This window comes from Parus major, chromosome 1, assembly GCF_001522545.3.
Source record: "Parus major isolate Abel chromosome 1, Parus_major1.1, whole genome shotgun sequence".
Lineage (NCBI taxonomy): Eukaryota > Metazoa > Chordata > Aves > Passeriformes > Paridae > Parus > Parus major.
The window spans coordinates 47,963,555-48,035,643 of NC_031768.1; the positions used below are offsets into that span (position 1 = coordinate 47,963,555).

General features: G+C 38.8%; 2 protein-coding genes across 3 annotated transcripts in view; both read right to left on the reverse strand.

Moving 5' to 3' along the window:
- Window positions 1-4,307: 4,307 nt before the first annotated feature.
- On the reverse strand, window positions 4,308-55,620 carry SLAIN1 (SLAIN motif family member 1). Of its 2 annotated transcripts, none has more exons than XM_015640391.3 (7): window positions 54,828-55,620; window positions 51,576-51,715; window positions 23,666-23,815; window positions 21,269-21,607; window positions 11,620-11,784; window positions 9,403-9,694; window positions 4,308-5,409 (listed from the first exon to the last, which is right to left on the reverse strand). In XM_015640391.3, exons 1-7 carry the CDS (start codon window positions 55,277-55,279, stop codon window positions 5,334-5,336), a joined length of 1,614 nt encoding a protein of 537 aa, XP_015495877.1. In that variant the 5' UTR covers window positions 55,280-55,620; the 3' UTR covers window positions 4,308-5,333. The 2 variants fall into 2 exon arrangements, with proteins under 2 accessions (XP_015495877.1, XP_015495887.1); XM_015640401.1 differs by lacking the exon at window positions 21,269-21,607 and adding an exon at window positions 25,566-25,715 and having other exon boundaries at window positions 54,828-54,908.
- Window positions 55,621-65,819: 10,199 nt separating this feature from the next.
- SCEL (sciellin) overlaps window positions 65,820-72,089 on the reverse strand; it is a 46,455-nt gene continuing 40,185 nt past the window's right edge. The window contains exons 16-18 of the mRNA XM_033514181.1: window positions 70,896-71,004; window positions 68,468-68,570; window positions 65,820-67,421 (exon numbers count right to left, since the gene is read on the reverse strand). Of these exons, the coding sequence (XP_033370072.1) occupies window positions 67,405-67,421; window positions 68,468-68,570; window positions 70,896-71,004 (229 nt within the window). The 3' untranslated portion in view covers window positions 65,820-67,404. The remainder of the gene's footprint in view (window positions 67,422-68,467; window positions 68,571-70,895; window positions 71,005-72,089) is intronic.

Below are 72,089 nucleotides of genomic sequence, written 5' to 3' on the forward strand. Positions count from 1 at the left end.
ACAGCCAAATCTATATATCTGTCCATTGTTCACATGACCTAGTGAAAAACAAGACTAGCAGCTGCTTTTATATGTATCTATGCCTGCATTTATTCCATAACCTGTTCAAAGTAATGCATGAATAAGAAACGCATTTACTTGCTTAAAGAATTAAGCAAGAATCATGCAATCATAGAATCATTAAGGTTGGAAAAGTCCTTCAAGATGACTGAATCCAACTTTTGGCCAAATAAGAGAAAGCAAAATGTATCCTGAGCTGCATCCAGAGCAGCGTGGGCAGCAGGGCCAGGGAGGGGATTCTGCCCCTCTGCTCTGCTCTGCTGAGACCCCACCTGGAACCCTGCATCAGCTCTGGGGTGCCAGCACAGGAAGGACATGGACCTGGGAGAGCGAGTCCACAGGAGAGACACCAGCATGATTAGAGGGATGGAGTACCTCTCCCATGAAGAAAGGCTGAGAAAACTAGCATTGTTCATATTGCAGAAGAGAAGGCTTGGGGGTAACCTAATTGCAGCCTTCCAGTACCTGAAGGGAGCCTCCAAGAAAGCTGGAGACTGTTCACTAGAGCATAGGACAAGGGGGGATGGCTACAAACTGAAAGAGGGTAGGTATAGGTTAGATGTTAGGAAGACATTCTCTACTCTGAGGGTGGTGAGGAAGGGCAACACTTGCCCAGAGACGTTGTAGATGCCCCATCCCTGGAAATGCTCAAGGACAGACTGGACAGGGCTCGGAGATAGCTGGCCTAGTGGAAGGTGTCCCTGACTGGTGGAGGCTGTTGGAACTAGATTATCTTTAAGCTCCCTTCCAACTGAAACCATTCCACGATTATGCCAAAATCAACATTTGGGCACCAAAGGATTCTTGATTGTTTGATTATGGGTAGGGGATTCATAATGTTTAAGTCACATAAAAAAATTATGGTTTGTATGAAATGGCTCATTTAAAAGTGGAATGAGGTTTCAAGAATAAGTTTAGCTAATCACTTCCTTCAATGAGATACTTTTATATAAACGTATTGTTTAACTGCACATGTAGAAACATCGTCACTTGGGCCTCTTTAGGTCAAAATAATCCCCTCAATTCCCCTTGCAACAACCAGGTAGCCTGGTTACATCCAAGTGCAGAAGTAGGACCCCTACTCAAGACATTAATTCAGTTTAAGCGTAAGCGCTTACCTTGGCAGGTAGAGCTGACAGTCCCACTGATGGAGACAGAAGATACACTGAGGACTTGCTCCACAGGCTGGAGAGTGAGGGGCAGAATAACAGGGTGGCAATCTACAGGTGGATGGCCAAGAACTGCAACAGCTACACAAGCCAGAAGAGCCACAAAAGCATGTGCAATCACTGAGAGAGATTACAAGAAAGGTTTGAATCTGGGGAGTGCAAGAGGTAGAAATATTGATGAGGGGGAAAGATGGCTGAGCAGATAGGCTGGTCAAATAGGAAAAAGAAAATTAAATCACACTAAGCAGAACATACCCTTTTCACCTCAACAGTGACAGGGAATGTCACCCAGGATTAGTCACTTCATTTTTTAGCCAGAATTTCTGAATTAGTAAATCATGCCTGAAGATTAAACACCACAAATATGAATTCAAGAGTGATTGTGCTACTACCCCAAATCCTTTTAATTATGAAACCTCACCCATCATTCTCAGTAGATATTTAAATAGTGTTTTCTGTATGAAAATAATGATTTTTAGTATGCATATTAGTATACAGGCATTGTAATGGTGGGTCTGAAATCCTACTGGGCTTCACACCTTAAAAACCCAAAGGAAAAAGACAGCAGTCTGTGTCTCCAATAATTTGCAGTTTAGGTATAGCAATAATCACCAGTCAAATTTAAACTGATGTGCTTAAAAGCAGAAGATGACAACACTGGTAATTTAACTGTTGTCCTGATTTGAGTGGTACCATGGCAAAGAAAAAAAATCGTTTAAGAAGGATTTGACAGTGAATTAAAAAATGGAGATGCCAAGTGATCCTCTACAGTGAGGGAGAGACAACACAGAAGGAGCTAGCAGGTGCTCTTCTTGCAGCACACACAAAGCAGTCTGGCATCATGGTCTTTGATATGGGAATTCAATTCAACACTCAATGAGAAACTAATAGTGGGGATGGGATAGTGTCCAAGACCTTGTAGAAGAGTACAAGTAGATCACAACAATTCTTTTCAACAGAGAGGGGAACATCAGCAATACACATGAAGTGGTCAAAGCAGCAACACTGTCAAAGCAGAAAGAGAGAAAAACTATCATAGCAGTTTTACTTTGGACAGATTATACATACTGAAGCCACTACAAGGTTGAAGATTACTTCAGGTGAGGAGGTAATGGATGAATTTCATTTGTAGGGATGAAAAAACCAAATATGTATCTTCAGTGCAGGACTTAGACTTAACCAGAATATTAGCTTGTGGAAAAATCAAAGACTGCCCCAGATTACGGGGCTCAAAGACTGGAAACATAGAGATTTTATCCCCAGTGACTAGAGAGGGGAGAAGACCTTTGAGTAAAAGGTCATGACTCACTCAGTAGCTCAAGAGGTGAGCTCAAGATTACAGTTTGGACTGAAGGAGATGTATCACTTTTGGGATGCAGCAACAAGGAGGCAGGGTAGGATTTGCATTCATGGACCAAAAGAGAAGAACCAAAAAAGAAGAGATTCCTCAAAAGCTCCCTTACACTTAGAAATTAATTCTTCCTTGCAAAAAGTAAATTTGAGTCTTTATTTTTAAAGACAACTGTGTTTTCCATTGCCCTGGAGGAGATTCTGCCTCTTACAAAACTGAGCCTGACAGAAGTGACTTTGTGCTGCATATCCACCCAGTTTGCTCCCACTGAGACTTGTGAAGTCTGTGACACTGTGCAGTAGTACCCAGGTTCACTGATGTAAATTTGAGGAGACAGACAGCTCCAGCAGCTCCAGGCAAATAGCAGCAGTACCACAGCCCATGGTAGAAATGAGTGTGATCCTGTTGGTTCCTCAATCCAGCTGCTCACACCTTGGGTTTCCTCCTAGAACTTGATGGCATCCCATGTGACAGATACTTGACAAAAATGCTTAGAACAGAAAAGCTATAAGGTTACCAAATCCTGACATGAATCATTACAAGGGAACAGAGTAATTAAAAAGGGAAACACTGGATCTTCTCAAAAAGCTCATAATATTCAGAGCCCGGAAAACAGACGAGCTACCAAAAAGAAAATATTTTCTAAGTATATACTGCCCTCCTGTGTACAACTCGGTATTAAATCCAACAGATGCAGCCTATTTCAAAAACAGAAAATAATGTGGTGCTGTGGTGTCCCAGATAACGTAGGAACAGTGGTAAAATCCTGGCACTAGGGAACAAATTGAAGGCACAGTTCAGACCAGGGCTGTCATCAATGAGAAACTAATTACTGCCATGGGCCTTCATCCGTCTTTTATGAAGATGATCATGCTGGATCCCTAGGACCAGAAGCCATGAGAGCTGCAGAATTTCTCACAGGCAAAAGGCAAAGCACCCCCAAGCTGCCTCTGAACTCTACCACAATCACAGATTGCCCACAAATGACTGACTGCTTTAAATAAAATTAATTTCTTCCAGTTAAAGCTTCTAACAAACCATGTGAGTTTGGCACATTCCTGCTTAAATACTCACCTTTGCAGAGATTATGTCTTTTTTTTATTATTCTTGATACCTTTTTCAACAGTGATACCTTTTCCAACAGTTCTTTTCTTTCAGAAAAGAAAAAAAAAAAAAAGGATTTTAACTGCATTAAAATAACTTCAGTGTGAAAAATTAACTGTTTATTTCTGTTAAACTGCTGTGCAGAGATCCTACTGCACTAGTATACATCACTTCTCAGTGCAAAGTTTGAAACCATTAAATACCTCTCCTCTGCTTTCTATTTCAGCTTGCCCTTTTCAGAAAAGCAGGTCCTTAAGCAACTGCAGAGCAAAACTGAGAGCAAATTCATAGCCACAGTGAAAGGTACACAATCTCTGTTTCCCATTGCAAGATGTATTTGCACTTTCACGCTCTTAACATTTAATTGAAATGGCGTCTTAATTAAATTGAAAAAGTCTCTTAAGATCATAGTAAGATTGATTTAAAAATTAATACATATTTGTCTTCTAGGCATACCATGGCTTCCTAACACAATTAAAAAAAATAATTTTTCAGGTAACTCAGTTACTATTTGAAAAAAATCCAGCATAATCTTTATAAAAGCTAAGTAAAAACTTCAGGAGCTTAGCAGATATGAGTAGCTGAATTTTCACAATGTTTACATGGCACACTGAAGAAGAGCATTATTGCTGAAATAGATTCTTTATTTCCTGAAACATTCCAAAACAGCAGTATACACAGTTGTAATCAAATATTAAATCATATGCCATTGTAAGAAAGCATTGATTAGTGCAATTGGATTTTGTAAAAGATCTATCAAAAGATTTATTCACATTAAAACTCATTTTCCATAAGCAACTGTTAATAAAACATTACAATTTTATTCTTTGTAATAAAGTACTGAAAATCAACAGTAGTTTTAGAGATCACTGTACCTTTGTAAGTGCAATGTGATTTATGCTGCCATTTTAAATACAAAACACTATGACAATAAATTAACAATTCAACAAATGGTGGTAGACCAACAAAACCATGCTGACCCAGCTGGATAGCAATTTCCAGTGAATGCTACCTTTTTTCTTTTGTGCTTCTGCAACATAAATATACTGCTTTGTATTGCCAATGGTCAGATTTTTAAGATATGTTCCTAGTGCTAAAAAAGTACATTACCCCAAAAATATTATTTATGGCACAGAAAAAGTTAAATTATCTCTCTGTAGTTCAAGGTCCAGGCAAGTTTAAATGAATTAAGTATACAAAATAAAATATACTGAAAGCACTAGAAAAAAATTCAAGCACATACATAAGTACCCCAAAATTGAAAATAAAATGCGTGATGACTTTACACTGAATAAATTATCTCAGAACTTCAGTACGGCAAAGCTGCCCAAAAGCAAAATATCCTAGTTCGTGCCAGGGAAATACTCTTGTATTTTGCACACATATAATACTTTCTTCAGCTCCAAATGCCAACACTGCCATTGTTAGTCTGCTAACAATGCAGCTGTTCAGGCAACTGATTAAGTGCAATATTTAGTATTTGATAAGATGTTCATTTTTTAAAAATGACATGGCATTGTAGATAGTTACAGATTAAGATCCTGGGGAAAATAATACTGTATGACCCTCCTTTTCCAAATCACTGTTACCCAGCCAGCTGGGTAATGAAATCCACATTGTGTGTTTTCCACTGTTGAGGGCATCCTTCATCAATAGCAGCCGTCTCTCCAGTTCCCATCCCGTATCGTGCTCAGCGACGACAGTGGCTTTGGAGGCTGAAGAAAACTGTATTAACCAAATGACAGGGAAAAAAAAAGAAAGAAAATGAGGTCATATTTCCTGTGAAAGATCAAGGTAAAAGACATCATTTACTTCTGCAGTGACAATGGCTTTGGGGCTTGCTTAGAGACATCCCTCTGGTGTATTTCTGGCTACATATTAGTGCACATATAAAGATCTATGGTGAAATTAAGGCCATTTCCAATGAGAAGAGCATGAAAGATTTGTAAAAAGGAATTGAGTGAATAATTGTAATCATGAATGAGATGCCTTTAAATAACAAGATTTGGTTTTTCAGAGCTAAAGACAGTAAAAACACATTTTTGTCACTATGGGCAGCCGAGCTCCAATGGGAAACACTTTCCAAAAAGCTATTGTGCCTAGCATACTCATGAAAAACCAGCAGTTTATAGAAATACTGTGCAAGCAGCAAAGAATTTTATCAGCTGACCGAGTTCTCCTCCAGACCCTCTTTTATCGAGGACATGTGACGGTGTGTTTCCAGAGCCACAAGTTCCAGCACTGTAACTCCTGACAGGAACTCACCATCCCCTGGGTTCCCACCCTCACACCTGGGCTGCATCTCTCACTCATCAATGAAGACATCTAAAACACTTCTTGACCATCTTCCAAACCCTCCAGGTTAATACTGAGGCAACTATTTCAAGTAAAACGAAAAAAATTAAAAACAACCTGAAAATCTGACTTGACCTAACTGCCAACTCACTGGTAACACAGTAGGCTCTGTATCTAATTTGCCACAACTGTAATTTTGTCACACCCCAATTTGCTGAAAAAAATGTGTTTCAATTTTGTGAAACTATTTCATATAAAAGCAGACCTCAAGCCTTGTTTTCAAACTACACTGCTTTTGTTATAAGTTATTAATGCCTCCTTTTCCTTCCAAATGCTGCTTGCTGTAAAAAGGCAGAGGTATCTTGCAGAGCAGGCAGTTGGTAGGTCAGTCATCAGAGCAGCTTCAGCTTTCTGCTACAACTGCTTTTTTAGTAGCAAAAACACTGCACTTAAGTAAAAACAGTTGGCTAAAGTCAGATTCAGCCAAGCTGCTTTTGTGTAGCTCCATTTCAGCGTAGCACCATTTATCTTTGATATAAATCCAGTTACTTGAGACTAAGAACATAATCTGCCTTTGCTGTTTTCTGCAAGTGCTGCTTTCGTTTCCAGAGAAAAAGGAAGAAAATATGTTTAATAATCTTCAAAAAAAAAACCCAAACAGAGAGGGAAAAAAAAAGAAAAAAAGAATAATTAGCTAACTTGAAAATAATTGCAAGAATACTGCTGTGTATCCAGAGGTGAATCTCTGCTACAGGGCACTGACAGAAAAACGTGCCAGCAACGAAAACCAGTTCAAACAAGCACAAGCTGTCGGTATGACATCACGCTGTTTGACACAAGAGTTGTGGAGGGGCCGTAATGCATTTCCATCACCATTTTCCATCACCAGCTGGATTGCAGCAACTGGCTCCAGTACAAGGCAGCAGTAATAAGCAAGTCCTGGCTCCACAGGTATGCTTACATTCCTGCCACACTTATGCCTGGTATCTAGCATGATCCAGATCCTGAGTTGCTCTGGCTTTAGCTGGAATCTGTCTCATCACCATGGCCTTTTTTGGAGACTGGGAGTGTTGGCTGACCCTGATCACCACCAACACTGCTCTAGGCCGGACACTGCAGGGCAGACCAGCTATCCCACTCAGCCCCCTGCTCACCCTGCCCTAAGGGCAGCTGCCCCCACTGCCCTTCACACTGCAGGGAACTGAAAGGTGGGGTCTTCAAGAAGCCTTGAGATTGGAGTTGGAAAGGGCTGAGGGTTGTGTGGATCCTTTTTGCTCAACAGGAACAAAAAAGAAAAAGGTTCTGACTTCTAAGACTAAGAAGAGATGGATTATACCATCACAATTTCTTTAAACTGCTTGAATCTCTATTAGTAAGGAGAAAATCAGTTAATATTTAGCCAAGTTATTTATCTCAGCTATTACAATTTTATATTACAAATTATTTTATATTACAAATTATTACTCCCTCATCCAGTGTTTTATTCTATGCAGCACATACTAAAGTTCCCTAATGCAACCCAAATATAATGTGTCTAAGAACCCACTTTAAGTATCTGAAATACCAGCAACTTGGCTACTTAACAGTCTGGCCAAAGGTAGGAAGACAGATTTGAATGTGCATTTCTCCCTGAACATCTCACTTATTTAAAAAAACAAAAGACCTTTTTTATTTCTAACCAAGTCATAACTAGCAACACTATTTAAGTTTGAAAGAAGCTAGACTCTTAAACTGATAATCAGAAATACCATTCATTAGAAAATACCACTGTTAAAAAAACTGACAACTGAATTCCTTCCAGGAAAACTCTGTATGAACTGAAACCGCTTGTATTTTTCCAAATGAATCAATAAAATTGAACGAGGCTGTTAAAGAACTGCAGCTTGAGCTCCAGTCTACCTGTGCATTTTGAGTCCTATGAACTCTGCATTCCCGCAGTGCAAAGACCATCCATCTTCAACAGTCACTGCTTTGGCTCTATGGCAACACAGGATGCAGCTAAGGCACATTTGAAGGAATGGAGACAGGAGCCCAGACTTCATGGACTATAAATAGCTTTGTTACTGATTTGAATCAGCTTCTAATAAAAACAGCATTGAGAGTACAGTGTCTCACTCTCCCACTGAAACCTCTTAATTTTGTTTTTCTTTAATATTGTCTTGTTGTATGAGAAGTTACAAAATAGCAAGGGACTGGTCTTCATGACCCAGAAAGGCTTCCTCACATGTTGCTATGAAAGATTTAAGAGCTCTCCAGAAGAACATGAAGTAGAGGGAAGTAAAAAGAAAAAAGGAAAGAAAACCCTCAACTATAAAGAAGTCTAACTGAAAGAGTTTCCAGCTGAGAGCAAAGAAGGTTATAATAGAAATCTCATGGTACAGTCCTCATCAAAGAAGGAACCTGACGGCTCTTTATCAAAGTTTCACCGCAGTTGGTCAAAATCTGTTGTCAGTCACATCAGTGTAATCCCCAAGTAACTCAACCAAAGAGAGAATGTGAACAATTGAACTTATTCTGGATCTAGCCAGTATGTAGTGAAAAGCACAAAAATGATGAGAGCTAAACAGTGACAGTTCATCCAACAGAAAATGAGGTGGTCACACAGCAGGCCCTCACAAGAGGAGGGATGTGTGCAATACGAAGAAATAGTTGGAGGAGCTAACACAAGTTGAGAGAAGTTTTTCCTTGAAAAGACTTAATTCCTATTAATTACCGAACATGGAGCTAAGAGTTTAACCCCCAGCTAAGATAAGGTGATTAAAACAAAATCTCTTTCATCAAGCCTGTTATACTGCTTGACCTAAAAATAATTAATTTGAAGATTAATTTCCCTTTCTCATTTTTTTCTGCATGCAAAAATTTGCATTTGCTTAACAGTACAGCTTATTGCAACTGTGTGATATTCCAGGACACCTTGTGTGCCTGTTGTCTCCCAGCTGGAATTGAAAAGATGCTGGTTCAACCCAAGAATGCACAATCCAGGATATTTCCTTCTTCACAACGCTGCAATGGTACAACTTGCATTTTTACAGACTATTGCCATTTACAACAGGGATGCAGCTCTTTCTATGTGAACACTCTAAGACTGGCTCATGCTGTGACACTGAAATAGCAGTAGGCACAAGTCTGGGAAAAGGTAAGCCACATCAGTTAATGATATGAGGTTTGTGTTTGTTTGGACTTCTTCGTGACAATCCATTCCTATTCACACATGTTTACACACTATCCATTATCAGAGTTTCCTAGGGGCTACCAGCATGCATTGTCTATCACTAATTCTGGCAAGCAATCTTCACCGATTCAGTGACTCAGCACCAGGAGACAGAAGCATATGTTTCATAGATCCACATTCAGGAGGTAAAAACATTCCACAATTTAAGCCTAAGCTATTCACACAGAGACTGAGGCCAGTTTAACTCTCACCTTCGAACTGGCTGTGCAATTTTACTTCTGGGAATGCCACTCCCATTGACGGCCAGCGATGGTCTTGGAAGAGCACTGCGCCCTACAACGCCTTGCCCAGCAGTCTTGTTTGGCATTGGGATCCCAGTGTTGGAATACAGCTGTGAGTTGCTGGACACTGGAATACTGCTACTATTACTACTCCCTTGTACAGTTGGGCTTACATAGGCAGTAGCTTTGAGAGGCTGTCTGACAGACACTGGAAAATGTCCCACACTGTGAACTCGGTGCTGAAGCTGTCCTGGTGATGGAACTGTGAAGAGAAAACAAAGCAACAAGGTCAGTATGCAACAAATAAAACCAGGTAGTAATGCTAATTTCTAAATAGATCTGAAAAAGGATAAACACATTATTATACAATTTACTTGCTGATTACAAACTGTTGAAAAACCTCCTGAATCCAATACTATAACATTGCACTGAACTAAAATATCCTGTTCCACCCCCATCCTGAAAATAATCCTAGTCCATATTCATCTTTCTTTTTCCCTTCAAAGAGATTAAATTAGCCATTATAAGCACACTAAATCCACCAACACACTTAGAGCTTTAAACAGGAGAAACTGCTGAAGGTATAAATTAGTCACTGTTAGGTGATTAGGTTTTTGTGAGGTGGCTTGCAACAACCACATCTTGTTCGAGCAACATTGCATTAAAGCATTATGAAGCATCACAGAAATTTAAGCTTTATGCATAAAAACAATAAAGAGGCTATAAAAATCTTGAATGTAACAGCATATTCCACAGCTGATATTATGTAAACTATCATTTTATATCAACATTATGAGCTCCAGAAGCTTTATATATAGATTTTTCTACCCAATCCTGCCCTCTGGTGTACATTTGGCAGGCATCACCACTTTCCTAGTCCATGTACCAAAAGCAAACTGTCAAAAGCCTGAAGCATATAAATTAAGACACTACATTTAGAGCAATCCTTTTTCAAGTCTTTGAAAAAAAAGGACATCTTTAAACCCTTTAAGGACACAGAAAAAACTGCAGGGGAGTGATTCAATGAAACTATACTGTCAGTATATTGTTACGGAACTCTTATCATAACATAGCTCCTAAAATACCCCAGCACAGCCACTTACTATAAAGGCCTTTTAAAAAAATTCTTCAGAAAAATGGAATTTTACACACACACACACAAGTATGAACACACAAATAAATATGTATTCCTAAAATAATTAACAAAATTAAACGCTCAACACATGACCGTGAAAATCCATGTGGGAACCTGAAATACTTCCATTTTCATATTAAAACAGGAAAAAAATACAACAAAATTACCCATCAGTCAAGAATATTTTCCAGAAAAGAGGCAATTTAATTGTTTTGAAGACATTGTAATTTCTGCTCAAAGTTTAAAGAAGACAGGAAAAGTTTTTGCTGACTTCTCCCTCTATAATCTCACAAGAAATGGAGAGTGCAAGTTAAATCCCTTCTTCTCAAATAATTTGTTTGCTCCTCTTTGTTTCTACCTGTGTCCAGTGAAATCCACTTTTCCCATTTCCACTCGAGAACCTCAACCACCGTGATAGAAAAGATGGGTTTGGATCTTGACCTATCTTGCTCAGATTCTACATTAATAATTCATCTACTACATCAATACTCCCTTCATCCCCCGCATCAAGAAGTCACCTAAATTATACCAATTATTTTAATTCCCCCAGTCAACAATTATATTATACTCCAGAATAGAACCCTCTGTTTACTGCATTTCCTCAGAAGAAAGTGGCTCAACTTCAGTAGGAAAGAGGTCATGGATTTTAAGACAGTGTTTATACAGTGTACTATACAACCAGCATTGCATAAATTACCCAGAAAAACAGATTTCAATTGTAGTATCAAAACTAAAAATGTGATCTCATATGAATTAATTGCATTTTTGGTGTTTCTAAAATATTACTCTTTATTGCTACTATTATTTCAGTTTTAATGCTGGCACAAGATAAATGGGCAAAGAAAAAAAAAAAAGGGAAGAAACTTTCAATAACAACACTGGCAGAACTTGCTCTCCAAAACAGAAATTTTGAAAATCCTGAGGTATATTACAATCTAGTGCAAAAGAACAGTTTGCTTTTAATTTTTCTTAGACAAAAGATCAGTGACAAGGACATGTATTCTACCCCTTTATTGATCCCTTGCGGTCAGCTAAAGAACACAGGTACTTACTACAGGACTGCATCCTTGAAATCCCATTACTAGCTCCATGCAAATTGGAGTCAAAGCTCTGACTATTCCTCACAGTGACAGGAGAACCAGCAAAGCCAGAAGTACTGCTAATGGTGGGGGTGCTTGGCATTCGAGCGAGGTTAGGCATGCTTCTGCGGAGTTTGTCTGGAGCAAAAGAAGACAACATCCATTAGTCAGGTCAGAATTTCCAACAAACACAAGCAGCCTCGGCGTCATTTCCGTAGAAAATCAGAATTGTAACAAACCATTTCAAACAATAAACAAAAAGAGAGGTTTTGCTCTACCAGAAGAATATGAATATGTTATTGACAGCTTTCAAATTGAATCATTATGACTACTGTAACAGTATGATTATTCACAAGTTATTTTGAAGACACCAGTAGGCAGTACATTTGCAGAACTGCAAGGATTTAAACAATAAATAATGATGAGTTTCACATAGATGTGTAAAGTAGGTCAGGTGAAACATGCCCTAAATGCGCCTGTTTCTTTGCAGTGAATACAAAAGCAGAACTGCACTGGCAGTGAGACTCAGCTATTTACTCTGTGGATGTCTAAAGACAGGTGAGAAATCCATCCCAAGTGACTGAAGTCTTGCTTTCAGGTGCCAGTAAGATGCTAAATAACTCCATTTAGAACCTAACCTTGTAAGTATGTTAAGTTTCTGCAGGAAGCCACATGCAAAAACTGCCAAGTCCTGATGTTGTTCAGTTGGTTGGAGCCCTGTGTTGATACAAAAAATTTCAAATCGGGTGTTTCTCCCTCCTACCTCACTTGGGTACCTGATTTGGTAGGCATTTTCAGAGTAGGCTTTTTTGCAGAGCTTTTCACAAGAAGAAAGCTGCAAATGTCCCAAGTATTTTTGAAGCAGGTATAACAGCTAAGTGTCTAAGAGGTGAGAAGATGTCTGCAATCCCACTCACACCGGTTCATTTGAAGAGAGAAGTTGAATCCTTCCTGACACCTCAAGGCGGCTTCCTAACCACAACATCAGGAGGTAATCTAAGGGAAAAGTCTTCCAGTCTCTTCTGCTGTCAGGCCAAAGGGAGATGTTCTATCAGAAGGGACTGGGAAAAAGGCACAGACTGAAGGACCTGGTCCTGTGACATGACAGACTTCAGCAAAGCACCGCTGTGGGAAAACAATGGGCATTTATTAAATTGTCATTGACAATATCAGCAAGGTTTGCCTCTTGGTCAGGTTCAGAAGCACAAGTCCTGTGCCCTGCTGAGGTGGCTACATCCCCCCCTTGACAGCATGGCCAGCACAGAGGTCACCAGGTTCCTGTTCCTGACATAGGTTCCAATGGCTGGCAGGTTCTTATACTGCAACAGAAGGCAGGGGTGTGCTTGTCTTGTAACAGCAGCTACTGCAGCTCTCTCCCACAGAGAGCAGGGCATTTCCAAACTGAAATTTTGGTTTTATGCACAGAACACAGCGCACTGCTTGGAATGATGGCATGGGTCGATCTCCTGGCTCATACAGGGCAAGTTCAGTTCACAGAAACAGCAGATTTATTTAGAAATCTCTGTTGATGAGTCCACATCATATACATATACAACCTATTTAGCACCATCATTAGCTCCTCTAATCCTTAAAGCTGCTAACAAGTGAAAAGTAATACGACGTGACAGTACAGTTCTATCTATACAAGTTATGAGGAGTCACTGACAGTAACTTCAATATGTGACGCCTACGTAACTCCAGCAACCTGGGTCACAGAAAGGTTGTATCTCCAGCAGGAAAAGGAAATGTATGCTTTGAATCTCTGGAAACTACGGTACAGCCAAATCCTAACAAAGAACTACTGTATGGACAACCTTTCATCAAACAAGTCAGAATTGTGCTTCAGTGATTAATTACTGACAGTGGCAGACAGAAACTGTCAAGGGTACAGCAATGAACATTATCAAGGGGACTACCACTGTGGTGAAGGCAGGTAGTAAGTATTAATATCAGTGATGTAACAATGATAAAACAGTTACCAGGCTTCCAAAACTGTCCTGGGGATGCAAACAGTAGCACCCATACAGCTACTGTATGTATATATTTGCAAAATTCTTGAATATTTTAGAAACTGAAGAGGGAACTGTCACCCTATGATGCAATCCTTGGGCAAGAGTGGCAAAAAAAACAAATACGGGATGTCTGTAGCTACAGTAAATTCACAAGTCCTAGCCTACCCTTTAGAAGTACCAGGGCCTGAAATCCTAATTCAACGTTACAGAACTTGGCTAAAAAAGGTTTGAGCATCAGGATGCCAGTAAGGCAAGCATCACTGCATAAAACAGCTTTTTAAGCATCATGTTGTATGGCAGAATTCTTAGGACTCTACATGCTCTTCCACTCAGGGACTCCATCAGCCACCCCAATTATCTGTGAATTATCTGTGCCTTGAACTGTCCAGTGGGTGCAGCTACAATAGCGGAAAAATAGGTACAGAAGTAGCTTGGATTTCCTCCATGTCTTGGGTGGCCACATCTTTTGCCTCCTGTTCATTAGTCCCTTCTTTTTCCAGCAGTTTGCTCTGCTGCTGATTCATTCAGTCCTCAGGCAGCAGATTCCTGCTGCACCTGCAAAGTCTCATCCGTCAAGCAGCTGTGTTACTTCTTTGATGGGTCCTTGTGTCTGCTGAGATAAATGGCCCTGAAAAGCAATGAAAATAGCAGGTCAGTTTTGTGTTTGGGGAAAACCCAGAAATGTTCGCCTTGATGGCATTCTGAAGCTTTCATCTCCTTGGATGATGCATTCTCTTTCATCTCCTTCTTGAAGTTTGTTCTGTCACCTGCTTCACTCCTAAGAACAGTGGAAATAGTCTTACAGACGCTTTGTTTGTAAATGGAATGATGGCTCTTATGAGCTTAATGCATGGAAGCAAAAGCTGGGAATTACATGATTTTAATATTATTTCAGGCCACTGATATTTGACTAGATATGAACTTGCTGGAAATATATGAGAAGAAAACAAAAATATTTTTCCAAGATGCTTTCCTTTCCAGACCTCTTTGCTCGCCTAAAGACTCATGAGAAAATCAACAGAGAGGAGAAGGAGTAGCGATATACTCTCAGTTGAGAATGAATTTGCTCACATAGTCCTGTTTGTGATGAACACTGGAATTTGCTACAGTTTCTGCTACCTTTTCTGCACTAATCTCATTCACAGGCAAACCTAAAAAAAATCATCAGTTGCCTGGAGTTTGTTTTGTTGGAAGACGTGGATAGTAACACCAATAGGGGACTTCAAAGGACCTACACCTGCTCAAGAAATGACTGGATATGGCACTTGGTGTCACGGTCTAGTTGGAAAGGTGGTCATCAGTCAATGACTGGAATTGGTATCTCCAACAGCTTCCACAGTTGTTATTGTGAACCACAGTACGCTGGAAAAAATAAGGTGTTTAAGTAGAACGCAGCCATATAAACCATCACAGGTGTATCTTCGCCTTTCCCAGCCTTCTTTGAGATAAAACATCATGACATACACACATCATATTGTTGAGGTATTTGTATTGTATTTGTGAAGAAAATTCAAGGACAGGTCATGGAAGGGGAGTTAATAATTAGTTACTGGTTCTTACCACCTTCTAAGAATAATTCATGCATATACACATGTGCTTGTCATTTCATGAGCTTTCTTTAGGCAGCACACATTGCCCTTCCACGTATCTGCAGCAGAATTGCCTACTGCATGTTTACGCTTTTCCATCTATGTGGCATCCATGCTGCATTAGCCCATTGCTTTTACAGCACAAGAAAAGCTGGGAATTGTGAAATACAGGATCCTATGCCTTCAGCTGAAAATGAAAAGGCCACCCCACAGCACAGATCATATTCACTACTGCTAGAAACAGGTCAAAAGGCAAGAAGTCTCCTTTCTTTGTCAAACATTCCACAAAATTACAGTGAAGACAACAGCTCGCCTCTCACCCAGCTGCTTCAGTTGTGATTTTTTGCCAGGATGTTCTTCTCCTGATGCTATTTCTTCTCTGAAGTCAGCTTGGGATCAGTGGCCCAGCTTCCTTCTGGCAGGACACCAGAACAGGCAGCACCTGCTTTCTGTCTTCTGATCCCCACACTGCTGGTGGCCGTCCTCGTTCCACTGCTTCTTTTTTTTCCCTTCCCTGACCTAATACTATCACTGGCCGAAGATTAATTCCATGTAGCACGCAAACAGACCTTGTCCTTGGAGCAAAGCTGCCCTAGAGGAGGTGCACTCTTGGTGGGCTGCCAGATGGGGACTTCTGTAGCAGTCCTTGGTCAGTATCATCTTCTATCTGCCAAAATGCCTCTTCCCATGAGGTTCTCCTGGCACGGAGGGCTTAAATTGACTCTACAGTGAAGTCTCTTGACACACATTTATTCCTTCACAGTTATTCTCAGCAAGGGTTGTCCATGTTTTATTTGAATGAAAGGACTCACAAACCTCACCAAAAACACAGAAGTGTGATACAATGAATCAGAATTATTAGTATCTCAGAGAATCTGTATTGTTGCTTGGGCTATGATAGATGTTTCTCACACATATTTAAATCCTTCACACAAATTCTGCAAATTTAATTCTGCCTTATCTATATTGTATGCACAAATAGGTCAGGGTAAAACCATAAGGAAAAAACCCGTGCTTCTCAATTTTAAATATGATGTTCTACATTATGTAGGCATTCAGAGTGTGTTCTGAAATCCTTAACAAACTTGTAGATTCTGTTACAACTTCTCTTGTAGACACTATTTGGAGTCTCTTTATGGGATTAATTTCTCTTCCTCATCTCTGAAGACTTGAGATGAGTATCCATGTGATATCTGTCACAGTTACAACATTTATGACATTCCAAATACACCAGGGTCTTTTTAATAGTCTGTGGAATCACAAGCTGATACAACAGAGACATCAGTGTGTAAAAACACCAACACAGATTAAAGCAAACCCTTCAGTTAAGTGGGTGATGCCATTCTCAATAATGTAAATACCCACATTTTATTCAGAATTATTATTTCATCTCATCCTGGCTCCACATACATATGTCTCCCACCACAGATAGTTAAAGCCAATTAAAGATTTTTCCATTAGCCTTCCATAAATTGTCCCACTGATCACTGCCCGCAATATAATCCAAAGATAGCAAAGTAAGATTATTTTACTCCTTTTCTGTAATAAAGTCTGCAACAATTTCCTAGAGAGAATTTTTCCTTTCTTACTGAGCAAGAAAGTTTATAAGCAGACAATATTTCATAAGCCTATGCTGAACCCATATCTAAACTCATTGTACTGCTGCTCTTCTATTTCTGCCTGGATTTTGCTTAAAAACCCAAACAACAAACAGAAACCTCAACTGCAGCTTTCAAAATTAGGCAACTGCCAATGATGTCCAAAATATTTTTGAAGTGTAGGCAAGAAGGCTACTCATAACTAGTAATTTCTGGAAAATAAAAGCAAAGTTTTTCAGATAAATGGTATCTGTGGCCTGTTTATGAAAGTATATGCCAAGCTAAAAACTTAAAAAGCATTGTAAAAAGGTAATAGAAAATATACATTATGATTAACCAGACTGAATGCATTGCTACTCCATAAACCATGTATTTTTTTATCCACCCCTTCTTACTGTATTATAATAAACTCTTCTTTACCTGGAATAATTTGCCCGAAGTACAAAGTTTCCAATTTTCACGTATAATAAAATTGGACACTTTAAAATGCACATAGAATAAAAGGTGCCAGGATAAAAGGTTGTGAGCAAGCTGTTCTCAGAGATGGAAAGTGGGCCTGAACACAAGATCAATCCCATGTCCAGTATCGTTTCTATCCTAGATTTTGATTACTCTGGATGATTTTACAGCACTGTAGTTAACCATTACTTCTGGTTTCAGAAAATCAGAAGAATAAATGACAAAAAATTATAACAGCTATTATAAATGTATGAAATTACTAAACAGAAACAAAATGTATTTTTTTAAAAGTTGAAGTGAAAGTAGTTACTTTTGCATCAAAGTAACAAAAATAATGTGTACTTATGGACAATATAAAGCAGAACCCAGACTTTCAACGGTATTTCTTATATGAAAATGATTATATATAAAGTATTCTTTATATTAATAGTTAGCAACATTTTTAAGTTGCTAATCCATAACTTCTTCAAATTAAACTAAGGAGAGAGACATAAGCATAAATCTTTCCACTGCAAACATATTAAAAGCTTTATTAAAGTATAAAAGACATACTAACTAGACAAACTCACTTCAGCTAATTATAATAGATACTTAAAAGCTATTCACATCCTGTCTCACTCATATTTTCTTTAAATTATCTATTTCTGACCTACCAACCAATTACAAAATCCATGAAAATCAGAATACCTTCAGACGTTTACAAATGGATTTTTTCTGATGTAATTCATCATTACAGAAAATTCAGCTGACTTAGGAAGAGGGTGTATTTAAACAAGGAAAATAAAACCAAACAGATTTCACACAAATCTTTTCTATTACTATATTCTTGCCAGAACTGGCAATAAAACCTATTAGAAAAGCAAAGATAACATACAGATATCTACAGATAGTGGCTGTGAAAGTTCTGTTTAAAAGGTTAACAAGTACACCCACAACTCATGCTGTAAGTGGCCCTGCATACACTTTAAACATCTTGCAACATACTTCACATCTAAACATATTAAGATTGGCACACACCTGCCACTTCATGCTGGTGTTTACCAGGAGCCTTCCAGTATTATCAAGCTATTGGGGACTGGCAGTAAATGTGACCGACACTATTCACAGGGATAAGGTGAGATAAAGAACCTGGACCTGAGAGTGGGAGTTACATGGTGTGGTGTGGTCCAGAAGTATGTAATTTTATCTTCAAATAGATGTACAGCAATTTAAAACAGGGAAGAGTGTCAATATTACAGCAGGGGCAGTGCTTTGCTACAATTCATTGACAAGAACAATGCATGAACTCAAAAATACAGCTTTAAACACAGCTGGAAAACATCTGGTGAGAGACTATTCTCACCCCCAGAAAAGGCAGGAGATCACCAGAAACTGCAAACTATTTATCTGGTTTTATCTATTGTCATCATTAAAATGCAACCCTGGGGATGAAGACAAACAGACCTTTGGCAATAGTAAGCTATCAGACACCTGGTGCACAAGTCAGTGCCTATGTGAAGGTACCTCATGGTATCCCACAGATCTTGGGCTGTTCTCATGTAGCTCTACCCAGGCAGCTGAATTAGGCCCTTCATACACAGGTGGGCAACCACATCTCAGTGTTTAAATGCATGTGCTTCTCATCATGCAACCAGTATTATACTATACTATAAGGTTTATCACATCTTCACCAGATTTTTCACATGCAGGTATTAAGTACCTCAACTAGAGGACCATGCCAGACAAACATCATCAAAAGCAAGTAGGGCAGCATCCCTGAAAGTATTTGCCTGAAAGCAAAACACTGTAATTAAATATAAGCTAAATATATAGACTAGTTTAGGGAAAATATTGGGTCAAAGCTAAACACTGAGGTTTTACCCCAGATTGAGAATCAAAATTCAACAGTAATTTTCCTCTTATTCTTTTATGTAAAGCTCTGTGAATGCCCAGATGAAGCAGAGGCCAGACCCTTGATTGCACATACAAGAATGTAAGTGAACTCTTCGGGGGAAGACAAAGGAATAAAGATTTCAGAAGACTGTAGGAATGGCCAAGAGCAGCACAACATGTGGCATGTGTGACTTAATTATTAATTAGGAATCATGTTTTTCACATATACTGGAGGCAGAAACTAAAAGTTCCGTTCTTCCATCTTCCACACCCTTCCTTCTCTATTGCCCTGGTAAACTAAGAATGCAGAACATATCATCCATCACAGAGAGCTTCATAAAATTCTTGTTTTGCAGTCTACCTCCATTTCAAGGTGTAGGCACTCTTGAGAGACAATGAAATTGCTGCCAAGAGGATAAGTGCTGATGAGAAGATGCTGTAATACTACACAGACATATTCAGCACAGTGAACACTTGGACTATCTCTTTGTCTGCCCAAAGAACACAGTCAAAGTAAAATGTTCTTTTGGAATCTAAATCTCATCACCATCAATATTTGCCCTTACGTGGATCAGAGCTGCATGCATTAGAGGCTGAAGGTGTAGAAGCTGAGGAGGTAATTCCCTTTTAAAGACAGTGGTACTGACTGTTTTAGCACTGTTTGTCATTCCTGTAAACTGGTAACTGAAGTCACATGCCCAACTTCTGGGTTATGCCAAATACATTATCCAACACCTCTAAGCTCTTGAGAAAAAAGTCAATCAGGTGATAAAACTGGTGATCTTTTACACATATTCACTCTGTACTTAAACTAGGAGCCTAATGTTTTTAGGGCCTTAAAGGTTTCCATGCCTTTCCATGCAGGAAATCCAATGCTTAAGTTCCACTGATATGGAACACGAAAAAAAATAATTCAAAACACATTTGGGAGCCACATTAAAACTCAGCAGAAACATATCATTCTCTTATTCCTGAACAAAAATGCCCCAAAGCCTTCCTTTCTAACTCCTAACATTTCTGCAAGCCCAGCAATGCTGTCATACTCTTGCACCTCCCTGACAAGAGAACTAACATTAAAATTAATATGGCACAAATGCTCTACCAACAGACACCCATGCTGCTCTACCCTCTGTTAACATCACCTCTCCTTCTATATTGCCACTTGTCAATTATACTTCCATGTCATGGCTTACTTCTATGTAAGCAGAATGTAACTTCCACTAAGTGGTTTGGGCACCAACCTGTCATGTCTTGTTTGTCAGAAAAGCAATATGCATACCTGAAGCACCATAAATAGCAACTATGTTGTTTTGAACAACAGATTTCCTTTCTTGCCCAAGGGTGAGCTGTAACCTGTAATGTTACAAACAAGACTCTGACTGGAAATGGACTATTTAGAATTAACTTGGGAGAAAGACTGAAGGTATAGGAAAGTGAAATACAGCAGAAAGAAGAAAATTGTTATTATGATAAGGAAAGAAAAGAATTCAACAGCAACAATGGAGGGCAACTTAAATCATGAGTAAGCACTGAGAGACAAGTCTTCCAGATTCTGGAATGTATGTCAAATACAGTGCAAAAAAAGCAGCAGTATCTCAGGAAAGCTTGGGAGTGACATTATCTCCAGCTATGTTAATGATCAGCCCTATCAGATCTGGAACAGAAGCAAGGTGCCATAAGCACTCCTCACAGCACAGCTGCATTAACAGCAAACTTGGGAATAAGAAAGAAAATTAAAATCTGAAAACCCAGATCTGTATTTTACTGCATCCACAATGAAAATCAAACTTGAAAGCCCCAGAATTCTTCTAATCAACCATTAGCCTGCTAAATCTTTAAAGTCTGCTCTTCTTTACTTTTTGTTTCTTTCTTCACTTGTGGTCATCTTTGCAGCATTTTACAACAGGCTAAAGCAACAACTTTCGTGACCAGGTCATAGATTACATTTTGTAGAAAACTGCTTAATAATAACATCCCTAAATCATTTACACAGACTTAAATTATTTGTCACAATTTATGTACAAATAATCTTTAAAATGGCACCAGCACTTGGCAGAGAAAAGACCACTTCTCAGAAAAGCATGCAACCCACCTCCATTAATCCTATTTGGTTGCTGCTCTGGAGTTTGGGCTTGAGGAGAGTAGAAGGGCTGCTGATAAGTATTTGTAGGGAATTGCGGGGAAGTAGGGCTCCTCCTGCAGTCCCGGATACTGGAGAAAGTCTGTGAGTGAGGAATCCCTCTCTGGAAGGGGGAGCAGCGAGTCAGACGTGGCTGCGGAGGTGGAAGGTGGTCAAACTCCTCCTCATCCTCAAGACTATAGCGATCATATTCCTGGTCACTGCATGTCCCTTTTTTTCCCGCATGCAGAGAAACATTGGAAGTGTGCCTTGACACAGATGCTGAAGTTGAAGCATAATCTTGCCTAAGGCCTGTAAATTCCAAGAGGAGGACGATTCAGCTTCTGCTAAATGATTAACTCTTAGTATGCACTTCAATCTTGAAAACTACACAGGTAAGTAGACAGAATTTTACAGCAAGAATTGAATTTAAAATGTAATCAGGCTGAAGGTCTGATGTAGGACTCATCTATCTTTCAGGGATCTGATCTACCTTTCAGGCATCTGAATTCTTTCCTTCAAAATATTTTTTAATAAAATATTAAAAAAGAATATAGGAATCTCCAGAAGATGTCTTAGATGCCTTTCTTAAGAGGAGCTACTCTCAGGAGGCACCTATTTCTCTGCCAATAAACACTATACGAGTAGTTAAGTTTTTAACTTCTCAATATTCCTAATTAGAGGAATTACACTCACATTAGTTTTCCAAGCTATTGCTACTGAACTTTTGTATTCATGCAACAAAAATATTTACAATGACATCTGTTAAACTTACAACCCATCTAAATCTTCTGCCTCTCCAACCTCCCTGAAACATTAGCTCCTGATAGCATCCAGTCTCATGGACAAGGCTTAGTGGTAACACAACTGTGTTTTACACAGGTACACAATCCTACCATCCTCTTCTCAGAATTTCAGGTTTTGAAAACCATCTCACTATAAGAACTTCCCTGTAAGAGCCTGTTTGCTCCAGGTCAAGTGAGAGGGAAACATTCACATCCCCCTTGCACACCCCTCCTTTCTCCACACACATAGCAACTAAAGAAAAAAATACTGCACTTCCATGAGCCAATTAAGTCTGACAGTAGCTGCAGATAACAACCACCCTAGACTTACAAGAAGCCCTAATTTTTAACAGATGTCTTTGCTTCATAATGGGAACTTCTTAATATGTTTCCTCTCCCCCTTCTCGAGTGGGAGTTTCTATTTGTGGCTGCGAAGAGAGTGTGCCTGCATGCACGTATAGAACTGCCACTTTCCAAGGGATTAAGTGGTCAACAACTGTCACGTGCTCAAACGTTCTCCACCAGCTGCTACTACAAGGATGAGATAGAATCAACTGCACCTGACACAGATTTGAAGAAAAATCAGCATTTTTCTTTCCAGTCTGCCAATGCCCTGATTCCTTGAAGAGCTAAGTACCTGAAGTATTTTTTAAACCTCGCTCTGAAGGAGATGAGCACAGCTGTCATTTAAGTAATGCAATCCTTTGTAACTTTGACAGTCATAACTTTTTCTTCTTTTTAAAATTAGAAAGCTTGTTAATTTTTCTGCTGAACATGATGCGTGCCACCAGACACTCAGCAAGTTCTCCTGTTGACAGGTGATCACTCTGCCTGCTCAGTCTGGTGGTTTCACCCAGATCACAGCTCTAATATCTTCTTCCCGTTTTATTATTTTTGTTTTATATAATCATTTATTACTTGGCATTTTTCAGGCCCCGTCTGTGAATTTCTCTTGCTTTTAATCTCATCACTTCCTCCTTGATATTGCACTTGACACTAACAGGATGCAGGAGAAATACTCCACTTACTGTCTCAGTGACCTCTAAGTCAAATGCCCTTTACTTCATTTTACAAAAATTACTGTTACACCAAACTATAATCTATGTCAAAGAAGACTCGAGGCCCAGATTTGTGCATAATTACTAGTTTTAAATCAAGATATTAAATTTAAAGGCCCCAATTCAGTATTTAAGGGGGATTTAATTTCAAAACTCATATGAATATTTGAGAAAACTGGAGGCAAAGAAATCTGAGAGAGCTGCTTATTTTCTCCTTTCTCATGAAATGCATGCATGAGAAAAATGTTTCAGCATCTTTCCTCTCCAGAAATAAAATTATTTAAATTAATATTCAGAAAAACATAAACATCGAATTTTTAAAGATCAAGTACCAGTTCAGATTAACCTGGATCCAAAAATGTGCACACCATCTCCATGCAGGTGAAGAATATTTCCACCTGCCCCTCAAGAGGCAACACCATTAAAAAAAAAATATATCTACTTGACTTGGATCAGACTGGAGTAGTTTTAACTGTTAGCAGAAATCTTCCTCAGACTGTTATGAAAACCAAAAAAGTGCCACCTACTCTCCTCCTGTAGACGAGCCATGATCTGAACATCAGTGAGGTCCTGCAGCTTGTATCCCATGGAGATGGAATCATCTTCCAGCTCCGAAGTGCTCAGTTCACTGTCTATTGATGACTGTGGACTCAAAGGGGAACTCCTAGAAATGTACCCTATGTAAGAAAACATAGACTTTAGGCTACGAATATGTCTGATGATATTCATGAGAAGCAGTAAGTGTAGGAATGGATCATGAGTTTCCCAACTTGTTCCCAAAACAGCATTGCATATCCCAGACAATGAATAATTTACCCAATACTGTTCTGACACAGCTCAGATTGGTGTAGTCTAACCAACATCTGCATTTGCATCTCTCTTATGGGACTATGGTTCTCCCTACTCTGTTTTGAAAAACAAATGGATATGTGTCACTGACTTCTGCTCAGTACTCAAATGCTGCATCCAAACCACTTAGCTAAATTTTACTATTCGTTTTTAAAGCTTTCTATAATTATCATATTAATCAATCACAGCAACAATTAAGGTTGAACATTTTACAACAGAGAAAGTGTTGCTTCCTTCAGAGCTACCTTTTCAAAAGGCTCTGGATTCTACTTTTTCCCTGCACACAATAGTAAAATATAAACTAATTTGCAATTAGTTGCATGAGCTAGTTCTTGTCCAACTTTGAAGAAAACATCTTATCAACCAAAATAGTAAATAATTTTCTAATATCCTCTGGACCACCAGAGACACACAGGGAAAGAACTGCTATGACTAGGGCTCACCAGCTGTGCACTTCTATCACAGGTGTGTTTGCATCCTCTAGCACTGCTGAAAGCAGCCACATAAAATTCATCCTAAATTCAGCTATTTTCCAATAATATCTCCAAAAGAAAAGGACAGGCAGGGGATTACTTTGCTTTGGAAGGATTGTATGGAGTAAATGTGTTTGCTTTTTTAAATGTGCAAGTTACAGCAGTCTCTGAGTTTCTGCAGAGGTACTAACAGCTGTGCTCTTTTGGAGAAGCAGAGGGAAGCTAGACATACCTGAGGGTATCTCAAATAGCGTGAGTTCATTTAGGAACTAGGCTTCATCCCATTGAATAGGGAAGACATTTCACTCACATGCTACAGCAGGTGCTCTGTCTGGAGCTGGCTCTCACCCACAGTGCCCATATCCCTTAAAACAGGGCTTTCTGCAGTGATTTCATGCATTGTTAAGGAACACTGCACACAGACTGGTATGACACTGATCATCAGCCCATCCTCAGCCCATGCCTGCTCCTGCCAGCAATAAAATGTTAATGCCTCTCCCCCAAAAGATTAGTTTCTCCACTGCCACAGCAGTTTAAGAGAAGTCACACATACAAACTAACTCCTGGTATCTGCAGTGAAGAAGAAAATCACAAATCCTTGCAATTTACAGTCCACAGAAAGTTTTCAATTTCCCTAGAACTTGTGTGTTCCCTGAAAATCAGTGGAAACAAAAATCTTGAACATTAGCAACAATACCACCTTGAAAAAAGGCATGATTCTGCCAGCTCTTATTATAAATTCTCACTGCAATTTCATTACACAGCTGTACATATGTTTCTCTGGACACAAGGAAGGGGCACCGTGGGGCAGAAATGAGGAACAAAGCTGAGGACTGTTTAAGCTGACACAGTCACAACTGTACTACTGGGTACATCACTAGTGGTATTTACTAGCATCACTTTCCCATAATATGCTGGTTAGGACTTGTAGTTAACAACCAAATTTTAGGCCATTAAAAAAAACAAAACCAAACAAAAATCTCCTTCTGAAATGTGAGTTCATATACAAGCATCCAGAAAGAGTACTGCTGTTAAATGCTAGCAGGATTAGATTCAATCAAGCACTTTTGTAAGCACCATAAATCAATAAAAAGTTAAGCATTACCTGTCCGTTCAGGTGTTAGTATTGCTTTACTGGAAGTTTTAGAGAAGCTGGGACTATTACAGCCATTGGTATATGGGGTGAGTCTTGCAACAGGACTATAGGGAAAAGCCAAGGAGACAGGTGTAGAGAAGAGGTTCCGCCATCGGCTAGCTGTTAGGAATGCGAGGGAGGAGGGGGGAAAAAAACAAGATTTACAGTTATTAATAGAAAAGTACATTCAGAGAGAAAAATCATCTCAATCTGTTCATCAATTTTTTTTAAACTTATTACAAGAGGAAAATTAAGGTGAAAATTCAGCAGCAAATCAGAGGATCAGTACAGTCTTCTGCACGTAAAAGTGAGCTCTAAAAGATTTTCTAGCAAATATATCTGTTGACTATATTTTACATATATACCTGTTTGGTATATATTCATCACATACATCATTGGGTGACCAACACACAAATAATAGAGGAATTAAACTGCTAACTGCTGCAGTTAGCAGAGAAATGAAAATGTAATTTGTAGTGCTCTTCAAGGAATTGTTCATGGCAATTAATCATCACACAATTGAATTAGCAGCTAAATTATCAGTTATGGGAGTTCAGAGACAGAGCAGTAAAAGACTCTTAACCATCAAGTGCTAAAACAAGTGTAATCCCATATCAAGCTTTTAAGCTACCATATTTTCTCCTCCCTTTTTATACCATCAAATTCCTGATTGCATAAGCAATTTATTTTTTTCTTTTTCATTGTTTCTGGAATAACAGAACAAGGCATCCCTTTTTCTACACATTGTTTACAAAAAGCTTGCAAGGCATCTGGTCTTTTAAGCAGTATCACAAAGCACTCAGAGTAGGCAAAAATAAAGCTAAAGGCTTATTTCACTTACATTTACATTTATTTAATTTACATTTTCTTACTCACCTGGTAAAAGTATTAATACTTATTAATATTAATTAATTAATACTTATTAATACAATTAGTTTGGCCTATTTTTACATGCCTTGAAAAAGTAACATAAATAAAATTCACATGCTCTTCCAAAAATAAACAAATATTAGTAATAAAATTGTTTTAAGAAAAAGGAAAATCTTAAAGGATAAATTTCAGAGAACTCATACAGATACAAGGAAAGATGAAAAGCATATGATGGGATTTTTTTTTTAATAGAATCTATTTTCTACTCATAGGTGTTATGTACAGGGAGCCAGGAACATACTTATACCTAGCTTTGGAATCAATGGCATAGCCTCAATGCTTAGCAGGTGCTCTTTGCAGTGTCAGATGCCACAAACTGGTTTTCAAAACCAGAAGGGCCCAAAAGCCCTCAAAAGCCCTTCTCCATCACATGGCTATTTAGTACCACAACCTGCTGTGTTACTTGGACTTCTTCATCTGGTCATTTTACACACTAACACCCATTTAAATAATACTCAAGTTTTCTGTTTTCAAACCTCCCTGCCACCAAAATTATTTAGCAGAACATATGAACTTTATTCCTCCTTCTTGCTAACATCAAGTAGCCACGGGAAGGATGTCTTGGTGGGCTGTCAGTCACATCCTCACAACCTTTTGGAGTAATCAGTTTGTCACCAATCCAAACTCTATTTCTCCTTCTATTTATCTTCCTATTCTTTTTGCTTTGACCTACTTAAATGCATCCTGGGTTTGTAAGGAGTAAGAACCTTTTAAACTGCTCCCACAAGTGCTATTAAGCTTGGAGTGAAGACAAGTGCCTGGTTCCAGCACAGGCACAAAGCAATCTGCTGGGGACAGGGATTACCTGCAGGGCACAGGCTCTGAGGAAGGTAGGTAAGTACACATTAGTAATATATAAAATTTTAAACTGTGTTCTTGGCTATCCCCTCATTGAAGAGTTATTGCAATTCTCTCATTTTTGGTGATTCTAGTTCCTGCAAGCTCAAAGAAACCCAAACTTCTGAGATCTTTAAAGGCAGCATCAGCACCACTTTAAGGAAGTGCTTGATGCCAAGCCACAAAACACAGACTTCCCAGCTGGATTGTTTGTCCTCAACATTCACTAACGTGATCAGTTCTAAAATGAAGCATTCAAGTGTCCTAGGACAAAAAAAGAGAGCAAACACAGATGAACATAACTCTACAAGCCTGCAATTAACATGAGTCCCTGAGGATGAGATTAATTCACAAGGTATTAATATCAGCAAATTTATCTAAGGCATTCACTGAAAGAATCCATACAGTAAGAGTAGATCTCAGTATCACATCCACAGCTAATGTCTGTCATTTCCACCAGGAACCATCAATAAGAGCAAGGGATGACAGTTCCTTGAGATTTAATTTTCCTGCCTAGCACAAGCTACTGCTTTGTAGCAGCCTGAACATTTGCCAGGCCAATTAGTTGCCAGCATGTTCTCATCCCCAGATGTGGTGAGGCACACAGCATAAATAAACATCATTCATTACCCTCTACAATAACTGCTGTGAGCTGGCCCACTGAGCACAAGGCAACAGTTATCGTGATTCTGAAAGCAGGAACCCACACCAAGAATATAATTAGTATTTATGGCCAACCAGATTTCAAATTCCTCTTTCAAATTGCATGTGTTCTCAGGGAAAGGTAGCTGGATGAGGCCAAGAAGCTCTATCTGCACTAACCTCTATATATACTAAATCTCTAGGGATACCAATATCCCTAGAGGTATTGGTAAATATATCTATAAATACCAGATTAAATATTCCAAATTCTACAGTCTTCTGCCACCATGCTTCAAATAAAACTTTCTAGTTTAAGCATCAGGAAATGACAGATACTTTTTAGGCATATGAGTAAATCCATTGTTTAGGATCAAATATAGAAAATAGCTTTCATTAGATTTCAAATGGAAATATCAATGTACATATTGAACATTTTACCGTACTAACAAAGACAGCAAAATTAGACTTACTTAAGTCTTGTGCTAGTGCCAAAACCATAAGATGGTACGTAGGAAGTGAGTGCTACAGACATGTAGGCAAATATGTAAATTCATGTAAAATTTGTAAAATCCCAAAACTGCAATGGATAGTCATTTTAGAACAGATATTTTGCTCTAAACTGAATATGAGACTGTCCTGGTTAGCACGATAAGCACCAATCTACTATGCATGGATGAGGCAATTTTGTTAAGACCTTTATTTTAAGTTTAAAATCCCAGCTCTGAATTTTACAGTATTTGCAGCTTCTTCTTAAAGCCCCAGTCCCAGTTATCTGCAGATGAAGCAAGATGATCAGGTACCTTTTAAAAACAAAGAAAGTTTCTCATCTTTGCAGTTGAATAGAAACATAACTAATCCTGCTCTGGGTAACTTATACTGAAGATGCACTGAAGAAAGAGATTCAGCCATGAAAAGGAAAGCAGGGGCATCTAAAACAACAATCAAGAGAAAAGAAACCAAAAAATCCAATTCTTTTACTGACATCAAAGAGGTAAATGCTTTCCATTTGACTTCTTGAAGCATTAAAGTGGTGGGACAAATATTTTAAGAAAATAAGCATAAATTGTCCCAGATTCTAAGTAACTAGACTGCTGATAATGCACTGTGTTATACAGTACCTACTCTAATACATTAGAAAAAGAACTTTCAAATTGACTACGTTAGTTTGAAAATCTTCCCACTAAAAAATAAAATCAATGACAAGTGAAACTGCTCATACCTTTAAAATATTTATTAATAGAACTGAAGGTTTAAAAATTAATTAACCTTATTTTTATAACATCCCTGGAGATACCAAAATGCTAAAATAGATGAAAATAGTAACTCATATAAGAAAATATGAGCAGCTAATTAAAAAATAAAAATATTCACCATACTGACTCCTGTAAGAAGTGTTGCAAAATTTCACATGAAAGCTTGAACAAGTAAACATCCAAAGAACTGCAGCACTCAAAAGGAACCACACAATTCTGTACCATCTTTAAAGCAATTCCCTTCCTAAAACTAATTCTTCATTTAAGCTACATAAGATAAAAAAAAATCCTGAACATATACAGAAGCATGTTTTTGAAAGGGAAGATGAAATTTGCTATTTAAATTAATGGGAATGTTCATCATCTGGAATACAAGGTAGTAACAGGTAGAGATCCTCAATATGTTGTTTTAGTTACATAAACCCCTGTGAGGGGTTACATAGGTGTTAACAGGGACAGCTCAAGCACAGGTCCTCTACTTGAGGAATCAGATACACCTAAAACATCATATGTGATGTATCTAGGACATGTGGATGACCAAGCACTGGAACAGGTTGCCCAGAGAAGCTGTGGAGACTCCCTCACTGGAGTTATTTGAAAGCCATACAGACACAACCCTGTGCAATGTGTTACAGGATGAGCCTGCCTGAGTACGGACGTTGGACCAGATGACTCACTGTGGTCCTTTCCAGCTTGACCCATTCTGTGATTCTGTGGTTGTATTAGCCAAGGCTGTAAGGCCTTCCAAGAAACCAAACCAAGTACATGCACATTTTAAACACCTTCCTATTTTCATAACTCCATTATGAAACTCAGTGAGCTCAGTTTGCCAGAACAAGAACTTACTTTCACTCTAAGCAACACAAATAAACAATATTTTTTTGCTATCGAGACAGAAAACAATAAAATCATATTTATCAGTGTTGTACTACTGACATAACATGCTAAATTATATGAAGCATTATCTGGCTTATTTATCCACTCAATCAGCTTAGATTTTGTATAGACCTCCAGGCAAAGTCAAAAATACTTTTTAGCTCAAGCTTAAAACAAATTATATTGCATACATGCATGCAGTTAAATATGGGTTCTAATTACATAGCCTGAACAAAATCTTCTTTCAAGCCAGCATTGGAGGAACATTCACAATACTGTCATTCCACAGTACAGCAAATAATTTCCTGACAACACAATTTCTTAAGAGTAGAAAACCCAAACCACTTCCCTGGTGTATTCTGCCTATGTGTGGTTGCACAGCAGTCACACTTAAAAGAAAAATATCTCTCATGGGAGTAAAATACAGAGACCTACATGGAAACCAGAAGCATTTAGCTGATCACAGGACAAAATTGAGAGCACTAAAAGGGAATTCAAAACCCTCTCTTTACCTCGCTTTCATAGGCATAAGAATGCCTATGGCAGCTAAGAGGTGTCACCTCAGTGAGGCATAACTAATATCTCCCTCCCAACGACAGGTATTTAACCTTCACTCTTGGTCCCTGTAAAAAAGCAATTCAGAGTCTGAAAACTATTCTTGCAGTCAGATATACATCTGGGAATGGCTATGTGTCTAACATGCCTGAAAAGACTGACAGAGGAAAACATGAAAATATTCCCCGCTACTCCCTGATTAGTGCTGGTACTGGGACACTGGGTCAAGGAGCAGGAAACGTGGGCTCCCACAACTCAGCACTCTGGAGAGATTTACGTGAGTCACTCAAAAACCCAGAGTTCCTGTAAGAACTTGAAGCAATACAAGGTAGAAGACTGGTGCTAGATACTTACCAGGAACCACCACTGTTGCTCCTATCCAATAAGAGAACTTCAGGGAGCCAAGCTTCCAAAGAAGCAGAATCTGTATTTCAAGTAGCTCCTGAACACATGGACCTTAGAAGTACAATCCTTTGGACTGTTTCACAGGGTGAGGCATTCAACTTCTGTTCTCAGAAGGACTGGAACAGCTTCCACAATTTATCAAAACACAGTGCTTCTTCAAAGCTTTCCTCTGCAATTTTATGTAATAAAATTCACTTTTTCAAAAAAAAAATATGGATTTATCATTTACAGGATTGTAAAATCTGGGCTTAAGACAGTGATGTTTTCAGTTCTAATAACTGAGTAAAGAGTATTGAGTTGTACCTGTAAATCTCAAAGTTAGTATAGAGGCAGGTCCATTTTTCCATCTTGTTGAATGTTATACAGCAAACTTCTTGACTTTTCAAGCAGCACACTTCTAGTTCCAGTCTCCCACAGCCATCAGCTTTGGTCATCCCATCAGCTTATTCCAGTCTGATTTCCTAACCACAGCTGTAGCTCAGTCAGCCATCCTACCAGTGGCAGAAACCTTGCCATCAGGCACAGTCACACCTCATATGCTTAATGCACATTTGCAGTCACACTGAAACTGTCATTGCCCAAAACTATTTTCCTGCCCTGACACACAGAGCTCACAAAGTGCTTGAGGCTTGTTTGTCATTTCTGTCCGTTGATTTCTCCATCACAAGAGGGACAGCACCTCCTCACCCCCAATTGCAATGAGAACATAAACTCCCCAAGTACAGACTGTACAAAGGGACTTTTTTCAAGAGTCAGAAAAATTGAGGGGTGGGGGAAAGGTGTTTTAAGATTTGGCTTTATTTTTTCATTATTGTACTCTGATTTGATTAAATAATACATGTTACATGTACATTAACATTAATAAATAATGTTTGTAATAAAACAAATTTTTCCCCAAGTCAAATCTGGTTTGCCTGTGACACTAACTGGTGACTGATCTCTCCCTGCCCTCATCTTGACCCACAATCTTCCTCCTATTAAATTCTCACTCCCCTGTGCAGTTGAGGATGAGAATGATAGCACAGTTTTGGTGGGCACCTGCTGTCTAGCCAGGGGCAATGCACAACATGGACAAACAGCTATAAATTAGGAAGAAAATTAATGGAGTGTCCACTTGTCTCTAAGCAGAGGAAAACTGAAAAGCAACTTTAAGAGTACATGAAAACTTCAGTTTTAAAAATGTGAGAAAACAGGGACTACCTGAAAAGTTTCCCAGTTCATTCATATGAAGCACATCCTTTTTTGAAAAATTACACTAAAAAGATCTAGTATTAGCATAAAATGAGAAAGCAGTTCAGTTGGTACGTATCAGTATAAAACTGCTTGACATACAAAAGCTACAGCATATACTTCAAGAGCTGTCCTAGAAAAACAGCGCAGACCTCTTTTAAAGGTGGAATCGGAAAGCCTGTCTAAACTGCAGGAGTTTCTGTAACTTTCAGCCATCACAGCAAGAAATGCAATCAGCACTGGTGTCTGGCATACTGCTACTGGTGACAAAAACATAAACCTAAGATTCAGGACTAATACTTCGCAGGACATAGTCCAGTTGTGCCAATGACTACCTATCACTCTGAGCAGGTAAGTTTCAAAGGTAAATGTACAACTACTCTAGTTCAATGTATTCTAGTGAAAGGCTGACCTGAAAATTGATTTTGTACATTGAATGTGAAAATTGTGTTTTCACATCGCATAGCACTGTCCACCTGCAGCATGCTGAAGAGCAAGGAAACTTCAACTACCTATCTCTGACCCCATTTTGTCACAAAAATGATTTTAGGACATCAAAGAATTCAAAAGATGAGAAAGGAAATGGAATTGCAAGGTATAAGCTACTTCCTACAAATCCCAAAAGAGGATACTACATTTTAGCTATGTGCTTTGGAGGGTAGGGTTGTGGTTTTTTTCTTGTTTTGCTGGACTTTTTAAACTTGGCTTTGTTTTTTTAAGCCAAACTTTTACTGTACAGCTGTGCAAACAGACAAGCACAGAGGCTTTGTGAAAAACGCAACTGTCTCAGCTTTCATTTTCATCTTGGGTGCACAACTCTACCTGCATTCACACACCCAAAATCAAATTCTCTGATTAGAGCTAACAAGCAAACCTGGCTTCCCACCTTCCCTCTTTTGAGAGCCTGGCCAAATACTATGCTGAAATATTAAGCCTTCGGCATGACCTAGGGCCCAAATCTCTGTTTCCTCCCCAGCTCCCAGATTTTATATAAAAAAGTCAGTCTGATGTATTTTCATTCTATTTGGTGGACTGACCAGAACCCATGAGTGTCGCCCTGAAAACTCAGCTTCTAAGCTTGCTAACATAGTTTTCTAACTGTAAACATAGATATGTGTACATTCTTTCTGTTACACGTCTTGTGATGGGCATCCCTCATGGCCAGTGCAGTGAGAAAGTGTTATCCTGACCATCCAATCCCTGGCTGTGGTCAGAAGCCTATAAATCCTGGGAGGAAAAATAAACTCTCTCTTCTTTTCACCACACCTCGACCTGTATCCATGTGATCTATTCATCTTCAGCGGCGACACATGAGCATACATGAGTAGCTCACATTTCAGCTAGTTTGAAGTAAGACAGACCTTTCTAAGCAGAAGACTCATTCTCATGTACCACTACATAGGGTAACCTAAAACTATAAATAGCCCCAGAGTCTTCTACCAAACTATCAGTATCTCATTCATTAACAAGAGTGTTTAGCCCACTTAATTTTAGAAGCCTTCAAATAAGGCATTAAGAGCCTTCAAAAAAACAAGATTTTGGTAAGGATTCTTACCGAAGGACTGCATGAATGCAATTAACATGGGAAGACTAGACAAACTCACAAAAGAGGAATCCACCAAATGTTAATAAATACATCTAATTCAGAGTTCACATCTGGTTCTGTCAGCCACTGAACTAGCTATACAGCTGGGACGGTGTCAGGGCAAGCATATATGCTATTTCCCCATATTCTCTCTTCTCTTCCAGTATCTATTTATAGTGCTTTAGGACACTGGATCCTATGTCCCAGACACAATGAAGATGCTCTTAATGTAGAGACATAGCTAAAATGTAGTATACTGGCTGACCCAGTCACCTCAGGACACTATTTATTCCCAAGAGGAAGGACAGGGCATGATTCATCTCACCTCTGCTTGCAAGGGACATGAGATGTGCCCCTTTGTCTGCTCTGTCTACAATGGCAGCCCAGTGTGACTGGCTCCAAGATAGATCTCTGCATACACTCAAACGAAACTCACTCTGACTGCATTCATTACAAAGAACAATAAACAGAGCTTAAAAACAGAGTTCAAAAACTGCATTCAGTTTTCAGTTTTCCTATGCAACTGAAAAAGACAACTCTCGCAGTACTAGAGCCCTGCAATGCTTGGATATAGCATACTGAAACTAGCTTGTATTCAAGTGAAGTCACCAAACAACTTCCTCAGCAGCAGTTCCAGTTAGAAGAGGACCTCTGTTAATAATTTTTTTTTAAACAAGGAAGAGTTTCTCAATCCCCTTTACCATGAAGACGAAGCTCACTTGTATCATCACGTTTCAGGGAGAGATGAAGTGGAAACAGCAGCAGAAAGATGGGACTGCTGAAATAACACTGCCTCCAAAAGAAACACATCAGAGAACAGCCTCCAGAATATGTGAAAGGGCAGGCGAGATGAACTTAGTGTCTGACACCAGTTGTTTACTCACCCACACAGTGCAGAGTAAAGCAAAAGCAAACCATTTTCATTGTATTTTAACAATTAGCAATAAAATGGTAATCACCTCATGTTGTCACTCAGTGGGTAAAGATCTACTACCATGATTTGCAGACAATGCACCTAAGGCCACTGAAACATCTTCCTCCAACTCTTGCTGGGCCAGCTGGATGGCTCCAGCTATAATTTCCCAGGTCTCTGGTAAGGTTCACCCAGCAGGCACTGACTGAAATGGGCAGGAAAGTTACCATCCAATAATCTCAGCTAGTAGATCTGAAAGGGCAGCAATTCCTGTAGGCACAAATGAAGAGCTCTGAAGAAGCTCTCAAGAGGCCAGTACATTGTTGCTGCTGAAGATGAATAGATCACATGGACACAGGTCGAGGTGTGGTGAAAAGAAGACAGAGTTTATTTTTCCTCCCAGGATTTATAGGCTTCTGACCACAGCCAGGGATTGGATGGTCAGGATAACACTTTCTCACTGCACTGGCCATGAGGGATGCCTGTCACAAGACATGTAACAGAAAGAATGTACACATATCTATGTTTACAGTTACTGTCCTGGGAAAGTCTTTAGAAAACTATGTTAGCAAGTTCAGAAGCTGAGTTTTCAGGGCGACAGTACATCACCCAGGTGAAGGCAGGACTGCAGCAAGAAACACAAGCAGCCAGCTGCACCCAGTCTGATAGGGTTAACTGACCTGTTGAAATAACCTTGCCAAAAGCTCCACACCACACTAATGTAGGAGCTGCGGCTCTACTCCTCTAATGCGGAAAGGGTGTCTTCATAAAGATATTGCTATTGCAGTCTATGGCACTAAGATTTAAGCAGAGCTGTATCAGAAGTCATAGCATTACAACATTGTTGGAGCACCGTGATCATTGTAAATTGCGTTTACTCACTGCCTGCTAATCCAAACAGGATAATTTTTGCTGGCACAATTTGTTAAAGTGTTTGTATTTTCCTTAAGAAACCACCAGTCTATCATTGATTACCCACATACACATGCTACCATAACATCATCATAAGCAAAATCCAAACTCTAATACTCATTGCATAAACACTGTGAAACTCATCCCAACCTTGTTTTCCCTCTTGAATTTGTTACCTGCTCTGTTTGTATTTCAGTGGCAGCGTGACACAGCAAAATCTCACAAGAGTACTCTGGGAAGAGTATTTTGCACTCACTCAGAAAAAAACGTTCTGTTTGCCACAAAACTCCACAAACAATAAAAACAGGTATATTTTGAACAGAGTAAGGTCTTTTTGTCTTTTTCTTTAAATGCTGGCTAGGTCTATAGCATCTCCCAGGTCCAAGAGACAGCATGTCTGGGTCTCAGGACATCTCTTCACCGCCTACTTCCCTGCAGAGTACTAGCAACCTTCGTCTGCCATATAGCTTATACCTTTTAAATCCAGTGGAGATTTGCTCTGCAGACCAGTCTGACATAATCTTTCTAGGCCTAAAACAGTCCAATGAATGTCTACAGATATGCAGCAGCAAGGAATATGTGGCTGTGGGCATCACCTCCACAGCTTCCATAATTTAAAACTTGCAGCATCTTTAGCATAGATGTCCGCCCAGAATGCAGCTCACACAGTAAAATATTGGTGACCAGTAGTTTGATAGCCACTGTGCCAGATTTGTTACCACCACAGTTCTGTGGGTCGTGGCTATTACCAAAATTATGGCAGATCTGTTAGATCTAGGTAGATGTGTTTTCTCTGGCTCAAAACAGCCATACTGTCATCATCTCGCAGAGTGGTAACAACTGTCACTGGATCAATGATATATCCTCACAGAGGAGGAAAGAGACAATTCTGGCAACCTCACCAGAAATTATGTTATTTGTAGTGTTTGCCACTGATTTTTAGGTCTGGTGTAAAGAGACAAAGCAAGTTCAAAGTGTAAAGTCAGGGCCTGATCAAGATACTTAAAAAAAAAACCCTAAACCAAAAAACAAAACAATAGCAAAATTCCTTCAACTTTGAGATGGAAAATAATTACTGGAGCTGCTATTTTGCAAGACTGCAAACCACTTAACAGAAAGGAACAGGAGAGCTGTAGCTCTACAACCCTCCCTGGGCACATCTCTTCGGGCAGGCTGAGCCCTCTAACTCACAACTCTCGATAGCCAAGATTCCAGATCACTGAGAAGAGAAACCTAGTATCATATATCACATTAATAATGTATGTCAGAGTGGGAGTTGCTTCTAATATAGGCCCATGATCATAAATCTGTGTACTTAACTAAGCCCCTCAACATCCCAAAACTTACCTAGTGGTGAAGCTGACTGAGAGAAATCTGACCTGCTGCTTCTTTGAATATGTTTATGTATTATTCAGAAGCAGGCTTTCAAGCTCCCAATGCATCTGGTACATACACTGCTTATGCAACTTTTGTTAGAGGTCCTCCTCTTCCCTAGCCAGACAGCTCTGTCCCTTGGAGTTATTCTTATATGAGGAGTTTGCCTCACCATCCAAGAGGTAGGAGAAGCAGCTTCATGAAGGCTTCATCAACCCCGGTAGATGGCCTGGTGGCTGCAGTGACAATTTTCTTCAGTTGCAGTAAAAGCTGCTAAATTCATTTTTGGATAGTTCTCTGTCAGATTACTCATTGAATTATTACTTATAACAATGCTGCTTTTCTTGGGCATCTGCCTTGCAGCTAAAAGATACTTGCTTCCCTAACCAGTCCACTCCACACACCCACTCCATTATTTGGACTCCTTAATATGAAAACCAAGTAAGCCTGTTGGTGAAGGGCATTTTGCAAATAAAGTGGAATAACATCTGTAAACAACTCTTACACCACTGAGCAAATTCTTTATGAAACACTTTATGAAACAAGCATTGCTGTGAAATAGACAGGCTGTATCAAAACAAGGAAAAATTCCCAGAACAAACAAACGTATATACGTACCAGGGACTTTGGCCAAAGCAGGTCATGGATTTACATCTTTTCATGTTGTTGATGAATAAAACTATGCTGCATTCACATCTTCAGCACAGACCTGACCTTCCCAACACTTGCACAAATGTCAAGAACATCACATGTAGCTCTGGTATGTGGATCAGAAAAAGCCCATGGTGTCTAGGTAAGTTTTGCTAAGCTCCCCTGAAGCAAAATGTCTAAATATAGGCCATCAAACTTCAGAGTTTGAAGTAATTTGTACTGATCATTACCAGCCAAATCTAGAGCATAAAATAAATTTTTTTCATTAATGTGGTAAACAATGCACATGGAATCTCAGCTTATCCCATTTTTAACTTCAAATATAAAGCAGAAGACTCCTCTCAAAGTTATTCGACATTCATCCCCAAAAACATAGAATTTGTAGGTGAAATACCTGAAGGAACATAGAGATAATGCACAAACCCCAGGTAAATTGAGGACTTCCAATGACTTCAGTAGGCTTTGGATCAACATGGTCTTTTTCTTCCTACATTTCTACTAGTTTAAGTTTTCTACTACTTCTATTTAGAGCATGTTAAACGTAATTACAAAAGATTTTTTAAATGCTATTTATTTAGTTACCTTCCTTTGTACCACAAAACTGGAGACACCTGCTTGTCTCAGGTTAGTCCTAAAGTAGTAGAAAGCCTGCTTTCAACAGATTTAATTCCAGCATACCACTGGGTAAGTAAAAGCTGGAAATTAATTTTGCTTGAAGATTAAAAATTCCTTTGAGAGTTACAGAATGGAAGCCAACTGAATTTGTCACAGAGAAGCAGAACATTTGGCAAAATGCGGCATATCCTCCATCTTTAAGAAACTGTGATCTGCATTCAGCTCAACTAGTGTACAATATTCAAATGTGACCTCCAGTCCTACCTAACCAATGATGCTACTCTCTGTCACTGGAGGAAGACAGATCTCATGCTCCAAAGATGTTTTTTCAACTAGTCACTGATTTCAAGCCTGAAGTTTAAGATGGCTTAAATACAACATATCTTGAAAGCACTTATAGCATATTGAACAATGTTTAACACACAGAGAGACAGATGTGGTAACTAGAAACATGAAAGTCAAAATATGAGAGGTATCATGACATTCACTCATGTTGGATCCCAGTGACTGCCATACCAATGGATATTATCCCTGCAGCACCGCTGTGTGGATATATTTGAGCTAGGCTGTTTGGCATGCTCTGCAGGGTGCAGACAGACTGTGTGCATTGACAAGAGCAACTCTTAGGGTCTTATGTTAGGTACTCATGTTTTGGTAACAAGAAGGTATGAGATCTTCTGTATGTCTGGATATGCTCTGTATCCTTCAAGACTACAAATAACATGAGAAGCTTTTATCTCATCAGCAAGCTACTTTTTACATAGCAAAAAAATTACAAGTCTTAAGGTATTTTCTTAACTTCAGCCTGAGAAGGAGGCCTTTTTTCAAAACCAGTTACCTTATCAGGCTTTTTTTGGTGCAGAAATAGATCTCCCCCCTCTCTTAAAACTATGTTAGACACCCCCACTTCAATCAGCCAACAGCAGATTTAAAACCTCACTGATGGCAATTCATCCACTCTTTCAGAAAAATGTCCTCAGTCCTTACAAAGTAACAGCTGCTTTGTAATTTCAATTCTTTGTATTGGTAAGTGCTGAGTCATTGCAATCACAGTAATCCCAGAGAACTCTATTGGACAGACTCCCCTTCTGCAGCTTTGGTCTTGGAAGTTGAGTAAGTGATAGGAGAAGACAAGAGTAACAGTAAGAAACTGTAACTGCAGAAAAACAAGATCAAATCACAAGTATGTAATAATCACGACAAACATTCAATCACAGTATAGAAAATTTTATTTTAAAAAAACGTTGAATATATTTCAAGAAGAGCTCAGCTGCTATTGACAAAAGGAACGAAGACGAATGGTGCCTTTGCCCTTTCACTCTAAGTCCACACTTAGGGGTTCCTCTGGGATGAGGAGCAAGGCTTCTCTGTGTGATTTAAAGAACAGGTATTAGTTAACTCCCTTTGTAGATCAGAGCTCAGCTACTACACAAGGTACTCTCAATGCTGAAAACTTACTTATTCATTTAGTCTATACAGTAGAGTAGTATAAAAAAAATGCTATCATGAACTGCTCAGTGGACTTTTCAGAGATGGTAACTCTAGTTAATAAAAACTTCATTTCCACATGCTACATAGGATGTACAACACCCCTCTTATGTGAACCTGTGCTATACTTCTAATCAGACATGATAGCAAGAATTTGAATCAAAGGTGTATCTTTGCTCTGAACAAGTTGCTGGAGGAAAAACAGTTAAAAATATATAATTATATTTCCTAAATTCAAATTTTCTGGTAGCTTACATAATTCTTTTTTTCCTTTGTTGCATTACTATCGGCAAAACAGAAGCATAAAGGGCGAGGGATCCATTCTGTTAAAAACCGACTTACAGAAGGACAATTTCCCATTCTTCTCCTAACAGTACAGGATCTTTATTATATACCAGGCAGAATTCAAATATGTCCATTTATTGGGATATAACACTCTTGATCATTTATGATAGATGAAAATACAGAAAAGATTAAATTAGTCCAATTAGTCCAAGAATGACCCTAAATTGCAGTTCTCCCATCATTACTGTTTAGTCCCGAAATTCCTCTGCATCCCAGAAACATCCATACAAACACTCTAGCTCCCCCTAAAACCGTATCTACTTGCCATCTGCATTCACAGGTTAAATTTCTGGCAGGAGGCTTTTTACCAGAGAGGTCTATTTACAGTTTCTGCCTCCAATATCGTTCCAAGATGCCACAGTCCCTCTTCTTTGTTCAAATACACCTGCTGCCTATATTGAGGCAGACTGAAAAAGCTAAATCTTAGACTCAAATCGAGGTCAAAAGCAACACTTACCCTCCAGGAACCCTGTGGCTTTTGGATAAATATAGCAGGTGTCACAGTTATGTGATTATCATGAGAAACTGTTAACACTATTACCAAAAGCAGAGAAAAGATACGAAACACTTAAAAAATAAAAGCTCCCATGAAACACATTTTTCATACTTTTAAAATACCATACAGGAAAAAATTCATGAGAGTTTATGATTAAGGAAAGTTCTAACAGAAGTTTAACTGACTGTGAAATATAATAACATATCAGAATATGTATCCTCACACAGAATGAAGGTTCAACACCAACCTTGAGTCAAATTAGGAAGCACTAACCAAAAAACTGCTACTACAAAAATGGGTAAAGAGACATATAGATGCTTGATATAGACACCATTATCATTAATGTCACCGGGGTTATGGCTTCTGCAACTATTTTTAAGCTAAGCAGACCAGACTCTTCGGATTCCCTTGAGAAAGGCCAATATCTGCTGGCAATAACTCAGAGCACATTCCTGCATTTATGTTTCCCTGGGGTGATTTCAGCTATCTCAAGGGAGACGCTTTAAGTAAACTTTGCCTTGCGAGTACCTTCCAGATGTACACTGCACCAAGAACTGTACAAGTATTTAACAGAGGCATTCTTTGCTCCTCACTAGCAGGCAACACAAGTATAAGCTGGCAGAGGAGGAGAGAGGAGTGTAACATCACTCAAGAGCACAGTACAACAGGGAAAGCATAAGAATGGCACACAGAACTGAAAAGCATACAAATTGCAGAAGCACCATCAACACAATTATTACACTGCTGCAGCATCCTTCTGCCCCTGTCTTACTGTCCAGGATAAAAGGTACTCTGCATCATCTTTTAAGTGTATCCGTCACCATAACCTCTCACGTCCACAGTAACCAGAAATACAAACTTTGACAATATAGTTTGAGCTATTTCTCTATAAAGAAACATTTTATTTCTTTCAAATAATTATTTCAGATTTATCAGCATGAACATAAACCAAAAAGAGATAAAATATTTTTGGACTATGCCCAACACAACAAGAATATATGTGCCTACTTACACAAAATTGAGATTTTTTTTTTTATTTTAAATTTATAAGTAAAGATCCATTTGTGACTACAGCGAAGTATCACAACCGTGATGCAGTCTGAACACCGGCTATACAACTGCAATACATGAAGCACAAATGACAAAAAAGAAAACTGATGACACCATGGAAGAACAGGCTGACGCCAAGATTCTGCCACTCCACCCTGCCCTCTTTCACACTAGCCTGCAAATCACTCTGTATTCTGCCTTTCCTATGGGTTAGGGAGGAGGATTAAAGAACATTAAGGTTTGCTGACATTTCACAGAGCTGCTTGAAGGAAGAGAGCTATGAAGGATTGGTGGACTTTTAGGAGGAAAGGACATTAGGATGTTAGGATCTGTGCCTGAAGGCAACAACACAACACATGACTCAGTTGCTATCACCCACGTAACAGCAGGCCACAAAACTCTGCCCTGCACTCACAATGGACTTCAAACGTGTTATGAAGAAAAAACTGCCTGAAGACAAAAGTCACAAATATATCAAGTGCCAACTAACTGTAAAAGAAAACAAAACAATAATTAAAAAAAAATACATGGTATAAGTCAGATGCAAATTCTAAAGACCTACTACTCAATCTTACTCTTTTATTAAGTCTACACTGGGGTAGAACCTTGCACCAGACAAAATCGGAGCTACATTTTATGAGCCACTCCTAAAGCACAAAACAAGTTAGAGCCCCTAGCCCTAAGAGCTTGCTTTAACTTCTAACATAAATCTTTACATAACTTTCAAGTGATTTTAAATGAAGTGGCAGAAAAGCTAACACTAGAAGTTAACTTGGAGTTGCATACTTCCACCACATGAGTGATGGCACTTTTTTCTTGTGTGCTGATAATTTTTCAATAGAATGACAGCACCAATATAAAGTGCCTATTATATTTTCTTATATGTAAAAAGCAATTCTAAACAGAAAAGATGAAACAATGCATCCATGCACACACATAGAAGGGCCTACTTGTAGACAGCCTCATTTTAACACCTACAGTCTGGAGCAGAACCAATCCTTCAGCATAAAACAGCAAGGGCATGATTCAGTCATCTGAAAACAGAACGTAATGACATTTTAGGTGCTCCAGCTGGTCCAGTTCAGCAAGGCTGTTGTGCAGATCCTGTGTCATACCCATCTGCCCACCTAGACACCTCAAGGATGCAAAAGGATGTCTGATCCATTTATCTTAGTGAAGTTGCCAAGCATAATCTCAGTCAAGGTGACTGAACCTTTAACTATATATTAACTAGACACAAACCTAAAATTTGGTGGAACAAACCTGGACCACTACATGTTCTATGAATTCACATAAATAAATACCTGAGACCCAACAACAAGGTGCTTACAGAAAGACACAAGAAGAACAGCTCCATGTCTGGAGCTAGAAATCGAGACACAAGATGCATTTCCAAGGAAGATTCAATCACACATGTTCCTCTGTGATACAGATACAAAAAAAGCAATATCTCATGTATCTAACTTAAGACTAGCAGACACATAATATAATTTACACCATTTCACCAGTTACTGGAATGTGGAACAAAACTTTTGTGCCTTTCATAAAAAGATACAGATAGCTACTAGTATGTGAAAACACAAAAAATCCATAAGCATTCTGTGTCTTTGTTTTGGAGAATGAGCTTAGCTTCTAAACAAATGATTACAAACAAGGTCACAAGTGCTATGATTGAAGAAATAGGAGACCATGAGAAACCATCTCTGAATGAAAGGTACCAAGGCTATTCTTGCAAAATGCAGAGGATATTCAAAACCTGCTAAAAATATAAAGTGATATTGCACCCAAATCCTTCTGATGCTAAGTACTCCAAGATTTTTTTTCTAATTAGTGGAGAGAAATTACTACCTCCAGACTCAGTCTGCACAACTGCTTAAGAATGGCTGGGTAAACTGTCCTTTGGCTTCTTGAGAATCAGTGGACAGACAGTTTCTCACTGGTATCTAGCTTTAATGACTTAAGATTCAGTGAAATTAAGGGTAGCATTTAGTATCAAAAAGAGGTCTTACAAATCTGTAACTCAGAAACAGTCTGTCCTCCATCAACTACAGACAAAATAAGAAAAAACAACTGATCTCAACTATGCAGCAGAGGACTTAACTCATCAACATTTACAGAGGAATTTACCTGACTGCATGAGGATATCTTCAAAGTTATCCACCTCTAACTCTCTTAACCATTTTAGAACTGTGCTCTTCGAGGTACAAGTCTCCTCACCCTGAATTAATACAGGGCAGGCAGCAAAATCAACACTGCTACTTGGTACTACCTAATGGAATAAGACAAGTGAATAAAAAGAAGCTGACTTTCTGAAAGTAGAAACTTGCTTGCTCCAAGTTGGACAGCAAGTGCAATGGCCCCCTCTGCATTAGAGGGGCACACAGGGCTGGCTAATTTCAGCAAACAGACAACCACTTTCAAGCAAAAAGCTCTCTCAAAATCAGGTTTTCATAGATTCTTCTGGTATTATGAAGTGGGGCCAGTCTGAGCTCAGCCAGCTGTGCAGACTTGGTAACAGGTACTTTACATTGTAGAAGTGATAATGGTGGTCCAAATATACCAGTGAACATCATCCAATACCTCTTTGGTCTTGGTAACACAACAGAATAGATTTAAAAACACATAAAATAGATAAAGCAAAGAAATGCTATGCTCAACGTTATTTTAAAAATTGTTACCCCATATTAGCTTTCCATGACCTCACATAGCCACATACTCCCATATAGTATAAAATATTCAAGAACTTGTTGCAGTATACTTGGTGACTCAATTCCTTTAACATTACCAAAAATGTAATCTGTAAATGCTGCAAATCGTTTATCAAAGCAGCAACTACCTAGGCTGCAATCGTTTTTTGCTGACAAAAATATTTTTTTGTCCCAGAGGCATACTTTTACAACTTTTTCCCCCTCAGACCTTTTAAGCATGAAGCTTTCAGTGAAGCATTCCATTACTGTGATAAATCCACACATAAAAGATGATTTTTGGAATAGCTTAGTGACCTCACTAAGGGTAAATATTGCCCAAGAAAACATTTTCTGTAATTAAAAAATTTACAAGAATATTCTATTCTAGAAGTAAAATTCGGATAATAATATTTTAGAAGAAGTTCATGAAGGGGAAAAAAATAGAACACTCAGGAATTTTGTTTTTATGAACTCCTATGTCTCCATCATTTTTACTAGCTCACCTTCTGTCTTGCAACATAAAACAAAAAAATCAAGCAAATCTGTGAAAGCCTCTGCCCCTCAAATATTCAGATTAGAGCTTACTGACTACATTTCTTTATCAGGTAGAGTAAAAAAGGATTTTATTTTATTACAAGAACTGTTGCAGAAACCTTTAGGTAAAAGCAAATGATTGTTAAATGTCTCATTTCCATGAAACATGAACGGAGATGCTGAATGTGGAGCACTTAGGAAAGCAAATGCAAATAATCAACTTCTTTCTAATATATTAAAATGCAATGGCAGTTGCCAAGAAGAAGGACTGCATGATATATTTACAGGACTGTAGACTATCCCAGAAATAACCAATCAAGATACTTCAGGATCATGGCACAAAACCACACAAATTTCAGTGTGAAAAAAAGCTTCCCAAAAGATGCAATATTGTGAAGACAAGAACCAAAGGGCTCCCAGAAAGTGAAAATACAGAAATAAACCATTTAATAAAGAAGCAGTGCTACCTCTATCACACTTGTCTGCATTCTAAAATGTTATTCCCAGCTCTCTTCTGCAGACATCAAAAACACTGTGAAAGAAAGACAACATGAAAGACAAAAGCTGTAACAATAATTTGGGGACTAACAGTGAGCAAGACACAAAAGACTATCAAAAGGAAAAATGAAATGACAGCATCCAGAACAGTCCAGTTTTGAAAAGATCCTCGTTTGAACAAAAAAAACAAAAACATCTCCAGAGGACAAGCTTCCAAATGCCCTCAAGTCAATTATTAAAACCTAGGCTTCTTTTTAATTTCTACATAGGAAAGGAGTTGCACACTTTAGAAGACAAGCCAGGACTAGTATTCTGCTAGGTAACACTAAAAGTGCCTGTACTTTTAGCATAAAGCAGTGTTGATGCTACTTCTATTGCTTTTTAGACACACACTGCATTACAGGCTTTGAACTTACATTGTGAGTGTAACTTATTTAAAATAGGAATAAGCCTACTGAAATCCCCACATGAAATCTAACAGTGTTTCTAGATGTTTAACCACTCATGATGAGATGATAATCCCAGCTCAGAAGTCATCAAGGATTAAAAAAAAGCACACTCCAAAACGGGATGGAAAGAGCTAACACCACCTCTCTACCTGTACAGAAACTTCTGAATCCAGCTTCCTCTTGCAAGTATAATGACAACCAGAACTCTGTTCTAAGCAAATAATTGAGCTGCACAACAATCAATCCCCAAATATGATTAAATTCTTAAATAGTATGTATATTGCGATTTAATAAAAAGTAGAAATCATATTGAAGAGCTGTAGCAAAAAGGCAAGAGACATCTCTGAAATTAATCAAAAGTTAAGTGTCTGATCTTCTATGCATTTGTTGCCATAAGGGTTTTAAACCAAACACTTCTATCTTCAAGTGTACTTGCAGAGTAGCAATGTTACAGTGACAGACAGAAATGTTCTGTTTGAAATGCAAGTCAAGTATCAAACCTGAGTTTTTCCAAATTGAACTACACAAATCCTCAGCAGCTGTGCTAGAAAATCCAGAGATATCAGCATTTGCAAAACCTCTAAGAAGTGCTTGGAATTATGCAGCTGTTACAAATTACTTCAAATAAATGAAATCTATTAGGAAGTAACTGTTGTGCATGTATAGGTGCACTCCAAGCACTAAGGTTGTAATGCAGCAGAAGATGCCTAAATAGCCTGACCTCCAAGATGTCACATTTGTCAAAAGGCACTAAGATGTGGATAAGAGCTCTGGCTGTTTATAATTTTTTATTATCAGAAACATACACAAAAAGGAAGCAAACCTCTCATGCCACTTTTTTCATTCCTTTCATTCTTTCTAGAGCTTTATTTTATTTATGATGGAAATAACAATTATCTGTAAGCTTCTGCACATTATTACTTCCTGCCTCAAAAGCATCTTACATAGAACAAATCTGCATTATATATGAGCAAAAAAGCTATATGAAATTCTATTAATCCAGTTCTGAGTATCACAACATACATATATGATCAATCAATGGACAGCAAATAAAGTTAAACCTAATGAATCTACTTGAGAAAAAAAATTCACAAAAATCCCCCTTGCCCTTGTTTCAGCACTGATCCAGCTCAAGCATACAAGATAAAAACTTTGTTCACTTACAGTATTTTCTGTTTGCTTCTGGATTTAACAGACTACTGCATAGAAGTTCTCTATGAGAGTGGTCTCTTAACAGTTGAAGTGTATTCCATATCTTAAAGACTCACAATAAACTATTTCACTATGAACCCATAGAAAGTGGAAGAGAGTTAGAATAAGGGGAGAGAGAACACTGCCTCTTCCTGCGTAAACCACAAGTTACACATCCAGGTAAAACCTTCCACCTGGGCCCCTACCAGCTGTAACCTACCAGATTTTTATTTTTTTTTCTTACTAGGTAAAAAACCACTATACTATCAAAATAAATAATTTTGTTTGGTCTCCTCCCAGTTTCTCTTCTGGGTACATTGTATGTTTGGATATCAAACTTAACTAATATTTAACACTGGGATTCAGTACAATAATGAATAAAATTCTTCTAATGAGAGCCTTTGAGGAATCAAAAATAATGGAGAGAAACAACAGTGGGAATGTTTCACAATATATCTTGCCATCCACAGATGGCACAGATCAACAGCCTCCATCCTGAAGCACAATAATAATTTTAAACTACTGCAGCCAACTGCAAAACCTACAGACTTCAGCTGCCTACTGTTCTTAAACATCTGAAATGGTAGTTCTGAATAAGAACTCATCTAAGCCAAATTCTGAATCTACCCAGTATTTCATGTTGCCCAATAATGAGGAGCTTCCTATCTGGAAGGCTGAACTGGATGAGTTACACTTTGAGACCCTGTATAAAAGCTGAGATCCTCCAGACTGACTCCTTGCTAAGCCTCTTAAATCCTCAGTTTATCCACCCGCCTGCTTCAGAGATTTTTGCAGAAGTTAGGCAGGGTATCTTCAGCCAGGATACCAGTCACTACCATCTCAACAGTTTCAGGAGGGTTATACCCATCTACATCAGCTAGGAAGTTTACAGGTCACATCTCTTTGCTCACTGAACTTAATGCATGTCCCAGCATCTTCAATTACTGCCAAGAAAACACAGAAGAGGCTCCACCACACCATTAATGTTAGGTGACCCTGTTCACTTCAATCAACCTAAAAAAATAAAATAGACAGCAGGATTAAAATCCAGTGAGCTAACAGACTATATAATATACAGGGAACTACCGTAAGCATAACAAACCAGAAAGGTTTCAAACAGGAGGTAACTGACAAAGAGTAAAAAGAAAGATGTGATCCAGTCCAGCCAACAGAGATAAAACAACTAAAACAAACAACAAATGTTACCTCAACACTGTAACTGCTTACAGAAAACAGGAACAATTCCAAGCAAAGATCTTATCATAGGAGGTTACACTTAACTTTCATCCTCCTTAAAGCTAGCATGCTTAATCCACAGAAATAGGGTTTGTAATAAGCTTAGTTCATTATAAATATTATAAAAGCTTTACCTACTTAGTGGTAGACCAGAGGAATGTTGAGAAGCTTGCCCAAGTTCTCACAGTGGTTCACAGAAGAACCACCTGCTGGAGATCACTTCTGTGCTTATAATAAACCTCAAGGATTTATGCCAAGATGAATTCTTAACTTCCACCATGAAATACTCAAAACAGTCATTTTCACTAGAAAGAAACAGGCTGGTGACCGCAGCGAAGTGAAAAGAAAATACCACCATTCAATTTCTGGCCTGAAAGACCAAGTAGCTGCTGGACTATTTAACTGCCTTGGACTGCTTAGGCAAAAGTCTCTCACAAGCTTTTTAGCCTTGTTATGAGATATCCTAATGCTGGGATATTTAAAAATAAATTAAAACTTTTATAAAAATCAGGACCTAATGCAGTAAGAAAAATTCACACAGGCAGGAGTAAGTGAGGGCAGGCTTAAAAATCCTAGTAAGATAACAACTCAAAAATAAGGCAAAATTTGTATTTTTTCTTGGCTCACTGCCCTTCTCTCTGTATGAACTTATCCAGATATGCTGACTTTGCAGTCAAAAATCAATTTTTACTGCTTTTTATTTCCATGTGCACTCTGGAGTCTAAAGAGCTGTAACAACTAAACTGGTTTAATTTTTGGCTAATGCACCATAAACTAAGAAAATTCTACCGATAAGCGACTTAAGAAATCACTCTCTGGTACACTGTAAATGTTTTCTGACTACTCATTTAATAGTTCTGAAGTACTTCAGTGTTAACCATTGATTCAGAGCCAAGCAGAAGAGGCACAACTAGATTTCAAAATACTCTGAAAATGCCCTTGCAAGGCATATGGCTAAAAGGGGAAAACACCATTCAATTCCAAGTACAAAGTTTGAAACTTTAGTACCAGAAAAGAAGAATGTCATAGCTAGTGAGTCATTTATAAAATCTGGATGGATTATGTGTATGTATTTATAAGTGTGTGTTACTGATTAAGTCCACTGCAAAACAAAACATAGGAAAGTCAGGTTACAGAAAGCTTTCTGTACTTCAGAAATCAAATAATTTGATTTTTAGAAAAGTCTCACATCTGGTTGAAAAACTAAGGAATAAATATATATGGTGGAACTAACACCTAAAAATTTAAGACTAAGAAGGATGACATCTGCTTATTATGTGTTACTTATAAAGGTACAGGTGCTAGAAGAAAATACTTAGAAATAGGAGTGTTAATCAAGTCTTAACTGACTTATTAATTAAAGCAATTTTAACAAAGAATTGCTGCAGTATAAGCACAAGTCTATTCCCTCCCTGAACATACTGTTCCCATAACAAGTTTTATTTATGGCACACAATTTCTCAAACTTTTTACAGAGCTCAGGAAATTCATGAACCAATTGCCATGAGCAGAGCATATGGATCAGAGTAACTCACTGTCAACATAACTCAGTGACATATGTCATTTTGCTGCAACTTCTGCAGAGAGAGAGACTGAACTGACAACCATAGAGTAATTTTAATTTGAAACTTTTATTGCCTATTCAATTTAATAAATCCTTTTAAGGGGAAAATCAGGTCATGCAGTCCCCTTGCTTGTTTCTACACTGACATTACAGGCTTGACTCAATTGTCCATACTTCCATGTGCCTGCTCACTTGAGATGCCTTGGGGAGGCCAAGGTATCATTAAAGAACAGAAAAAGCACAGGATTTTTAAAAGGTCTCCATCTGTCCTGAATAGAAATCAGCATAACAGGCCATCTCAAAGGATACCAGTTACCTATGTGGGGCAGTCTAAACAGAGCTTCTACACCAAATACTACTCCATTGCTGGATGCCCAACCACACACAGATGCATCTTCAGGCGAGCACATGGGGCTGAGTGCCAAGCACCCATTGCTGTCAGTGGACTTGAGAGAGACATTAAATTAATTCTACACTCAACACCTAAACCTTGTAACTTGAACAGCTCCCCTGATGCCTCTGACTCTACACACAAAACTTCCATTGACAGTCAAATATGATACTCGGCTCACCCTACGGAGTATGGTATCTGATACTCAGATACCAAATTAACAAGCCAAAGTCGACCCTAAAACTAGATGGGATTATTACCAATATAGGAACCACAGCTTGGCCCACAGAACTTGAGGCAAATAAGCTCAACTAAGTATTTCTAGATCAATAATCATTGTAGCATCTTTTATAGTCAATGCAAAGATACTGATGCCTTCAGAGCTTGATTCAGTTAAATGTCCAAAATCAGGCAAGACTTATCCACAGCTACCCATATCCTCCAAAGCATACAGGAACATGCTCCATTTCTCTTAATGACAGCTGTAGCTAACTTATACAGCCACGTGTTCATGATGTCATTAGCTTTATTCCTTCTTCTGTCACATTCCTGTATTGTTCGTTTTCTTCTTTCCAAGTGAGTTATAAACCTTAACACCCTCCCTTAATCACTTTCTTCAACAACACTTAATACAGTCTTAATGAGACCCCAGATGGTAAGAAAGTAAGAAAACTGCTGTCTGGTATTTATTTAAAACAGAAGTCGGATCACACAGAGAACTCTACAAGTTCACCAGCACTGATCAGCCACCAGATGGATTCAGTACCTGAGATTACCGAGAGACCAACAAAACAGCACTACAGTCAAGTTACAGCTCTTCTTGGTGTGTGCTATACTTAACAAAGTTCTGACACTACATTAGATGTTGACAAAGTAGCCTTTCAAGGTTTATAGCCCCATGATAATTCTGACTCTACAAAAAGTGAAAAGCACCCTTTTTCAAACCTCGACAGATATACCAATAGTAAAGTTAGCATCAATACTTCCTTGCCAGGAGGTCCTCTATTTTAAGCTATGGATGAAAACTGACAAGTTAGAACAACAAGTTTTGCAGGAGAAAAAATGGGTAACAAAGGAGGCAAATACTTGAAAAAAACCAAAAAAATTCAAACATTTGTTAGCATTTATGTAATGAAGGAAGACTTGCATACATATGGAGAAACTGCACGTCTGCCGTGTGTAAAGCCTGCTAAATTATGAAAACATCCAAGAGGAGTGAAACACCAGACCAAAAATGCCAATCTCCTAAACGAAATTAATAAAGTTAGATTACCTTGTTCCAGTCTAAAGCATAGGGAACGTTTTGCAGCTTCTATCTCAGGAGTTGGATGATCCAGAACACGTCTGCACCACTGCATAGGACTCAGTGATTTCTCTCGTGGAGTGCGAGTCTTGGTAGGCAAGACGTACAACCTTAACCAAAACACAAAGAAGTATGAGCAAGATATGCAATACTGTGAAGTCGGCTTTTGTAAGGTCACTTTCCTATTAGATACTAATAATTTATAACATCTAAAGCCCTGCAAAAGGATATCTAATAAAAAGCAATATATTCTGAAATACAACAGTTTGCATTAGTTTTCTTTCTTCCCTCCTCAGAAAAACAGGTGGCAAAATATCAACTCTACAGGTCTGGCACGACCAAAGTTCAAGTAGATTTCATGTTAAAATCTTCTGTCTAATCACTACCATTGTCTGAATTTCAGCACTGCCCAAAGTTCAAATGCATTAGGTGCTGTACACACATCAAAGGTGCTCTTGCTCCTCCCTATATTTACTGGTGATTTAGATAATTTCAGTATCTCATTTTGTCTTCACCCAGATGAACTAGATTTTGGCCAAGTCATATTTGTAATGATTAAAAAATATTTGACGAGAAACACTGAAAACCTATTTTCAACATTCAACACCAGAAAAAAAAAAAGCACATATGCAAAAAAAGCTAGTGTAAGTACATTATTCTCAGACAAGAGCTGGCATCTCTTGATCAGTTGCATATTAGGAAACCAGGTTTCAAAGCAGATTTCATGGGAGAATTCGTGAGGCTGAGATCTGGGTTGCTACTGTCGCCCTGGCAGATTAGCAGGCACAACAGATGCTGATTCACCTGGGAGAGCGCAAATCTTCCAGGAAGCAAACTATTCTTGTCTGCTGGACAAGACTCTGACTCACAGATCCCTGGCCTGACCACCTCTGAGACAGGGGGCTAGGGACACCCAGAGGCAGATTCTCAAGGCAACAGAAAAACACTCCACAGACAGTAAAGGGATCAGGCCTGTACAAAAGGGCAAGAAAGGCAAGACTAAACTAAAAACAGAATTTTGTTTTTAGTTTAGTTTTGCAAAAACTAAACAGGATTTTGCCGCTCAGGGGGTCACCAACAGGTAGCAGCAGCCTTCCACCTTCACAGTTTTGGCTCAAGAGCTACCCACATCCCACCAGAGCACCCCTTCTCCAGTGTCTGGTCCATACATTTTTTTCGCCTTTGAAGTCAATCAGCACTGTCTATCCAGTTCACAAGGAATAAAATCCTCACTGTGATTGCTATCTCTCTCTTGGCAATCCCAGCAAAGATCAACTACTGAATTGCTCTGAGGAGAGGACTCATTTCCTCAGACTTCCTGCAGTGCCTGACCACACATTTGAAAAAAGGATACTGAGAAAACCAAGAAACGAATGGAAGAAAAGCTTTCAGGTTTCCTGTTAATCTGCAGAAGTGCTTCAAAAGCTGAACATCTGACTGATGATCAGACCTTCCTGTAAAAAGCTGAACACTACAAAGTAGTTTGACTTGTCTGCAGTTCCACAGGGTTGGCTGGTTTCAGGGTTTTTCGTAACTGAAGTGAAAACAAAAAAGCAAAAAAAAAACCGCAAGCAAAACACAAAAAACCAAAGGTACTTAAGGCCTAAAATTACTAATCAACAACTAGGATATGTACTGAAGGCTTTGGCTTTCAAGACAGCAGTTTGCTTTAAAGACTGAGATTACAAAAAAGCCCCAAGCAACTGGCATCACACGCCTGACCTTTCATGGACAATGACAGAGATTTATCCTTGAACTAGAAACGTTCAACAGCTGAAACAACCCATTCTCAGTGGAATAAATTTGTTAACAAACCCCTGACATAAAATTCTGCTGTGGACACACAGATGTGTGACATAAAGGTACATTCTGGCACCCAAATCTAGGATTGCTCCCAGGGAGGAAATCAAATTGGAAATCTCACTACAGCACATAATGCAATGACAACTTACTACCACCCTAAAATGTAAACAAGGAAAGCATTTTGTTTAACAAGACATTATCAAACAAATTTGATATTCCTTAATGCTGGGAAAGCTAGAAGTCAGAACCAATATAAAATTTGATTTAAGTCTGGACTGCTAAGCCCAAACCAGCCCTGCACAGACCAACCACATGCACAATGAAGCAACGCTGAGAGAAATTTCCACATGATTTGTACATGATTCTCAAAAGCCATTTTCAGAAACACAGTATTGTGCACCATGAAGCACATACAACAATCAGAAATATTTCTGACATTTAGATTAATTTTTGAACAATTAATTTTCTACCAAAATTAAGAACGTTTGAACACATCTCAGCTTCTTTATACTGCATTTTATTCTTATCTGACATTAGCTTTAGCTTGAAAAACTAACCTCATAAGAAAGAAAGCTACATGGAAGCTTACACACGTACTCTCAACCTGTTATTAAAATAAAGATCTATATATTGCCATTTCAAAACAATTCAGGATCAGTGACGTTCCACATGATTACACTGCCAAGATAGTATTCCAGCACTGTCCCTACGATGTCCGCCCACGTTGCTAAAAACAGGTTTTGAGGCACTAGCTTTACTGATCTACTTGTATCTCTACCTGGCAATCTCCCCTTCTGTTTGTTTTTAAGGGATTCGTCCAGGTCGATTTTACTTTTCGCTTTATTCATTCGCTATCCATTTCCGATTTATTCCATTTACTAGCACCCTGCCGTGCCTTTTGGAGCTGCATGTCCGCGTAAAACACACAATTCAGATCAACATCTAAAAGACAAAAGCCCTCCCAAATCCCTGAAGATGAGAGACAATTTGGCAGAGATTTTTGGGATGAGGAGGCAGCGCTGCTCAGATCAAGGCTTTTCCGGAACGAAATTCCGCTATTTTTAATTCCTTATGTAAACACGAGGCTGAAACTAGGCTGAGATCTGTACGATGTTCCTCGGGGCGGAAAGCGAGCTCTGCTCCCCACGGAGGGCGCGACGCCCCGGGCCAGCCGGGCGATGAAGCCCCGACCTGAGCAGTCCCTTCCCTCGGCAGGGCGGCACGGTTTGGAATGGGGATGGAGAGGAGGAAAAAAAAAAAAAGGGGGGTGGGGGGGGAAGCAGATTTCAGTCTAAGCAGGGAGATCAAGTGGATTTGGGGGCTAATACTAATCAGAGCCGGGAGACCGCTACAGGAGGCCCGGCCGGGGGGCACAGCCGGGCCGGACCGAGGAGCAGGGCAGGGCCGAGCCGCACGTACCATGTATCCTCGTCCTCTCCGCAGCCGTCCTCCAGCTCCAGCACCGCCACCTCATCCAGCACCGTGGCCGCCGCCCCCGGGCCGCCGCCGCCGCCTTCCTGCCCGCCGCCAGCGGCCGGCGGCCCGGGAGAGGGTGTGAAGTAGGCGAGGGGCTCCGGCGGGCACAGCAGGGTGGGCACCGGGCTGGGCAGGCACGGCGGGCCCGCGGCTGGGGGGCTGGCGGGGCGCAGCCCGCCCGGGGCCGGCGGCGGGGCCAGCAGCAGGTGCGGGCTGGGCGGGCCGGTGGCCACCGCGGCGGCGGCGGCGCGGCTCCGGAGCTGCTCGTTCTGCTTCTCCAGCTTCCGCACCAGCTCCTGCAGCTTCTTCACCTCCAGCTCGGCGCTGACGGCAGAGCCGGCACCGCTCCCCTTCACCTCCGCCATCATCGCGGGCTTCAGCAAGGCAGCCTCCATCCTGCCGGCCCGCTGCCGCCGCCGGCACCTGCTCCGCCGCGCCGCCGGAGGGCAGCGCCCGGCTCCCGGGGGAGGCGGGAGCGCCGGGGAGCGCCGCTCGCAGCGCTAGGGTCCGGCCCTGCGCCGCTGTGCCTGCCGCCCCGCCGGCCCCGCTCCTGCGCCTCCCGTTAACGGCAGCGCGGGCCGGATCCCCTCCCACTCCGGCAGCCCGAGCGACGCGCACACGCACTCGGCAGAAACAAAGAGCCGCCCGGCGCCCCCGCCATCCAGCCCCGGGGAAGGGCGGCGGGGAGCACCTCTGAGGGGAGCCCCGGGTGTTTAAAGAAAGGTGCCTTCCCCCCACTGAACCCCACCGCGTCTCGCCCCGCCCGCGGGCTGGATCCGGCCCAGGGCGCCGCGCCTCTCGTGAGCCGTGTAATTAGAGCCTGGTGGTGTCAGGGTTGTAATTATGCAGATTGAGAGTGTGAGGGGAATGGGAATCACAAATAGAGGCTTTGTTGGGCTTGAAAGGAGCTAATTCAGCCAAAAGCCGCCGTTTGTAGGTTTGAAACGTGCTGATTCTGGGAATTTTGGCGCAAAGCGAGGAAAGCGAAGCGTTTTTCAAGTTGCGTCTGTGGTGAAGCAAAGACTGAACCGAGCATTGCAGAAAACGACGTAACTATGTATTGCTTATGTACAGGAGAACTGAAGTGAAAGATGCCCTCGTATTGAAATGACTTCCTTAACCAAATCCAGACACATAGGTGCGCTTGTAGCTTGCAAATCTTTTAGAGAGAGTGGGATGAATAATGTTCACTTATGGTAGTGGTTTTGCGTTGTCTTTCATTGCCCACGACTGTACGAAGCCATTGCTTGGGTCCCTCGTGTCACCTAGGAGGTGAGCAGAGATTCAGTGTTACCCAAGACAGCTCAGGCATCACACAACCCTCCTTCACTTCAATTCCTCTGGCTACAGCTTTAGGGGACAACCTTCTAAGTCACAGTCCTAAGTCTTCTACAGCTCTGATAAGAAATCACGAACAAATCTCGTAAATCAGGCAGGTTCAGATTAGATATTATAAAATACTTCACCAAAAGTGTCATCAAGCATAAGAACAGAGTGCCCAGGGAAGTGGTTGAGTCACCATCCTGCAAATATTTAAAGGATGTATAGATGTGACACTTGGGGATGGTTTAGTTGGCATTGCTGGGTTAGCAGACTCAGTGATCTTTGATGTCTTTGTCAGCCTAAATGATTCTGTGAGTCTAAGGGTTGTAAGTTGCCCAGCTACCCACTAAAAATAGTCACTGGTCAGTCGCTACCCAATTCTTGAACATCAGCTTTAGGCAGAGCACTATCAGCCACTGCTGCCTTCACCCTGCTTTGTTAGTGTCTCAGGTTTCTGGTGTGAGGACAAACAGACACTGATTCTATGTTCAGGGCATCAGTCAACTTTGAAATCATCCAGCCTGTCACAATTTTGTCTCTTTTGTTTATAATCTGGAAACTTTCTTCTGCACAGGACAACAGCACTCTTGCAGTATAGATAATAACAACCAGTCCTGTAAGAATGACTAGAAAGGAAGCTAGAGTGGAGCACAAAGCATTGACTTCCAGATGATATAACTTCTATCAGTCAAGAGAGTAAACACAGCCCCCCAGTGTACTGCTTTGCAACCAGATAGCACTTAACCTAAAGCTTTGGTGGTGTCTTATTTGTCCCTTTGGAAGAAAGAAGAGGGAAATGTTGAGAGTGTAAAAGCCATCTGTCCCAAATTCTTCCATGTTTTATTAGAATGAGTAGCAGAATCTAGTTTTCACTACTACAGATAGCTGTAATCTTAATTCCCTCAAGTAAAAGGACAATTGAGCTTCTTTCTACATGTTTAGTCAGGGGAAAAAATGTGTATCTCTCAGTTTGTTATCACTAATAATGGTACTAGCCTTAATTCTTAGAAGTGCTTTGTTAATCCAGTAAAATTGCAAAATGATATAAAAATATTAATTGGCAGCATATGTAATATTGAGTTTATTATACTTCACTACAGTGAAAGAAAAAACTAATATGAAATTTATTATAATATCAGTGCTGGAGGATGCAACAAGGCAGTAGAGATTCAGTTGTATATCGTAACATTTTTTTCACTGAAAGAGTAGTTAGGCGTTTTAATAAATTGCCCGTGTAGGTGGTGGAACCACTGTCTCTGGAAGCATTCAAGAGGTGTCTGGATGTGGCAGTTGGGGATATGGTTTAGGGGTGATTATAGTGGTGCCAGGCTGATGGTTGGACTAGATGATCTTGGTCTCTTCCAACCTTGATGATTCTGTGAAATACTCAAAATAGATTCAAAATTGAGGAAATATTTATTTATTTATTTATTTTATTTGAACCAAGGATGCAAAGTCTTTTAGTGGACCAGGGAAAAAACCCAGTAAATGGGTCTCTGAAGTTTTCAGTTGTCAGAACATGACAGTGTGATCTGGATATTGCAGCACTAAAAATATCTTGATGCAGACATCAGTTTGGAGATACATCAGGACACACATTTAAAGACGGGGTAGAGTATGTAGCATCATAGCACAGGATCTTAAGTCGCCATGGGAATGCTTGTCCTCAGTTATGAGTACAAGTAGTTGAAAATTTTCAAATGCCCTCTACTGTTTCTGTCACCTACACAAATGTTGCATGCAGGCATTCATTTCAGAACTCAGCTGCCAAAGAGAAAGAGAGAAAGCTTAGGACTCAGTGTTGTGCCCTAGTATGGGTACAAGTGCATCTTTCCCAGACAGACGCATTGATCATAGACATCATATCACCAAGAAAATGGTCCAGAGATCGACTCTTTCTTGACTTATTAAGTGAGATACCCAGTAGTACGGGTAGAAAACAGCTTAAAGTTATGCATAGTTGAGCTACCATGCTCCCAGTCAGCATGGAAGATGCTGGCTTTTCCAGGCGTTTCCTGTACTAGTGGATCTAGTAAAGGGAAAATATGCACTTCACTGTGTTATATTTGTTGCTCTATTTTAAGTGTACTTGTAATTTCACTAACACATAATTCCACTGATAACATAGCTTCAAAAAGAGGTGCTGGCAGGTAAAATTTTTGTTGATGAATACACTGTCCCATGGTTTTCAGGTTGGTCTGTTTGAATACTGCAAAGATGATTTGAACATCTTAGTATTTTCAATAGTTTGGGTTTTTCAATATAAATTACACTCCTCCCAATATTGACATTACTAATAAATTGTTAATGGGCTCCATTCAATAGCCCAGCAATAGCTGATGAGTTTGATCAACACAGAACTTCATCAGCACTTTACAAACCACACTGAAGACTTGATGGTTCCATTCTTTTTTTAAGGTATTGATAACATGTGTCTAATAACAACTCCAAACACCCTAATGTGCCCATGAAACCTGTTACTCCTGGATCTGAGAAATTATATGCCCTAAATCAGTAGAAATCTGCTATAGGATGCTACTTACACAGTATCCTATAGTAGGAATTTCTGAATCAGCGTAGTTACTAATAGGCTGTCAATGCAGAGAACAAAGAAGCAGGAAGTCCACAAATCCCATCTGCTCTTTTCTGGTAATAAGCTTGTTGCTTTATGCTGCAATAGCTGCAGGCTGGATCTGCCTTTTAGGCAAGCCAGTAAAGAATTAATTGCTGTAATCCAGTCTGTGCTATACAAAAGATGGGTAACAATAAGGTCAAAGCACGGACAGTAAACTCCTCAAGTCTTGTAAGGTTATTTTAAAGCACAGTTCCAGTCTGAAAAATGACTGTGAAAGTAGTTTTATAAAAATAGAGCCCCTATCATGCCAGAAGTCCATCCTATCCAGTATTCTGCCTTTAGCAAGGGCTGATAGTAGCTTCATAAGGAAAATATCTCAGAAACAAGAGAAATATTGAGGGATATTTTCCCTCTTTTAGAAGTCATTGAATCAGGACATCTGGATCATTTAATTTTGATAGCAACCAACATGTAATAATATTCCATTTGCTGAGACCCATTTTTAAGCCATTTAAACATTAGGGCTCTACAACCCCCTATGGCAATTAGAGCTGCAATTTAATAATGTATTGTTAGAAAAACTACTTCTTATTATCTACTTTAAATCTGCTGCTTAGTAATTTGATTGGGTGCCCCTTAGTTCTGGTTTTCTGAGAAAGACAGAATGATTAATCATTCTCTATTCAGCTTCTCTTTGTCATTCATGACTATATAAAATTTAGATACTTCTCTTCCCAGCTGACAAGCCCTAATTTATATAGCCTTATCCCTACAGAAGTCGGGCCAAACCTCCCATTGTTTCCTGTCTCACTCCATAATGAAAATGGAATTTTCTAACCCACTGTTTTCTTTCTATTCTCACTGCATGTTTTCTTATAAAGCCAAATGATCTCAGCTAAAGAAATCAGATTAACCAAAAGCATATTGGTGTCTTCAGAAACATTCATATATTCATGCCCTGATTTTAAAAAATCTGTGCACTCTCCTCCAATATATCATACATATCCAGATGCTTCTGTATTCTGTTAATTATTCCAATTTGTACAAATTGGCTTGATAAAAAAAAAATAAGACTAAATGAAATGTAGTTACATTTTTTTTCAAGGCTGTTGCCCCAGCTGATGCTTCCAATTTCTTTGGCACCAAGCCTGCTTTGAATGGTAAGGTAAATGTTTCTGACATTGTTTCACTGTTTCAGCAATCTGACTAATACCTGAGTTGGCCTAGAGGTTTTGTGTAGACACTACCTAGACTTAGAAATTTGTTACTGTTAAATTTATATATTTACTCTGCATTATTTGAACAATTAAACATTTTCCTTAAGTTACAGCATGTATTCTTCACTCTTGATATCTCTTGGAAACATTTTGACTTCCTATTGCTAATTTCATGCTAATTGACTTTCTTTTTTTTTATATTGTTTCCTTCCCTGAACTACCATGGTTCCTTCAAGTTTTTTCCTTATTTAATTAATATTAAAGTGAATTTAATATTAATTCATATTAAATTGTAATCACCATTAGAATGGATTACATTAGAATGGATAACAAATCCAAAATTGCTTCATTTCAGTGAGCTCGAATTGCCCCAGTGCTTATGGTATCCAAAGATATTGTCTGTGAATTAAGCTTAGGGTCTGCTAGTTTATAGATCCATCTAGAAGAATTATCCATGACAGCTCTTGTTCAAGGGGTTGTTATTTGATTGTTATCAAATCACTCTGACTTTCAAATGCTTTAGACCCTCGTCCCTTCCCCCCTTCCCATCCCTTCTGTTTATTATAAACTGAAAGCATTAGCCTGAATCTTGCAAATCAGGTTGGGTTTCTTTCTAATGATCTTCATCGATAACAAAGACTAATTAGACTTTCAAAGAAGTTTGAATATTTACATTGTCTCCACTATACAAGCATATTGGAGAGTATAATTTGGTTTACCACTGATGAATAAGAAAGAGAAGGTTGAGGGGGAGATGAGATGTTCAAGGTTGTTAAAAAATGAGCTGATAATCTAAAAGTAGAGTTTTTGAAACACTGTTTGAGTGTGAAGTGCTGAAGACCACAATGACAGAAATACAGCTTCTCTCCAAGAGGCTAAAAATCCACGACACACCTTCTTCCAAGACTCCAGAGTTCAGCTTGACTTCAGGGAAAAGTGGCAGTTGATTCAGGAAAAATGCCGAATACCGAATCATCTAATCCTGGTTATGATTTTTTCAATTTTTTTTCCCTTTTATTAATTTTTTGTCATCTTTACTTTTGTCTATTTGCATATAGCTGGAGAAAGAGATTCAAGAAATTCATCAACTTTGCAAAAAAAGTGGAAAAAAATTTAATATCCATGTTAACAAGTCCATCGTGTGGATACATAAGTGATTTTTACAGTTTGCAAAATGTTAGTAAGTGTAGGTCAACAGACTCAAAGCTTTATGATGCTGCAAAGTGGTTTAGAAGTTATCATCTTAAAAAATAAACAGCAATATGCTTAGCACTGGTTATGTGATATATGTAGGAAAAATTAAATAATTGAAAAAACCCTCAGTCCAGCGGTGTTTGAGAAGGCACATCTGAGTGGCACCATAGCAAAAGAGCATGGAAAATTTGCAGTTGCTTGAAAGGCTTTTCTTGTGTCAAAGTGGATGTGTTAGCTTTTCAGGTAAGAAATGGTTTAAAAAAATAAGTACCTTAACTTTCATTCAGATTCAGTTTGGTCAAGCAAGAATCTTTGTAGGAAAGCCCATGTAATTTATTTTAATAATTTATTTTTTGCTGTCAGATGAGATAGAAAAAAAAAGCCTATAAAAATAGCGTACAAAAGCTTGCATGTAAAAACTTGTCCTTGCTAATCTATAACCTACTGAATCACAAAAGATACAATAAAATGGCAAAGATACCTAGAGGGTAATTTAGGTACAGTTACAAAACTTACATCCAAACTTTTTTTTCTGGACCCACTGTTCCATAAACTGTATAATTTGCAGAGTACCTGAGATCTTTCCTGCATCACTAGAGTGGCATATAACCTTCCTTGCCCTTCCTCCTGCTATGCCAGAATTCCTGGGTCTGGGGTAGTGATGGATCTATCACAGGTGGTGGTAGACCTATCAATCTTACTCCTTCTGGGTCCCTTTTGTCCATCCTGGAGATGTGCAGTCAGTTCTGGACACACTTCCAGGGCTGGGCAAGAGCTGGTCTAAATCAGCCCTTCCTGGGACAATCTAGAAATAGAAGAAATTCAGTACAGCAAAGGTATTTCTTGAGTACATTCACTGGATTGATGAAGGGTGTACTAATTGTGGTATTATGAAAAGAGTGTTTTCTTCTTAGCTAGTTCTTTTCCTTGTGTTTGTTCCAATTTCATTATGAGAAGTGAAGTCCCTGCTATCTTCACTCCCTGTTTTTCAATATGTGTTCCTACTGAGGAGATTCTGATTCTGAATTAGAAGGCAGGGAAGTTTTTAAACAGTCCTGGTGATCTCCAGATTAAAACCCAGAAACCACAGTTCTCAAAGAATGTGCCCCCTTCTGACTGGGTATCTGGGATGTCTCTCACTAGAGTGGAAGAGGCAGAAAAAATATTGTTCCTTCCTGGCTTTCCTCCTTCAGCTTTCCACAGATGTCAGTCATGTCAGACCTGGTACGCTTGTTCCCAGAAGGAGATTTGCTGTGAGAAAACTAATGCTTTGTTCAAAAGACTTGACTGTTACTTTGACATACGTCGCTTGGGCAAATGGATAAAGTCAATGCTCAAATGCATTATCAGTTGTGAAAACAACTAAAACCAGTGTTCAAATATGTTATCAGTTGTATACTTCTGTAGATTTCCCAAATATCATTTAAGCATTTGGCTATTTGAAATTGAAATACTACAAATGTGGTTAGCTGGATTTTCATTCTTAATTCCAAGATTTGAACTACATACAGGGATAATATAATTCAAAGTTCCAAGGGTGGAAACTCCCTGGAGGAACCAGAAGATATGAAGACAGACCAATGTTTTCTGGAATATTCATCTTACAGTTGAGTTTGACTATTAATTTCAATGGCACCATTATTTACAACAACACGAGTACCATTAAAATTCCTTAATTGACTTATTTGCATAATGCTTTCATCTTTTTTGTAATTTCTCCCTTTTCTGCTTCTTTTAGTATTTAAACATGTGGAAAAAATGGCTTGAATTCCAGAAGTTTGTCCTTTCTTGCCAGAATTGATTTTGTCTTCTTTTTTTCCTGAGTAGGTAGTTTTAAAATGTTGGCTGCCAACTGTTTTGACCGCAATAGCTGTCTAAGCTCCCTAAACAGATGCCTGATGACTGCACAGCAATGCCGAGACTCAGACAAGTGCTTTTGGCATGATTATATTCATATATTGATTCTTACAGGACCAAAACAGTCACTTTTAAGTCCTGGCACAGCCTGCAAGGCTGTAGCTGTCAATTTGTAACTGACACAGTTATAAAAACCCCACAAAAAACATTCTGTTTCCAAGCAGCTTTCTTGGAAAGGGAGGTAAACGGAATTTTTCTTGGGTCATTCATACAGGTACAGCAGTACCACCCAGAGGCCACTGCTGTGCTGGACACCAGACAAAATGGAGAGAGTGCCTGTCCAAAAGGGCTCAGAGGCTGGAAAGACAAAGATACTAAGGCTTAGAAGAGATTATCATATTCAGAGATATTTAGAATAGTCTTCAGATGAAACCCCCCAAAATTTCACTCTCTCACTGTCATACTTAAGCTGAATCTGACTGTAGACAACCCCTCTAATCATTCACACTGCTTTTAATTCTTAATTAGACCACTTGGATGAGATGATGAAATTCCAGGATTTGGTCTTTGCTCCCAAGACAATCTATTTTCTTTATTCAGGAGTCATTCCCGAGTTATAAATAAGCATATAATGAATGTGCAAGCAGTGTGTGGCTATCCAGTGGAACATGGGCCATAAGGATCCAGCCTTCACTGGGCAGGGAATGTGGCAAAAAGACTACTGGGAACATCTCCTTTATTCCACACACCCAGCTGTTCCACTATGTTACACAACCTGCTAGGTATGTTGGGAGAGACACTGAATTTTGCACTCCATTTTCTGGGCACAGTTCATCTGTTCAGAGAACACCATCTCCATGGTTTTAAAAGGTGGTGGTAATTGAGGTATTCAAGAAGGTCTGATTTGAGCAGATTGTGCCAAGCATATTTGAGAATACCTGCAGATTCTTCTCTCTGAAATACAAGTTTGAATGTTTGAAAATCCTGAATGTTTGTAAGTCCTAGTTTTACTGATGCAGGATATTAGAGATTAGTTGCTCAGGCCAGGAAAAGCACAACAGAAGAGGAGGCCTTTGAAGTCAAAAAGACCTTATCAGTTTAAGAATTCAGATGTTCTGCATCAATTAAGCAGCTAAACAGAGCTACTTTGGTCAACAATTTCAGACTTTGGCACATCAAACCTACCTAAGCATTTAGTCTCTTTATCCTTTGTCTTTATGGAATGCTGGATGTCTGCTGCTCTGAAGAAAAATGAGGTGTTGTGATGCAGCAGAAGGAACAAAAGGAGGCATTTCTCCCTCTTAGTCTGGCATATGCTAGTCTGAAAGTTGAAACCACCTCCTTGTGTAACAGTAACTACAATGAGCAATGTGCATGATCAGAGAGAGAAACAAACCAAGAGAGTGGGTACTTCTCATTGTAAACAAAGAGATTATGTTAAAATACCAAGTATCAAGGAAAGCAAGGAGTAATGGAGTTCTTACCTTATTGTTGTGAGTAAATAAACTGAACACCTGAAGCTATCTCAACACTACACACATCCCTATATGAAGAAGCAAGGAATAGAGGTGACCTACAAAATAAATGCAAGATCCATTTGATATTCTCTACAAGCCCAGCTAAAGAGACTGTGTGAAGTAACAGAGGGTATGTCTTGTCAAACTGACACTGTCTCTTCATCCTCTTTCAAGAGGAAAAGGATGAGGGGACATGTTAGAGACGTTTGTCATTCTGTGTCAAGCACTGATAGGGAGGGATGCTCAGGCTGAGCATTCTGTAGAAACCTACAGAGAATACAACAGAATATATTAACACAGCAAAGATGTTCTTATGACATTCCTTGTTCTTGTAAATATCAGTAGCTTTGAAGCAATCTACATATTTAAATGCATCAATATGCATTTTATGCATTATTTCACTCCTTTCCTCTGATTGCTTGATTCCCCTCCCTGTAGAGCAGTGCCCCAGCTTTGTAAAATAAAGTATCCATTACACACTGAAAAAATGGGCCTGATGAATCACAAACCCCCACATAATTTAGTACATCATCTCTCAATACAGCTTTTCAGTCTAATTTAATGCATTATTGAAAATAACACGTTCATTAAAACAGCTGCCAGCAAACTCTTCATTTGGATTGTTTTGTGGAAGGACTAGTCAAAGGGAAATGAAACACCACAGGCTAATGATATGCAAAAAGGAGAAAAAACATTTAAGTTTTGATACATTGGTATTGAGATGTTAATATGATTTTTCTTAATGAGTACTGCTCTGCCAGATTTTATATGGTAAATCACAAACCTGGTGTTTCTTCTTAGCCAACTTACAACATATAATGAAAAATAACAAAAAAAACCACATGGCACAATTACCGGGGCTGTTCAGTGAGGATAACTTAATGAGCATAGAATTATTATTTATTGTTTCTTATTGCTACTTCTCCACCAATGAGCATTTAAGCAGCAGATATTTTCATCCAGAGCTCCTGATCTCTGGGGGAGTGAACTAAAATCTCTCATCCTCTCAAACACTAGGAATTCCTAGATTCTCATGTTCTGGCTCAAATGAATGTCTTACATCTTCCACTGTAACTGGGCTTTAGCAATAAATGCTGGTCTGTCAACAGGACCAAATCTGTGGACATTAAAATTTTGCCACTACTTTATTCAACCCATTGTGCAAATCATTGTTTCCTGGTAAAGCACAGAGTTTTAACAATTGCAGTTTAACTAGGATATGTCATCAGCAAGAGACACACACCAGAAAAAATATCAATAATTAAAGATTTATTAGAGTTACTGACATTAATTCATAAGATTTTCATAAAACAAAAAAAAAAAAAATCTACTGTCTCATGTCTCCATTCCATAATCAGTTTGAACATCCTTTAAGGCAGACAAAATCCTTACTCAGCTGCACGCCCAGTGGTTTAAATTACACAGACATCCTCCTGCCTCCCCTATGAAATGTGCAATCAAGGAGAGTTTGACTGGGACAGCCACTCACCAGTCTTATTAATCTATGACTTTAATACTTTGTATGCCTTTAAGCTCTTGCCTAGGTCCACCAGCCTCCAAACACTAACTCTGTCATGGTCATATCCAGGAAGTCCTTTTAAACTGAGATGTAAGGCAGAAAAATCAGTTCTGAATAATCATAAACGAAAGCAACTCATGACAAAGACTAGCAGTCAATACCTTTGTCTGTCCAGTAAGCTACTGAACTATTGATTTTAGGCAACATATTATAACAGTGCATGAATTCTTCTTTCATTTTCTATACTTGTATATACATACACTCTCCAAAAGGAAAAAAAAAATGCTTTCACTCTAGTCTCAAAGGAAGGAGCATATCTGACCTAGTGTAGATGTCTACAAATCTGAGCTGTTCATTCCAGGTTCCTTTGCAAACCATGGAAGTAAGATAGATGTACACTGGTTAAAGTCACAGTAAAATAGATGTTTGCAATCTGACCAATTGAATTACCTCCTAAAAATGTCTGCTTCTCTATATAAGATAGGATCAATCAAGTAACTCAGAAAAAGAAGTCTACACTGTAGATGTATAAATTTAAGCAAGATGAACCCATCCAAAGTGTTTAGATAGTCAATTTAATAAAGTAGGAAATATAAATACAATATAATGTCATGCAAAATATATATTTCATTATTTCATGGCAACTATTTAGTGTGCACTTCTTTAAAAAATGGTCATTAAATAGTTACCAGAATTACAAACATAGAGTGGGGTGGTTTTACTTAAATCCCTCTAGCAATTTTTGTCTAGAATTCTTCTGCAGTTGCAGAGATGCATTTTCCAAAGATGAGTTGTTCCATCTCAAATTTATCATTTAAGTTACTTGGGAAGAACCTTTCTCTGGAGGTTGAAGGTGCAGTATGAACCCACTTCCTTCTGCATGAAAACAGCAGTTTAAACTGAATAGCTGACTTCTAAATGGCTAATCTTGATAAGGTGACTCCCATACATGTTTTATTAAGCACAGAACTTTATATTGGAGGAAAAGGGAATACAGCCTTTTAAAAAAAAATGTGTAGGAATGTCCTGACATTCAGAAAATTTCAATAAATTATCATTGATTTTACATACAATTTAGTAGTTTCATAGATCTGGTAAATATACTGACCAGTATCTTGTTTTGCTTCCTGCAATGTGTGTATGAAAATGCATCTTAATTCTCATTAAATTAATTCCTTTGATAACCATGCAGTAGGACTTCATTCAGAGAATTCCCAGCAGTAAAAATGAATAATTTCCCACAGTGTTTTGAATTATCAGGCCAATACAGTTAACTAAACAATAGTAACGTCTTCATCATATATTCTGTATATCAAAATTAGTAGATCCATTTTTCTGCAAGAGAGAAAAGATTGGTCAGAGATGCCAAGCAAAGCAGTATGCTCTAAATGTTTTACAAGGAAACTTTAGATTTTTTTTTGATTTTTTTTTTTTTAGAATGTCTACTGAAGTCTAACTGTCTATCTTGTAACTTGATGAAATAAGACATAAGAATTTATTGTGCTTAATACAGAGACCCCCTGGTATATCTTTCTACAGTTTTATAACGGTTTCTATGCTTTGTTAATTTTCTAATCTGATTATTTGCAAAATTTCCCATTCCCATCAGATTTTGCAATGACTTAATAACAAAAATATTTTAAGGAAACAAATTTTTAATATAATATTAGTTAACATGATCTTATCTCAGAGTTACATAGTTGAAAACCAGTTTATCAGCGGATTTAATCTAAGTCTGTCTTAATTTGGTACAGAGGTACTAATTTATACTGTTGTGAAATAGTAATTGCCATGAAAAGAGAAGAGTTAAAATCCAGTAACTTCTAGAAAAATTAGTAAAACAAAATGTTCATTTGTTCATGCCTTGCACATTTTTTCACTCACTTTGCTCCTCACAAACATAAAAATCATAATCACAGTGTAATATTTTCATTATGATTTCATAGATTTTGTATCTTCTACTGGTCACAATTACTCCACTAGGTGAAAATACCTTTGCTCCCTGGCTTATTTGGTTCAATAGAACAATCTGATTCTCAGATGGCCTTACAATTTATTCTCACTTCCAGGGCAAGGTGCCATTGCATCCCTCTAAGTGCCTCTATTGATTGCATATGTACAACTCTACAGAGAGGCTTGAAGAGATGAACTTGCAGTGCGACCAAGATCTCCCTCACAGGTACAGAATAATTGTGTCTAGAACCTGGGGTTGGATATCATTTTAAGCACCCTTGCTTACTGAAGTAGATGCTTTGAAAATGTTTAAGTACACATAAATAAGCAAAAGCAACAGTTCTGCTGTCATACACTGAAGTCTTTTGAATGAAGTTCACTAAATGAACTTTTTTCCCACATTCAGTATTACATGTCTTGTGCCTTACCTTTAACTTTGGAATAACAAGGCTCACAGTGCACAGTTTGTTTATAAATCCAAATGCTGTCTCCTGCTTTCAGATCTTCCAGAGGTCTCTTACATACTTCGCACTTCAACACACAAGTCAAAGAATGAAAAAAATTAAAATGAAACATTTCTCTAATACTCATACCCAGCATGATTTCCTTTAGGAAACAAGAGACCCCAGACCAGAATAGGAGTTATTAGTACCGCATCATAAAAACTGAACTCTGGAAGAATAGTTTTAGACAACAGGAAGTTAGGTATCTGACTGTCTCATCTTTAGGCATCTAAAGATCAGATACCATTGTCTCAACTGGTTGCCTAGGTACTCATTATACTCAACAACCCTGTCCTTCCCCCAGACATTTCCAAAGGGTACTTTTACTTTCTCTCTCTTAGCTTAGGGGTTTATCCTGCAGTAAGATGTATCACCATTTTGAGATCCTTTTTATTCTTTACTGAATAAAGGAAGAATGATCACACATAATCATACAACTCAGAGTAGATCTTAAAGAATCTAGACCTGTTTATTTAAAAATACCTTATGACACTTTATCTTAACAGTTAACTATGTCTCCCATTCTTGCAAAATCTGGACGCTGCTTTCACAAATGTCTCAAAAAAGCTCATTTTTTGAGATAGAGAAGCATTGCCCATGTTTCACATATGAAAATGCATAGATACACACAGAAGCTGATTTACCAAGATCACAAGGAAGGCCTACAGTGGATCAAGGAGCATGGTAACTTGATACAGAAGCTAGGATCTTGATACCCAGATAATTTTATTTATTTATTTAAATCTAATAAAAGAATAGTGAATTCTGGCTTCTTTGTATATTTTATCCACTGATAAGTGAAAATCAGGATTAGTATTAAGGTGTTGTTAAAACAATTTGCTGTCTTCACTGATTTTATATTTCTTTGTTTAAATCAGCAAAAGGATGGCTATGTCTTTAAAGCTCTGATCACCAATATCAGCTAGAATTTTTACACAGTGAAAAAAAAGTCTACAATTTGGGTTATTTACTTATTATACTTTTGGTATATACCTTTACAAGGATATGAAGATGGTGTACTGCTGTCAGCTATGTGCAAATCTCTAATAGGTATGGGGTATTTGTAAGGAGCTAAATGAATATTGACGATAAGAAATTGCACTACTTAGCTAAATACGTAACTGCAAGCATGAACCACAGACCTACATCAATTCTTGGGGTTTTTTTTGACAATGCTTTCATAAGATTGTAGTTATACAAAAATTAAGCTAAATATTGATGGCCAGGCATGTCCCCAGTTGATTGTAGGTAACAAAAAATATAGTTTGAAAAACAAGCATAAATATTTAACAGATAATTCAGCCACTACCAACATGTTAATACTCTTAACAAAAAGTCATTTCTTCTTTATGTGGGTTGATCTAAAAAGAATGGAAGCAGACCAGATCTTGTATTTACTTGGAATAATAGTATTGAGGAGCTATTACATAGTAACATGTGACATAGTACATAGTAGTTCTCATGGCAGAAAATGCCTTTCAGGAGCTCACAGTGAACAAAAGAGTCCACAGTGAACAAAAAGCACATGCAGCTTCATACATGTGAAGTGCAACCTTAGTGCTGTATTCTGATTTCTGGTACTTTTCATGTAGTAAATAGGGACTTGAACTGCTGTCAGAAGCAGAAATAGAAGCTGTGCAGGACTGGGCGGAAATATGAACTATGCTAATGCAGTGATTTTGCTGAGTATTGTTTGTTAGAACAACAAACTCTGTGTGTTCCAAGCAGAAATAAGACAAATGAGGCAGAAAGAAAACAGACTATGAGACTGAGCACTGCCAGGCATACCCTGAGAAAAGTTTAAGAGCGAATTTTAGGCTGAGGCTTAGGGTTTGGATTACAAACAATAAAGAAATTTCTGCTGTGCTTTCATTCTTAATGGAACTAGGAAAAAATTACTTACTTTTTAATAATTAAGACTGCTTAAGATGTCAATCAAGTCTACCTACAAAACTTCATAAAAAACTGAATAAAATTTTACAATATGAAGAAAGTATAAGTTGATATAATTCACTGTATCAGACTTGAAGTGAAGGCTTATAAATGTGTAGGACTCAAAGAATACATTCAGCTGCATCCTTTATCTTGCTTTTTGTTGCAAGGGAGGAGTGGCAAGGAGAAGAGTAGAGAGAGGAGGAGGGAGAGATATAGAAAGAAAAAGGGATTGTGTAGGGAAGAGAGGGAAACAGAGAGATTAGTATTTCCTACATTTATCTTCTACTCCAGTCTCAAGACTTCTTATTCTCACAGGTGGAGAAGGCCTAAGGCCTAAATAATCTCTTATTATATGTATACTATAATGCAGCTATTACTATCAAATTTTATTTCTTGGTAGCAGGTGAAATCTTCTTACCTTGAAGCAAGTCGAATGACAGTGAATTTGCAAGGCATCTAAGATCATTTTGGCATCTATGCCCAAGGGCTTCCTGCAGTATGTACATATATCTTTTCCAATTATACTCCTGTGTATATAATACAACATCAGCTGTCAGAAAAAGAGCTGCCATTGAGATCTCAAGCAGAAAATTGATAAGGTTAGCACAATGCATGGGAAAGACATTTGTATACTGTACAATGGCCATTGATGGAAAAATGTCATTTGTGTATTCTCTCCCTTCCAGTTGACAGGTGTCATACATGGTCTCCTCTGATGGGCAAATTACTGAGTATAATTGTCAAGTAGCAAAAATACCTTGGTGGATAGAAGGGTCTCCTCTGGTGAACTGAATTAAACTGCTGAATATCTGGGAACATGTACACTAAACGGGGATAAAGTGGAGGGGAATGATTTTAATGTTTTAATCACAAAAGTAAACTGGTAATTGAATCAAACTGCCATAATTAGATCAGTCTGGTTCCCAGAATTCTATGCAATGCAGAAGTGCCTGAAAACCCTTTTGAGTTTCTGCACTGCAGACAGAACTCATACCTTCATGGCAATTATAATGAATACATGTATAGAACAGCCTACAAGGTATTCGTGATAGTAATATTTTAAATTTTTTTCTCAGCTCTTGTTGGACTCCTATGTGACATCACTGTACTTTGTCTGGATACAACTGTTGGTGTTGTTTTATCATTACAAAATCAATGGTCTTGCTCCTTTCCTGTCAGTGACAAACTGCTGTACTAATATTTAATCATCCCAAGTTCTTTATCCTTATGTTGGAAAGGAAGTAAGTTATTTTGATCAGGTATTTCCAGATAGTAGGGCTGTCTGAAAAAAAAGATAGTCTTCAACAGCAGTCTCTTGTGAACCTATTCCTCCACACTTGAACATAAATTGGTCATTACTGTTCTCACAAAGGAAAGAAATTTTGCAGAGTAAGTGGCTGCCTGAGATAGAAACCTACAGAATCACAAAGCTAACTCTGTCACTTAAGGCATTGGCTCTTGTTTCTATAGATATTTTTAAATGTCAGCAGTGACAAGCCTAACATAATATTAAGCTGAACTGTGGTAATGATTTGATGGCAAGATCTCACTGAAAGAGAGCTTTGTATGAAAAGCTGTCTCATGATGGTGACTTCCACTGCTCTCTTTTGTC

Coding starts and splice junctions, on each gene's coding strand:
- SLAIN1 (XM_015640391.3), bottom strand. CDS start 55,279: ATGGAGGCTGCCTTGCTGAAGCCCGCGATGATGGCGGAGGTGAAGGGG. Junction 51,716..54,827: donor GGAGAGGACGAGGATACATG/GTACGTGCGGCT, acceptor GTTTTGGTTAAG/GTTGTACGTCTTGCCTACCA. Junction 21,608..23,665: donor GGCTCGTCTACAGGAGGAGA/GTAGGTGGCACT, acceptor TGGAATTTACAG/GCCTTAGGCAAGATTATGCT.